This window comes from Rhinatrema bivittatum, chromosome 1, assembly GCF_901001135.1.
Source record: "Rhinatrema bivittatum chromosome 1, aRhiBiv1.1, whole genome shotgun sequence".
Taxonomy (NCBI): domain Eukaryota; kingdom Metazoa; phylum Chordata; class Amphibia; order Gymnophiona; family Rhinatrematidae; genus Rhinatrema; species Rhinatrema bivittatum.
In genome coordinates this window covers 285,755,966-285,810,535 of record NC_042615.1, presented here as the reverse complement: position 1 = coordinate 285,810,535, position 54,570 = coordinate 285,755,966, and the positions used below count along the sequence as shown (strand labels likewise).

At 43.2% G+C, this 54,570-nt stretch overlaps 2 protein-coding genes across 4 annotated transcripts; one reads left to right on the top strand and one right to left on the bottom strand.

Moving 5' to 3' along the window:
• Nucleotides 1-2,839: 2,839 nt before the first annotated feature.
• On the bottom strand, nucleotides 2,840-22,623 carry LOC115088088 (probable N-acetyltransferase CML1). Of its 3 annotated transcripts, none has more exons than XM_029596042.1 (2): nucleotides 22,505-22,623; nucleotides 2,840-3,727 (listed from the first exon to the last, which is right to left on the bottom strand). In XM_029596042.1, exon 2 carries the CDS (start codon nucleotides 3,702-3,704, stop codon nucleotides 2,976-2,978), a length of 729 nt encoding a protein of 242 aa, XP_029451902.1. In that variant the 5' UTR covers nucleotides 3,705-3,727; nucleotides 22,505-22,623; the 3' UTR covers nucleotides 2,840-2,975. The 3 variants fall into 3 exon arrangements, with proteins under 3 accessions (XP_029451902.1, XP_029451910.1, XP_029451892.1); XM_029596050.1 differs by lacking the exon at nucleotides 22,505-22,623 and adding an exon at nucleotides 10,605-10,626; XM_029596032.1 differs by lacking the exon at nucleotides 22,505-22,623 and adding an exon at nucleotides 9,884-9,907.
• A 13,080-nt stretch (nucleotides 22,624-35,703) lies between these two features.
• On the top strand, nucleotides 35,704-52,110 carry MRPS26 (mitochondrial ribosomal protein S26). The gene is made up of 4 exons (XM_029596019.1): nucleotides 35,704-36,030; nucleotides 47,781-47,927; nucleotides 50,191-50,314; nucleotides 51,871-52,110. The coding sequence occupies exons 1-4, from the start codon at nucleotides 35,819-35,821 to the stop codon at nucleotides 52,000-52,002; spliced, it is 615 nt and encodes a 204-aa protein (XP_029451879.1). The 5' UTR covers nucleotides 35,704-35,818; the 3' UTR covers nucleotides 52,003-52,110.
• Nucleotides 52,111-54,570: the final 2,460 nt, after the last annotated feature.

Sequence of the window (54,570 nt, the reverse complement as noted above, 5' to 3'; positions counted from 1 at the left end):
GCAAAGTCCATGAGTAAAGATCACCCACAGACTTTACCCTTCTGTGGGTGGTTTGAATATTGCCTTTGTGCTGTCTGTGAAAACTTACACTCAGCTGTGAGACTGTTCCACCATGTCTCAGAGATTCCGATATCATATTCATCACTGGCTGTTATTAATTTAAAAAACAAACTACATTTTACCTGTCATGATTCTGTTGTTTGCATCCAAAACTTTTATCATTTTATTGCAAATGGTCAGATTTTCAAATGACATAAGTTTAAAGCCCAAAATCGTCCATCTGGCCTCAGTCTCATGAGATACATTGCCACAATTTAGACTGAGTTGATTAAGATTATGCTGATGTTGGCTTTCCTGTTTCTAACAGTTTTGGGCCCCGTCTTATCTTTTCTCCCCCATTCTTTCCCATTGGTACCTTCCCATCTAACCTCCTAACCGCTCCCTCTTAGTTTAACCAATCCTTCTGTTGACTAATCACACTCCCTCTATCACATACCCCTTCCTGTTCATATGCTATCCCTCCACCCAATATTAGTTTCATTTATCCTACAAAGTTCTCTACACCTTGCTCTAAACCAGGAACTAACTTCTGTAATCTTCATGTTCTTAACGTAGTGAGGAACACCTGTAATACTTCTGAATTTACATGGGAGGTCCTTACCTTTAGTTTGGCGTCTGGTTCCCTGCAATACGCTTTAAAGACCTTTCTTGTCAACTGCCTATGTTAATCATGCCAGGTCCTTCCCAGTCTCCACTTTTGATGCATTGGACCTTGCCCAATCATTAAATGTAATTTTAGGAACAAAAGTCCTAAAGTGGTTTTCTGCAAAAGATTTTGCATACATTATTCTGTCCAATTTTTTTTCTCTTCTATAAGTTGCAGGGACTTAAAGTATTGAGGAAAAGATTCACCAGTTCAAAACAGTACGAGCAAACTACTTGTAAGCTTTTTCCATGTTTTTGCCCTTCTTTCATCTTTTATATAAACTGTGTGTGAGAATCATTTTGTTTTTCTGTATCCCCTCCCATCTAACATCTGCCAGGTACCGCTTCCAGAATCCTGCAATCATAGACCTAAATCTGCCCACTAAGTGGTAAATTTTAAAATCCACGCATACACGTCCATGTGCGTGCGGTTCCCAGAGCACGCACATGCATGTGGCAATTTTATAACATGCACGCAATTTTTATAGCGGCGGGCGCATGTGCAGGTGGATGGCGTCTCGTGTGCACGGGGGGAGGATTTTAAAAAAAATATGCATTACGATGTGATCAGGCCTGCACCAGTTCCCTCCCAATCCGCCTCAATTAAGAAACGGACTGGGAGGGAACTTTCCTATCTCCCTTCCTACTCTGCCTCCCCTTTCCCCCTCTCCTCCCTGACACCTAAAACCCCTTTTCCTACATTTTTTGTTTTTGTTTAAATTTTGGAACTTCATCTGAATAGATGAAGTAAGATCCGCCTGTCAGCCGGCTGCTGATACACGCTTTCCCAGGACAGGGCCTAAAGGCTGCTGTCCCAATCAGCCCCCCGCCCAAACCCTGCCCTCTGCTCCACCCCTTTCAAGGAGCCCGGCACTTCCACGTGTACCAGAGGATAAGTGCGTGGCTGGGTAACTTTTAAAACGCGCTCAGCGCACGCAGGGCCCAGCCACGCACTTATCCCCCGATTTTGTGCGCATCGGGCTTTTAAAATTGGAGCTTATGTGTCACTGTTGCATGATGACGTACTTCCTACCCCACGGGTTGTAATTGCTATATTTTTAGCATACCCAGTCCTGAGTGACCCAAGAAGCAGAAGGCCTGAGTTGGGAAGTAGAGTCAGGCCAGCCCGGGGGGATTTCATTCCACTTGCCAACATAGGGGTAGGTTTTAGAAACTATCTGCACGCGCTTCCCGGCTCTCACATGTTATAAAATCCGAGGGCCACACACACACATGCGTGCCAGATTTTATAATCCGCGCACACATGTGCGTGCGGCACGCACAAGGGGGGGAACACTTTTGCAATTCCTGCACTGCGAAGCATCCTGGCCTTCCCCAGTTTCTTCCCAGTCTGCTCCAATTAAGGAGCGCATTGGGAGGGAACTTCCTTACCCCCTACCCTAACCTCCCTTACCTTTCCCGTCTCCTCCCCACCTCCTAAACCCTTTCTTCTACCTTTCTGTTTTGTTGCTTACTGCTCCATTGGAGAAGTAGCAACTTGCGTGCCCGGGGTATAGTGGCAAATGGCAGCCGGATCACCCCTTGGAAAAGGCCTGGCCACACGTGTAAACCCCGCAATTTACAATACTTGGCTGGTACTGTATATTTTGTTATCTGACTAGATATGCGTAGCTATGAGCAGTAAACAAAGTTAAGGTGGAGTCTGGATGGGGTTGGGACTTTAAAAAAGTGCACATGTAAATTTTGTCATCAAACGTATTTTGCCGGGATAATTTCCAATGCGAACGTATGCACGAGTCCACTTTGAAAACTGGGTGCAACTTATGCACGATGTTACAAAATTGCCCGTTGTTAATTTATGGCCTGTATTAGACTGAGGATGCAGTCATAAGCACTGTACCTCCATAGTACTTTGATTTTGGGTTTGTTTTTAAAATCAGTGTATAGAAGTATCCCACAAACAGAAGGCTGAGGTTTCAGAAAGAAAGAAGTGCTGTGTGCACGACAACAGTTCATGCCAAACAAAAGGAAACCAGGAAGGGTGTGTGGAGTTTTGCTGAGGTCAAGCATGAGCTTAAATGTATATATTTGGTGCATATGACATTGTCTGATTTTAGCTAAACTTCAGTATGTATATTTTCTCTTGGGAAAAAATAGAACTTACATCTCTGAGTCAACATGAACCTTCTTTTATTAATTAAATAATTATTACTGTCTTTATGGGAAAAGGAGTTGCTGTACTGAACACTTAAAAGGGAACTCAATGATAACAATGTCAGTCTGATTACATAAACACAAAAGATTATATTTTAAAAAACAAACCCAATTCCTGAGACATTTTTTGCTGTTGGGACTTTTTCCTTTCCCTTATCAATTGTTGGCATATCATATCTGTAAAAGATGGTGTTAACACAGGTTATCTCTCCAACAGGTGAAGAAAAAGGAATCTCATGCATCCTCTTGAACCCCAGCCTCTCATATAACTTCTGACCTGCATGCTGCAGCTGAGTGGTTTCCAAGACAATTGCTTTGTAACCCTGCCGCTGGGCAAAGTTCATCATTGTCCCACACAAAGCTTTTGCAATACCCTTTCCACGGTGCCCCTTCTTCACCACCATCCGTTTCAGCTCTAACCTGTCATCCTGTTCAGCATTCCTAATTGGTTGGGCCCCTACGATGCCAACAACTTCCCCCTTGACCTCTGCTACCCAGAAGCAGGAATGTTCGCTCTGCAGGTATGACTTCTGGATATCTAACAGGTCTTCCTGAAAACAACATTGCACGTACTGTGTCCAGATAGCGTCCACAATTACCCGGGCCAGAACCAGAAGGACAACAACAGCTAACGGTGCCCAGAGCAGTGATTGGAGGCTCATCAGAAGAGTGAGGAACACACCCATGAGAAAGACGATGGTTCTTGGAAGTTTCAGCACATGAAGGAACATGGTGGGGCTGAGCTCTTTGACTCCATCTGAGTAGATGTTCCTTACAATCTCATAGTCACTGTTCTGATACTTCCGAATGTGGTAGTTGGCCATTATACTTAAATGTATCACGCTCACTGTAAAAGGGAACAGAGATGTAGCATAAATACAAACAGTCTTTGAAAGGTCCCAAGTCACTACCACCCCTATTCTCAAAGATGCATTAGGCGTGAATGTGCATTATTAGTGAATAAGCCACATTAAAAAGATGTGCATTACTTACCTCAGTGCTCATTTTTGCACATTTAATGGCTAAAGCACCTTGTTAATAAAGGTGAATACCAGGGGTAGACAACAACTGTCCTGGAGTGCCACAAACAGGCAGGATTTTAGGATATTCACAATGAATATGCATGAGCTATATTCACATGCACTGCCTCGATTGTATACAAATAGATCTCATGCATATTCATTGTGGATGTGCTGAAAACCAGACCTGTTTGTGGCACTCCAGGACTAGAATTGCCTACCCCTGGTGTATATTCTCAAGGCCTCCAACGCAAAATGTTATTGTTATTTAAAAATGCAGTACGTTAAAATGTTTTATATATTTTCATAACTCAAATGAAAACAAGATTTCAAGTCATCAGGTTTATATATGAAATTATTGATTTGAAGTAAAGAAAAACCCTGACAGACTAATTTTAAAACAAATATGTGTGCGCCCATACATGCGTGTATCAGCATGTGAGCAAAGATACACTGGAATTTTAGATTGTGCACACACTTGCGCGCATGTTTTAAAATACACCAACCATGCATAAGTATGCCAATTTTAAGAGGTTACTTGAGCAAAGTGCATATGTCTTCCATGGTACTTTGTTGGCTTTTTCATGCGTATGTAGGTGGATTTTATAACATGCTCATGCGAGGGACAACCCAGTTGTCTAATTAGTCCACCAGTTTGCCCAGTTAATATCGAGATCTTCCAAACCCCCTCTGGTTCTTCATCTTGCACATCCCCCAGTTGACCCAGACCTCTAACCTTGTCCTGTAAGCCCTAAAACTCAACTCTATAGACTTGCTCCTCATCTGGAGCAGCAGCAAAGTTATGTGGATAACAAGTCAATGTCCGCCACGGTCTCCAGTTTTGAAATAAGGAGTTACGAATGTAACTGTTAGCTCTGCCCCAGAATTCCCATGCCGTGCCACTTTTCCACTCTCTTATTTTTGACGTGTGCACTGGCATATATGCGTGTACTTCACAGCTTTTTAAAATATGTTTATTTTCTACCAACTAGGGCTAGTCCACAAGGTCAAGCTGCAATGGTGGCCCTGGGAAATCTAACTGATTTCTTAGAAGCCTCGGCTTTGACATATGAAATAATAAAGAGCGTCATATTATTGATTACATTTTTTTCTGAAAAAGAACTAAGTGATGTAATGTGGTCTTATTTCAAGAAACTAAATTCTCTATGGGGCAAAAAATAAGGATCTTTCCAGATCTGACAAGATCCACACAACAGAGAAGAAAAGGTTTTTTGGTGTTACGCCAGGAAGCTTTAGCTTTAGGTATGATATACTATTTAAGATTCCCCTGTAAATGTGTGATAAAATATAATAGGGATAGCTATGTATTTTTTACACCGGATCAGTTGAAAAGTTTCATAGAAACCAAGAGGGTTTTGCTACAAGCTAGCAATGTTTAAAGTTTGATCATCTTATTGTAAATTGTAATAGCGCTGGGTTATACCCTTCTATTATTAATTTCTTAAAATATCTCCTAAATTACTATGCTACCTACCCTAATTTAGAGGTCTAATGGGTGTTTATAATACATAAATTTCAAATTTTCTTTTTCGTGTGTTTATAATTCTCCTTTTCTTTCTTTTTTTTTTTTTTTAATTGACACCATGTTTCTGTACAAAGAAGATACTTTGTTAAAATTTGAAAACTTAATAAAGATTAAATTAAAAAAAAACAATCTGCGTTGCTCGCATGTGGCTCTGCTTTAAAGAACAAAAAATAGAGGCCAGTGAACGCAGTAAACAAGAAAAGAACAAAAGAGTGGCACACTATAAAGACAAACCATAAACACTGCTGTAAAAGCAAAAGGTAATCAAAATGAAATAAAATTATCCACAAAATTAAAAAGAAACAATGTTACATGTAGAATAAAATGTAATAAAATTATCTAAAATATATAAATAGCATTCAAATATTAAAAATAAAATTGCAAATAAAAAATCCCAACATGATTATGTTTCAGCAATGCCTGCATCTGGGGATTTGAAAAAACAACATCAGACACTGAAGTGAAAGGATGTGTAACACCTAGAAAAGCAAAATAAATGGGATACATATAAACATGTGACCGAGAAGAGACAAGAGAGGCATAACAACTATGAAAATAATAAATAATATACAGGATTCTGAAATAATATCTCTGCTAGGTGAAAAAGGGAGAGCCCCAAAAAGAAAAATCTCTACCAGATAATAAAGACAGGAGTTTGTAACTGGTAAGGAGATTCTTGGGATGAAAGGCAGGGCATGCTATTGGGGATGGGACCCTGTCTTGAGCCCACAAGGTTGCAAACAAATAACTGTTTCTTTTATGGAGATTTCCCCCTCCCTGTACAAAAGGAAAAATAATAAACTACCTCAAAGGGAGGTTTACATTTATATAGAGGGTAACCTGCACATAGTGACTGCTGAAACCCTAAACAAGAAGGCACGTGGGTGACCTGTGCCGGGCAGCAGTTACAACCTGAACACCTCGCTGGACAGACTGCATAGGCCATTTTGCTCTTTATATGCTGTCATTGCAATGAAATGTATTGCAAACTCCAAATAAATTATCTTATCCATTTTCTTATATCAAAATGTCTGCTTACATACTCGAAACAAAAATGACATTTGTCAAGACTTCTACTTCCACTTATCAAGGCCCCCAGTTTGCCCTGATGCCGCAACAACTGATGCATAATTTCCACTTTCCTGCTAATTCGCAGGAAATAGCCTCTCTCCTATTCCCCAACCCAGTGTTTGGCTTTCTTCCTTTTTTACTGCTACTCCTCTAAATGTCCTAGTCCTATGACTTTGTTCACATGAGGTACGTGGCCAGGGTGACTGTTTAACATGAGGCACATAGTTGGTGCAAACTTATGAATTTTGCAAGATCGTCAGCTGCATGCTTCACAATAAACGGAATCGTAGGATTGGAAGATATTCATGGAATTTACCATTTAGTCCTATTCTCTGTTTCCTATCTTTTAACCAGTTGGCAATCTACAATAGGACACTGCCTCCTATCCCATGACATTTTAATTCCCAAGAAGTCTCTCATGAGGAACTTTGTCAGATGCTTTCTGGAAATCCAGATGCACTATATCAACTGGCTCACCTTTATCCACATGTTTATTTATTTTACACCCTCAAAATAATGTAGCAAATTGGTGAGGCAAGACTTCCCTTACCTAAATTCATATTAGCTTTGTCCCATTAAACTATGCATATATATAATATATGTTCAGCAAGACCATCATCAAAGGAAAATGTATGTTGAGAGGCAAGCACTCAATGAGTGAAACTGTGAAGCAGTGAGCAATGGTAGTGGGACAGTCAGATTGTGAAGAATTTGAAAATTAGCATCACTAATATAGCTCATGCACATAAAATGTTTAAAAAGTCAGTGCAGTGTTCAAAAGGTTGGAGCAACAGATACCCATGATTGCAAGTGGAGTAAATTTTTCCATACCTACATCAAAGTTGGATGTTATCATTTTTAATATGAATAATATTTTTCCATATTAAGACTGTCATCTTACCGTATATATTGATTCAGAAATAAGCTACTGCCTACTAGAATTATCTTCCTACATATTGTCCCCTGAGGAAATCATGGAGGATGGTGAAACAAGTGTTATAACTCCCAGCCGCGGCTGGCCCCTCCTACCTCCCTCTGCGGCATTGGGACCGCCGCCGGTACCTCAGCAACGGCGGGGAGACATTCTCACTGTGGGCTCCTGCTCTCCCTCGGGGCAGTCCCTTCCGAGCCCCTGCCAAGTTTCGTTATGGAGGGAGCGCCTCTCGACCTCCTCTTCGCAACGTCGGGCCACACTGTAGCACTTCCTGGTTCATCCTCGGGCCGTCCTCCTCTTAGGTGCGCGGCCGCGCCTCCTGCATACATTTAAAGGGGCCTTGTCACCTAAACCAGCTCCAGCTGCAACAGATAGGTCAGGTTTAGGGAACTACTTAAGGAGGCTTCCTCTTCCTGTTCTTCAACTTGGCAACGAGTCTGCTTACTTCTGTAAGTTGCCTGTGCCTCTAGTACTCTTGTTCCTGCTTCTGCACGACTCTCTGGCTTCTGACCTTGGACTGGTGATTGATGACTCTCTGGCTTCTGACTTGCGATTGGCGACTCTTTGATTTCTGACCCTGGACCGGACTCCAACAAATTTTCATTCCTTCTCAAGAGCCCACCTAAGTCCAAGCGGCACAGGTCCCTACGGGCTCCACCCGGGGGGACCGTAGGCTTCCAGTGGTGAAAATCCAGTTGGCCCTTGCCTCAGCGACTCCTTACCTTCTGACTCTGGACCAGACTCCGACAAATCTTCCATCCTTCTCAAGGGCCACGTAAGACCAAGCAGCCTGGGTCTCTACGGGCTCCACATAGGGGGACCACGGGCTTCCAGTGGTGAAGATCCAGTTGGCACTTGCTTCAGTCCAGCCTCACCTGACGAGGGAACCCAGGGGAGCCGTCTCCCCAGATGATACCAACTCCTCTTCGGGCTAAGGGTACACTCTTCTCGGCATACACAACAACAAGCAACCTTGTAGGGATTGTGAAGAAACATTCATGTATCTGAGTAGCTGTATTCTTCTTGTTAGCAAGTATTTTTTAGAAGTGATTATGTTTGTGACATATTTATGATGATATAAGAAGGCAGAATACCTGTGTTAGTGAGCAATTATAAAATGGTAATTTGTGAAATGCTTTATGTAGAAATAACTGGAACATATTGTGTATGCATGGTTTTAATCATGTGTATTGTATTTATGCTTTATTGGGCCATATGGTATGGCGTTTTAGTTTTATATTGTAAAATTGTTGTAATAAAACATTTGTTATGATTGTTTTTTGGTTTTTTTTTAGAGTAATTAACTGCTAGTGGTGGGTTGAGAAAATTATGTGAATGTGGCTTTAAGACAATTTGGATGTGTATGTAGGTTATATATTTAGGGGTAGATTTTAAAAGCCGTACGCATGCCAAATCAGGGAGATACGCGCGTCTCTTGGGCTGGTGCATGCCGCGCGTATTTTTAGAAGTGTCCCTGGTCATGCATATCTCCCGATACGAGCACAAAAGAAAAAGTCCAAAAAAGGAGTGGGGCGTGGTCTGGGCAAGGCATGGGCGTTCTGGGAATTTAAATGGAAACCAGCGCATAAGTAATTACACGCACAAACGCGCTCCGGGTTCCCCTACAATGTAACTTTACTTCTGCAGTAGATGGCGTGTAAGTTACAAAACAAAAAAACACTAGGCTAGTCAGTGGGGTTTTAAGGGTTGGGGCAGGTAGAGTAAAAGAGAGGTTAGTTAGCTAGGGAGGTCAGGAAGCCCTGTCCTGTAGCTGGGCAAGTGGGAACGAACTGGTTTAGCTGGTAATTGCATCAGCGCATGTGATTATTAACCCCCCCACCCCCCCCCCACTTACACTGTAGAAGTGGCACATGCATGCATCCATATAAAATGGTGCGCACATTTATGTGTGTCCAGCCGATTTTATAAGATGCGTGCATGTTTTAAAATGGCCACGTCCATGGGCACAAGCTGGCCTACGTGCGTCCATGTACGCCCGCCCAGCTGTCCCTATGAGCAGGGTCCTTCTATATTAATGGTCTGTATAATAATATAGATACCCTGTGTTTGTATACCTTCATAGCCTGGACTGGGAAAACCAGAAGGCCTTTAGGGAAATTATCAGAACCCCAGGACAGATCCTTGTTCCCCTGAGTTCCAAAGGCAGACTCTTTTTTTTTTTTTTTTTTCGAAAGTTCCTCCTCACTTGAGGAAAAAAAAAAGTGTTACACATCCCCTCTAGAGGTCATCCATTATAATCAGACACACTTGAAGGCAGAGTGACATAATTACAACCTACTACTGCAGAGTCATTCCCCCACCCTGACAATGACAGTAAAGGTTAAGTACAGTAAAGGTTTAGTACTTATTTTACTATAAACCTAAAGGTCACACTTTTGGGACTAGGGTCACAAGTAGTTAATGGCAACTTACAGAAAAGGAACCAGGTCCAACAGAAATGTTCCCAGCTTCTGCTTCCCAACATCCAGTCCTTGCTCTCAGATCCTCTGTAGTAGACATGTATAACTGAACACTGCCCTCCTCTCTTTCTTCTCCTCAGCCTCTGACAAACTCAGCCCCTGCAAATATGTTATAAACTTTCATGCAGCAGGACGGTAGTAGCAGTGAGGCCTTTTCCCTTTAGCAACTTACAGATCTGAAACTAGATTTGGGATTCTTGAAGGAAGACCGGTAACACTGGCCTTAAAGCTAAAGGCTCCTATGTACTGCTATCAGGGAATGTAAAGTGCATCAGTATGGAATACACTATTTTTAGTAATCTGGCTTACATGGACTCTGCATGAGTTCACTTTTTTTTCTACAGCTCTGTTTATAACTCAGTCCAAATCAAGATTTTCAAGGATGTCTCTGTTGCCATCAACATGAAGGATTACAAATGCAGTCATTGCAAGGTTTGGGCAAGAATGGCAACCCTCCTGGGCACCAGGCTGGGGGTGGGGGGAATCTACATCATCTTTTGCAGTCAGTCTGTGAGTCCAAAAGGGAAGGAGATGCCAAAAAGCAACCCTTGCCCAGGGCACCATGTTATCCAGCAATTGCCCTGTCCAAATTATAAGCATCTGTTAATAAACTGTACCGTCATAAAATTGAAAGCAAATATTCAGTTTTTCCGTGCAAAGCATGGATTATTTACCAGCTCTCTTCCACTACGTCATCACATTCTTCACTCCTGCACTCCACTGATATTCCTTTCACCACTCTGACAGAGCAGTTAGCTTATCCCAGTACTGCACTGAACTTGTTAATTCACTATGTACATTTTCAATTATGGTCCTTCCATCAAATTTCAGTAATTGCTTGCTTAAGTCTTTCAGTGTCGGTGTCCAAAGTTCACACAGGTCTCATATCAGAAAAGTTCCTCATGACTAAACAAACAAAATCAGCATAGAGTGTCTTACTTGCAAAAAAAAAAAATGCTGATTCATGCTCTCGGTGACTGGGTAGAGGATAACGTTATGAACTTCATTGCCTCTGTCAGCATCAGATGTGACTTCACCTTGCGTGGACTCACCTAACATGGCTTTCTTCTTTTCTCTGTCAGAATGGTCTGCACTTCATAATTTTCCTATTCTCATATCTTGTCATTTGTCCAACGTATGAAATCATCTGTAGTTGTTTAAACAAAACTTAAATCTCTTCTAAACTCCATAAAGATAATAGGTAGTACATTTAAAACAAATCAACAGTATTTTTTCATCAGCACACAATTAAACTGGAATTTGTTGCCAGAGGATGTGATGAAAGCAGTTAGTGTAGTTGGGTTCAAAAAGGGTTTGGTCAAGTTCCTGGATGAAAATCCATAAAACATTCTTAGCCAGGTAGACTTTGGAAAACCTCTTCTAATCACTTATTATGAACAAGAAGGCCTGAATATTCTTCGGGATCCTGTCAGGTACAATGACCACTGTTGGAGACTTGATGCTGGGCTTAATTGTTCTTTGGTCTGACCCAGTATGGCACATCTTATATTCTTATGTTCCAGGAGTGTGCGCTTTGTACAGATAAGCCTAAAAAGATGCCAGTTTACCATTTCAGATTGTCCTGGGAAAGCTGCTGACTGGCTGGCACCGGGGATGCTGTGCCCTGCACTTGACTGCAGAATGTGACACTAGCAATTGTCCTACTGATAGGAACAAGATATATCTTAGAAAATAGCAACATCTAACTGTGATTGCTCCCTGCTATGCAAGAGATGAATGTGAACAAAAGAAGATTAAAAAAAAAGACAATGGGAAGGCATCTTCTGTACACAATGCCACCACTGATCAGGAGACTCCTGAGATGTGGTTTCATTACTGGATTTATTCCGGGATGCACTGCCACTGGACCAAAAGCCTTGACACTGTGATGTCAGAGAAGGAGACAGATCTAGCGAACATGCCCAGGATTTACCTGGAACTGTCCTGTCATGGTGATGAGAACAAATATGAAAAGGATGTGCCAATTAACAAATCTGTTACAAGACATGATTGCTTGGGATGAATACTAGGAAAGAAGAGAGTCATTATTAGAGATGAGATAAATATGAGAGATGGGCAAGAAATTTCAACTCCAAAGGCACTGGCCAAAGACTTACACTTGCTAGCTAGTGTTTCTGCTGTGAGAAGGAGATAGGAGCACTTCACTCTATCACTATGTTCTCTTCCTCCTCTTCCCTCCCTGTTCATTACCTCTGTGGCACTCCCTTCTTCCTCCTTCCCTTCCCAGCCTTTACCATCTCCACCTTTGTAGCTCTCCCCAGCTGCAAAGTGGATGCACTGGGGTGGAAGGGGGGGGGGGGGAAGCTTTAATGAGCAGCTGCTGGAATTTTCTAAGTAAATGAAATGTTAGGAATTTTTTTTAGGGAAGAATGTAAGCTAAAACAGAAGATATAGTATCATTGTATTGATCCAGGATATGACTGTACCTTGATAATTAAGTACATTTCTGGTCACTGCATCTCAAAAAGATTTTGTGGAACTAGGAAAGGTACAGAAAGAGGCTACCAACATGATAATGCAGGCTTTTTAGAGAGTAATAATTCTGATGTTAAATAGCAGTGAAGAATACTTATAGTATATGTTTTGTATTACTTTATGTTTAAATGTTTTTACTTCTTGTTTTAATGTTTATGCATTGTGGTTTTAATTATGAATGTTATAGCGTAACCCACATTGAACATATTGGATTCAAGGGATATAAAAAGTTGAAAGAAAGAAATATATAATGGAACATCTTCCCTATGAGGAAAGGCTAAACAAGTTAGGGCTCTTCAGCTTGGCCAGATGGCTAAAAGAAGATATGGTAGAGGTCTATAAAATCTTGAGTGCAATGGAATAAATAAACAGGGAATGGTTATTTATCCTTAACAATAGTACTAAGACTAGGGGCATGCCATGATGTTAGTAAGTAGCACATTTAAAACAAATCAGAAAAAGTAGTTTTTCACTCAGCACACAATTAAAATGTGGAATTTGTTGCTAGACGATATGGTGAAAGCAATTAGTGTAGCTGAGTTGTAAAGGGTTTAGGCAAGTTTCTGGAGGAAATGTCTGAGGGAGACCCTCAAAATTGACCTCTTTTTGGATTCCAGGAACACAAGATGTTCTGAGTGGGGGAGACCCTGCACTTATCAAATTTGATTTGGTTGATAAATGTCTTGCTAGTTTTCTGTTATAGTACCTCAAAATGACCCCAAGATGGCCATTTTATAGAATGCAAAATTGTTGTTTATGTGATCATGTGAATTTTGGGGAAAATGGTATGTGTTCCTTTAAATATGTGGGTTTTTTTCTGAATGAGTGACATGGTTTAACAGGGGGGTATAAAAGAGGGAAGTTTTTGGCGGGGTTTGCTCTTTTGGATCCTGCCTTTCTTAGGGTGGGATGTGGAGAGGGACCTCCAGGGATGTAGTTGCTTCGAGTAGCCAGCCTGTGGGCTGATGGACCCAGGAACCTTTACAAGTGGAGTGGCTCCCTGCAGGGACTCTTTCCCTCAAAGGGAGAGACCTGAGACCGAGAAGTGGAGAGTTTTTTCTTCCTCCTCCCACGGAACTGACTTAGGCTGGGTGGAGTGGCATCTTTTCCCTAAAGGAACAGGGCCAGAAGAGGAGTCTGGGATGAGCCCAAGATGAGGAGTGTCCCAAGTGGTCTGCAGTGTGGGGAATGCCAAGGAAAGCCAACTTTCTATGGGACTGGTGAGGTTTGGAAATCGAGTGGGAGGTCATAGACCAAGCAGTGCAAAGGAAATTGCACTGTCACTTTTGGATTGAATTTTAATAGGGGATGTCTGAGAAAATTCCAAGCATGTGAACCCTCATTCCAAGACAGAGGGGTTGGGGAATGGGGTAAATGAGGGAATGTAACTATTATTGTTCTGACGAGATATTAGAGGGGGGAGTTCCAACACAGTTCCCTGGAAAGAAAATGGAGGATACCCCTGTAAGCCTCATAAATGTAGCTATGGTGAATAAGATGTGATTCTGACAGTGTTAATGCCCATAAATTCAGAGATTTTCAGCTTGTACCTTTGTACCCTACGCTAATCATTGTTAATAGTTGCTGGCTGGTTCACCAGAAATAAAGTTAATTATTTGATGTTTGAAAATGGTGTCTGCTACACTTTATTTTAGCCAGCAAGCATGGGCCAGAGTTCATGGAGGGAAGATGAGGTGAGCTCTCCCTTTCCAGCCAGAGAAGGGTGTGGTTAGCCGCCACTCCAGCTGTCTCTGTATAGGTCCCACTTCTCCATCTGCATGAGCTACTCCAAGATCCCACTAAATACATTTGGAACGGCTGACCCTTATCAAATAGGGAAACTGCTACCATCATTTTATGTACCCCAAGCGAGGGTTACAAGCCCATAAGCCATTATTAGCCATATAGACTTGGGAAAGCCACTGCTTATCCCTGGTTGTGAGCAGGAAGGATTGACTCTATTCTTTGGGATCCTGCTGGGTAGGTACTTGAGATCTGGATTAGCCAGTGTCGGTGACAGGATGCTTGATGAACCACTGGTCTGACCCAGTATGGCATTTCTTATGATTTGTCCATGATACCATGTGATGTGTTTACTGTTTTCATAATATTTAGTTTGCTTGTTTGTAGATAGTTTGATAACAGTAAGATCAATTTAAATATGTTCAGAAAAAGTTAAGCAATAAGAACAGGCTCAGCATCGATGTTTTTGTTTTATAAGCTTTGGCCTTTTTGCAAATGTTCCATTTTGATCCCAAGTTCTTTTGAAACCAAATACTTTTCTCAGTATTATATCCTCGGAACAACAGCAAGTTTTTCGAATCATGTTTAGTCTTTTGCTGTGAATATCCTGGCTAACATTTTCCTATGTATTCTTGTGACTCATGAAAAAATAATGCCAACATCATTCCATAATCCAAAAAGCAATGCACCTGCATCCACAGCACTTGTTCTATCTGCTGATACTCGATCCAACACATCATACATTGATTTGGTATGATCTTTGGCAAAGGCAGCAGAACATCTTTTGGTTGCAGTGGTGGTGCTGGAGGAGGGACAAACCCCCCCCCCCCCCCCCCATCTTCTGTCCCTTCTCCCCAGCTATTGATGCTGTGTGGGGCAAACTGTTGGTCAGGCCATGGCCCTGGTAGTCCACCTCATTCTGCTGCTTATGGACAATCATGAAAATCGTTATATTGCCCTTGTATATTTGCTGCCCCATCAGTTCAATTACCAATACATTTCCTTACTTCGATGTTGCAAGTTTTGAAAATTTGCATTAGCAACTGGTACAACCGTTCTCCAGATGCATGTGGACACTCTACCATCACAAACAGCTTTTAATGAATTCAATCTGTTACATAGAAAACAATAACAGAGTTTTGGTTTTTTTTTTACTTTTTATTTATTGCATTTTAAGTTACATTCAAATATATTTGAGAACATAATTAGTACCGCTATTCGGGAAATATCAAAATAATAAGTTGCACATAAGGAAAAGAAAAACATGGCAAATACCATAATAGTCTGATTAGTCTGGCAGTCACTGCAATGAGCTATCAGCTTCCCAGCATGGAGCTCCACTTCTCGGCTGCTTGATATGAAAATATAAAGAAAGATAGTCCAGGAAATAATACAGACATAGTAATTTATAAGGCCACTTATCTGGAACCAACAATTACACTGGAGTCAGAGATTTATTATTTATTTATTATTTATTTATTTAAAAACTTTTCTATACCATCGCTAAGTTATGTACCATCGCAACGGTTCACAAATAGGCACAAATAATGTATATATAGGTGGGTATCGTACATTCTAACAAGTGCCAGCTACAAACGGTAACAATATCATTAATAAATATACATTTTTGGGTAGTGATGAAATAGTTGTGGGAAGGTTTATTGTGGTACTTTCCTTTGGTCTGTTTCTCTACTGTACTATGTATTTATAATATTGTGGTGCCATTTATTCTGGCTTGCGATTTCCTGTATTTTTCGTTCTCTCTCTCCCTCTCTACCCCACTGTTTCTTTTGGAAAGGCTTGCTTAAAGAGCCATGTCTTTAAGGTTTTTTTAAAGGATTTGATGTCACTCTGTAATCTTAGTCCAGTGGGCATTGTGTTCCATAGAAAGGGCCCTGCCACTGATAAAGCCCTTTCTCTTACTTGTGTTAGTTTAGCTGATTTTACTGTGGGGATTGTTAGTAGTGCCTTGTTAGCCGAACGAAGGTTCCTTTGCGGTACATGGACTCTTAGAGCTGTATTTAGCCAGTCAGCTTCTTTATCATATATTAGTTTGTGTATTGTGCATAAGGCTTTGTACTTGATCCTGTATTCAATTGGTTGCCAATGTAGTTCTGCTAAAGTTTCAGTTATATGGTCCCTTCTTTTTTTTCCTGTTAAAATTCTGGCTGCAGTGTTCTGGAGTATTTGCAGTGGTCTGATTGATGAGCTGGAGAGTCCCAGTAAGAGTGCATTGCAGTAATCAGTACTGGCGAAAACAAGTGTCTGTAGGATTGTTCTGAAGTGGTCAGGTGTGAGTAACGGTTTCAATCTTTTCAGGATCATGAGTTTTGCGTAGCCTTCCCTTACTTTTAAGGATATGTGTTGTTTTAAATTGATTTCTGGATCCATTATTACTCCCAGGTTTCTTAGTTTTTCGGCCAGTTCTATTTTCTGGTTATTTCCTAGCATTATTGGTGTTTTGATGATTTCAGATTGTTTTCGTTCAAGGTGTAGGAATTCTTTTATCAATGTTAATAACCATTTGGGTTAGAAGTTGTTTTATTATGTCAAGGTACATGTTTGCTAATCCTAGTGTTTTATCAATGGAGTCCTCTATTGGTAGAATTAGCTGAATGTCGTCAGCGTAAATGTAATGAATTATCCCTAGTCCTGCCAATAGAATGAAGAAAAGTAGATCTATATACAGACATCAACTAACAAGGTCTGAATTATTTAGTCTGGGTAAACAAATAAGCATGGGTATAGCTTGCTTATTGCGGCGGTTACTACCCCTAACTAATTAAGCTAGATATTTCACTTAGAGGCAGTTCCAACACTGCTCTCTACATTAATGGTGGGGGTGGAAGGGAAATAGAATCAAAAGATTACTAAGAGCCAAGAGTAACAGATAAGAATGAGAAAAAAAAAGTACAAAACTTGCTGGGCAGACTGGATGGGCCGTTTGTTCTTCTTCTGCCGTCATTTCTATGTTTCTGTGTTTGTGGGACATAAAAGTGCAGTGCTACGCCCAGCCACGTGGTGTCATTAGACAGAATTTTATAGATTAATGTGAGGGCCTTATATTGGATCTGTTATGCAGGAGGTGGACCCTTGGGCCAAGATAGGGTTGATGCTATCCACAGGGTGAGCCCTACGGGTCCCCACCGTTGGCAGGTGGAGCTGGCTGACTAATGGAGGTCGTCTGGAGCTTCGCCAATACCAGCCCTCATTCCCCACAGGTTGAGCCCTTGAGTACCGGGGCCGGCTGGTCTTAGGTGGCCCTCCATCTGATGTCTTCCCAGAAGCGATGCGAGAATCAGCCATGGGCCAGCGGCTGTGACTGAGACTGGAGAACAAGTCCAGATGAGGCAGAGTCCTGGAGACTCAGACGCCAAGGAGAACTGGGAGCAAGACAGACGCCGCCCGAGTAAGAGCAGGCCAAAGCCTGAGAGGCCAAGTCCGTAGGAGACTGATGGAGAGTCCAAGGCAAGCTGGAGTCAGGGCAGGCAGCAGGAGGCGAGGTACCGGAAGCAAAGCTGAGGTCAGAGACAGGAGATCAGATCAAGCGTAGTCCAGACGAGCAAGGGTCAATACCAGAGAATCAGTCCAAGCGAGTCCAGGTGAAGCAGAGGTCAATACTAGAGAATCAGTCCAAGGGTACAAGGAGCAGGTGAAGGAACAAGCAGGAACAGGAACCAAGAACAACGACAGGAACAGGAGACAGGAACCAGGAATGAGCACACGAGCAATCGTGGAGACCTGTTGCCAAGGCAGGGAACAAGTGACTGGGTCCTGCCTTTTATACAGATGCCCAGTGACGTCAGTGAAAAGGGCCGGCAACCTTAGCGTGCCACGGGCCTTTTAAATAATCTAGAAAAGTGTGCGCGCATGCCTGGGGAGCCAGATACGAGGAGAGGATGGCGGTGGCGGCAGCTCTGCCGCTCTTCAAAGTTGTCTGCGGCAGACAGGGCCGCAGAGAGGAGGGCAGCGCCAGAGGCGCTCCCTCCATGTCACAGAGGAGCCAGAATACACCAAAAAAATACACCAAAGGTTCTCATCCTACCTAGCAAAAATGAATTACCAAGTGAAAATTAATAACCCCCTGTCCGACAAAATTCATCTCAAAACTGGTGTCCCTCAGGGTTCATCTCTATCCACCACGCTATTTAACATTTATTTGCTCCCCCTCTGCCACTTACTCGCAGGTCTCGGCTTGACTCACTTTCTCTACGCCGATGACATACAGATATTAATTCCGATCCAAAATACTTTAGACTCATCCTACAAGAAAGCTTCCATGTATCTATCCATAATCAAACTACTGATTCACATGAGGCTTATACTTAACATCAACAAAATAGAAATCATATTATTAGAGAGAAAAGCTACATCAACACTCCCACCTCCAATAAAACTTGACGACCAAGTGTCCGAAATCTCCCCTGTGACACATTCACGTGACCTTGGTATCATCATTGACAGTGAATTAAGTTTCAAAAACACATCGCAGCAAAAATGATGGCTTTCACAAACTGTTAATACCTCGACGACTTAAGCCCTTCTTAAACCCAGTTGATTTCAGGACCGTACTACAATTGCTCATATTCGCTAATATTGACTACGGTAGCTCTCTCCTACTCAGTCTACCTCCACCATCCGTCCATTGCAAATTCTTCAAAACTCGGCAGCAAGGATTCTAACTGGCACCAAGAAATACAAACACATCACATCAATTTTGATATAACTGCATTGGCTACCAATAAAATTCCAAATAGAATATGTCAGATACATACCATTTTACATAAAATAATATATGAAGAACAGACTGACTGAACATGGCAATTAAACTTCACGTACCACAACGAAATCTATGCTCAGCTAACAAAGGTCTACTAACATTCCCCTCAGTTCGATCTGCACAATTTTCACAAGTGCGGGAACATGCAATATCATTCACAAGCCCTAAACTATGGAACTCACTTCCCTCTGAATTAAGACTACAAACGAATCTAAAAACTTTCAAAAAGGACCTAAAGACCTGGCTCTTCTCAATAGCATATCAAGATGCCCAATATACTACTCACCCTCCACTACATATTCTCTAGATTTTTTCTACAATTTTAAACTTCTTTTAATCTAGCTTTTTAATATATATATTCTTTTAATGCTTAAATTTAACTTGCTCTTATTATGAATAATATCATTCCTTTTTGTTAAGATTGTACTGTACTTTCCTTTTAATGAGCAATATTGTTCCTATTTTAATATTTTAGCAAATACTGTATTTACTTGTGTAATTATTTGTCTATGCTTTGCTTTGTTAACCGTTGTGATGGCTACACTGAACAACGGTATACAAAAATCAATCAATCAATCAATCAGTCAATCAATAAATAAATAAATATATGGTGTCATATTGTCTCTCTCTTTCTCTCCCCCAAAGTTCAGGACATGCGCCTCATCAGGACCAGTAGTAAAGTTACACAAGTACTGCCACTCCTTTTCTGCCTCCTTATTCTTGTCGCACGTTGTTCCCGACTTCTTAAAATTTGCGTTGAATATATATATACTAGCCATTAAGCCTGTAACAACGGGCTACATTAAAAAAAAAAATTTCGGTCCATTTCCTTCCCCTCCCCATCATTCTCCCCTCACCCACCATTTTCCCTCCCACCTTCTCCCTCTAGTCTCCCTCCCTCTCTCCTTCCCCTTCCCCTCCCTCTCTCCTCTCCCCTCCCCTCAGTCACTCCCTCCTCCCTCCCCTTCCCCCCTCTTCCCCTCAGTCACTCCCTCCCCTCCCCTTCCCCCCTCCTCCCCTCAGTCACTCCCTCCCCTCTCCCCCCTCAGTCACTCCCTCCTCCCTCCCCCTCCTCTCAGTCACTCCCTCCTCCCTCCCCTCAGTCACTCCCCCCTCTGTCACTCCCCCCCTCAGTCACTCCCCCCCTCAGTCACTCCCCCTCTCTCAGCTCATTCACAACCCCTTCGGATGGCACAAACGAAAGATCTCCGGGGGAGGTCCCTCCCTCCCTCGTGCACGCTGCCGCTACCGCTCCTCGCCACTGCCACTGCCCCTCGCCGCCGCTACCGCTCCTCGCCGCCGCCATGTTTTCAAAGAGCTGACGCTCTGCTCTGACTGACGTGTTCGCCCGCACATGCGCAGTAGAGCTGCTCTCTACTGCGCATTTGCGGCACGTCAGTCAAGCCTCATTTATCTAATAGATATTTAGACACACACTCAAAGGCATGAATTAAACAAAAATGTCAAATTTATCTTTCTGCTAATCACAACCACCACTATATCACACTTCATGTACTTCTTTTAGAAACAAATTCCAGATTTTCTTTTAAATTGTTTTATTTCTCAGAAACTCACAATAGCTAGACATTCAATGCAAATGTTCAGCTACATGAAAATTTAAGGTGTGTAGATTCTTCAACTGACAACAAAGTTTATGCACATATCTAATCTGTATAATTTCTACACATCTTTTACATTTCATAAAAAATGCATAACAAAACTTAGAAAATATGATAGCACATGATCACATATCACACACTGACATGACACCTTTGAAATCGACTGCCTTGATCCAAGCACTTGTACTGATTATATGTTTTTGAACCTCAAAATATGCATTGTGACTTATGAAACATCTAAATTCATAGAAAAACCAGATAATGACTTTGTGCTGTGCCTATGCGAAGGCACAAATATGAAACACATCAGGTTTGGATTGCGCTCGTATCCGGATGTTTTTAGATTCCAATACCAGGACTGTTTAATCATACAATGACATGCACTATATATGATGAAATATATGTCGCAGTAAATGTATTACAGTGCCTGACAAAGCCTAAGAACCTGCCTACATTATGGCACTTGAAGAATTTTAGAAATGCATATATGATGATATCATACCCTTTGAACAGCGGTGAGCAAACCATGGCCCGCCAGACTTCCCAGATTGTAATGTTTCCCCATAAAAACATCATAGACTTTCCTAAGCACCAATTCAGCACTGGCTGGTACCAGCCCCTTCGGCAGATCTGGGCCTGGAAGGCAGCCTTGATGTGTTGTCCAATGATGGGAAAAATTTATCAGAGAGGTAACTATTGGTACAGGCTCTTATCTACAGGTTGTCAGTAGTATGGAGATGTCACAGGATTAATAAAGAATCTGTTAAAGAGAGTTCCAGTTAACAGAAAAAAAAATACCTTCTGCCTTTGGACTAATCAAAGCCTTAGAGAAGGGAGAGTCATTTAAAAAGCATATGACATTATAAATTTGCCATTTAATTCCTATGCAAGAAAGGCCTGTCTGATCTGAGTGAATAAGATCAGGAAATACGCCTTCAGTCCTAGTTGGGCCTCTTTTAGGAACAGTTTTATGAAAAATCATAATGAAGGTTTCATCATGGACTCAGAAATGGAACTTGACTTAATTTCATCAAATACCACTTTCAGTATCAGGGCCATGGAACAGGACAGTATATTTGCTAAAGGTCTGTGGGGAATCCATCTGTCTCGGGGCTTTCTCACATAGCAATGAGACAACAGTCTGAGTATTCTCTTCCAAGACAACGGAGGATTAAATCTCCATGGCTAACTCCTGAGGAAGAGAAGGAAGCTGTATAAATTGTGAGTATTCTCTGAGTTGATCGGTCACAAAAAAGGCAAAATATAAATGAAAAATTAAATTAAAATTTAGTAGATAACTGAATACAGAGAATCATGGTAAGATAAAAATATAATTGTTTCCCCGTTAAGTCTCCATCTAAGTACCTCCAGAAGTTCTTATTTGTCATATGTGTGTGTATAGGTCTGATGACAATGCAAACTGTAGGCAATGACACTGGATATTTTGATCCCGTACTTCCTGTAACAGTCGGCAGTCTCAGCCACTTTGTTCCATACTTCACTGTGTCTGCCCTGAAAATGAATGAGCTGTTTGAGGAGACTCAGTTCCCAAAATATTGTATGTATATATTTTGAAACCCTACTGTTCCTCATGATAACCAACAGTTGTTTTCCTTACATTTAGCTGTAGATAGGAAATAATATGACCCTTTGCATAAGTCACATAAGCCTTAAGGTTGACCCATTTCTTTATAATTACTACTATCTCAGAAATTGTGCAGTTCATGATTATTAAACAGAAATATATTGAGTCTCCACATAAGGGTTTAGGACAAAAGATTTAAATGTAATTCTAATTAAAGTGCTGTATGACCCAAGAACATAATGGGTAGATATGTGCAATTTTAAATCCTGGTTAACATGCTATGAGACATAAAAGAGTGGTCTACACAAGAGTAAGACTCCAGAGGGTGGGGAAAAAAAGGGTAGTCCTTACCTCAGAGAAAAAAAGAAAATTCCAATAGATCCTCAGCTAAACAGAATAAAATGGTTGGCAAATCACCTCAGCAGAGTAGCTATCGGATATGTGAGCCAACTGCTGAGATTAAAGGTAAGGCTTTAAACTAGGATTGTCAGGGATGAGTGAGCATAGTTCTCAGATAAGTAAAATATTAAACGCTTGTACAGAAAAAGGAAAAAAGGGCAACATTTGGAAAGCTATGTACAGTAATGCTCACAGTACGGGAAACTAAGATTTGGATTTTAGGTGGAGACATCCAAATATGATTCTATCTGAGATTGTTTCTGAAAACATTGGGCCGGATTTTAATAGCTATGCGCGGGCATAGATTTGTGTACGCAACCCGGCGCACAAATCTACGACCAATTTTATAACATGCACGCACAGCTGCGCGCATGTTATAAAATCTGGGGTCAACGCACGCAAGGGGGTGCACATTTGTGCACCTTGTGAGCGTCGAGCCCTAGGGAAGCCCCGATGGCTTTCCCCGTTCCCTCTGAGGCTGCTCCAAAATCGGAGCAGCCTTGGAGGAACTTTCCTTCCGCCCCCCCCCCCCCCACCTTCCCCTCCCTTCCCCTATCTAACCCGCCCCCCTGCCCTACCTAAATCCCTCCCTACCTTTATTTTGCTTTTTATGCCTGCCGGCCGGCTGCTCACACACAATCCCCCGGCACGGCTGCTGTGCCGGAGGCCTCGGTCCCACCCCCGGACCGGCGCCCCGCCCCCTTCCTGTCCATTTTTCAAAGCCCCGGGACATTTGCGCATCCCAGGGCTTGCGCGTGTTGCTGGGCTTACGCAAAATAGGCTCGGCACACGTAACCCCCCCTGCGCGTGTAACTCCAGCCGGATTTACACGCGCAGGGCTTTTAAAATCTGCCCCATTATGCTGCATCTTAAGTTAGCTGAACGATATTTGTACCTGTCTCCTTTATGATGCGCTATATTTTATCTACTAAATGCTTCTAGACTGCTCTCTCAAATGTCTGGTACCTTGTTAGTTTTGAATTTATCTGATTCTGTACTGTATACAGTTGGTTAAATAAAAAGTTTAAAAAACAATATCTCCAAGGTTTTCAAGCAGAGGAGGCGGGTCTCTCTCAACGGAAAGGAGACCCTGGAACAAGGGGTCATGGGATGAGGATGAAAGGGAGCAATCGAAGCAAATATTTCTTTACAGAGAGGGTACTGGCTGGATGGATGGAACAGCTTCCCTCTGCAGTTGGTAGAGACAAGGACAATATCTGAATTAAAAAAAAAAAAAGCATGGGAAAAACACAGAGGATTTCTAAGGGAGTGGTAAGAATTGTAAGGATAAATAGTTGGTGTGGATGGGCAGACGAGATAGCAGAAAAAGACCATACGGCCTATCATGTTTCTATGAACTGAGAAGAGTCCCTCCTTGGCCTTTTGGCGGAGACTGAGAATTTGTGCAATAGTGGGGGTTAATTCTCTGTCAATCAACCCTATTGAAGACACAACATTGTTTGGAATCTGATTAAACTGGAAGGATTAAACCTTTCATAAAGAAAAGTCTACTGAAGGCTCAATAGTCGGCAGAAACCCTCCCTCCCCCACCCCAAACGCTGGTTTGTGAGAGCATAGATGAGTACAGAAAACATTCATGCCCATATCTTCTTGTAAATAGTTTTCTGGATATTGTAAATGACACAGCATTTTTTCTTCCTACAATCTATGCACTGTACCTTGGCCTCAAGGCTTAATTTATAGACTAAAAAGTAGGGATGTGAATCGTTTTTCAACGATTAAAATTATCGTCCGATAATGTTTATATCATCTTAAATCGTTATAGAACACGATACAATAGAAATTCTAACGATTTATCGTTAAAAATCGTTAAATCGTGTTAGTGCGCACTAACTCGAGTTAGTGCGCACTAACTCCCCGTTAGTGCGCACTAACTCGATTTAGTGCGCACTAACTGAAAATGATACAAATAAACACTTTCCAGGTCACTGAAGGTCAGTTAGGAATGAATATGTGTTCCTATTGGCTGGCTGCCCTCTTATCTATTGATATTACCAAGGTTACCACTGAGGTGATGGTTGGGGGGATGGGAAATGGAACTGGAAACTAACGAACACCAACAGAAAATGAAACAAAGTGTTCACACTTCCCAGGTCAGTAAAGGTCACTTATGAATGAATATGTATGTATGTATTCCTATTGGCTGGCTGTGCTCTTATCTATTGATGTTACCAATATGGTTGGGGGGATGTGAAATGGAAACAGTTGGAAGCTTGACAAAAAAAGTAATGTAATGATCAGCACTCACGTGACTAGAACTTGTTTGTTTATTATTTTGTTAGCAGGCACCTGAAATGCTAGTGCATGTTGAATTTGCCAATCACTGTGCATTTTAGAAAGGTGGTCCTGGCTGGAACTGTACACAGTTCAAATATATGTAATTGATTGTTGGTAAGTGTATTTTTTAAGTAGCCACACTGGCACCAGTATGTTTACTTTTCCTCCTACTTAACTCACTAGCTCAGCTTTGTAAGAAGGGCTTCTCTGCTTGTGTGTTGTTTTTGTTTGGTGTGAGGAGAGCAGAAACATCAGATCTTTATTCAAACTACTACAGTCATCTCTTACAGTGCCCTATCCCTATTAATACCAGGAGTGTTGTGATCTTCCTGCACACAGTGCCCTAACCCTGATACCAGTCTGAGACAGCTCCCTCCCTGCATTACTAGTGAGAGGCTGGCTTCACAGACAGGGGGGAGCTGCCTGACCCTCACTCCTGACTTCCCCCATGTCCCAGCTAGTGAATGGTGTGTGGGTGAGGGGGGGGGGAGGATGGTGAAGTCTGAGACAGCTCCCTCCCTGCATTACTAGTGAGAGGCTGGCTTCGCAGACAGGGGGGAGCTGCCTGACCCTCACTCCTGACTTCCCCCATGTCCCAGCTAGTGAATGGTGTGTGGGTGAGGGGGGGGGGGAGGATGGTGAAGTCTGAGACAGCTCCCTCCCTGCATTACTAGTGAGAGGCTGGCTTCGCAGACAGGGGGGAGCTGCCTGACCCTCACTCCTGACTTCCCCCATGTCCCAGCTAGTGAATGGTGTGTGGGTGAGGGGGGGGGAGGATGGTGAAGTCTGAGACAGCTCCCTCCCTGCATTACTAGTGAGAGGCTGGCTTCACAGACAGGGGGGAGCTGCCTGACCCTCACTCCTGACTTCCCCCATGTCCCAGCTAGTGAATGGTGTGTGGGTGAGGGGGGGGGGGGAGGATGGTGAAGTCTGAGACAGCTCCCTCCCTGCATTACTAGTGAGAGGCTGGCTTCACAGACAGGGGGGAGCTGCCTGACCCTCACTCCTGACTTCCCCCATGTCCCAGCTAGTGAATGGTGTGTGGGTGAGGGGGGGGGGGGAGGATGGTGAAGTCTGAGACAGCTCCCTCCCTGCATTACTAGTGAGAGGCTGGCTTCGCAGACAGGGGGGAGCTGCCTGACCCTCACTCCTGACTTCCCCCATGTCCCAGCTAGTGAATGGTGTGTGGGTGAGGGGGGGGGGGAGGATGGTGAAGTCTGAGACAGCTCCCTCCCTGCATTACTAGTGAGAGGCTGGCTTCACAGACAGGGGGGAGCTGCCTGACCCTCACTCCTGACTTCCCCCATGTCCCAGCTAGTGAATGGTGTGTGGGTGAGGGGGGGGGGGAGGATGGTGAAGTCTGAGACAGCTCCCTCCCTGCATTACTAGTGAGAGGCTGGCTTCACAGACAGGGGGGAGCTGCCTGTCCCTCACTCCTGACTTCCCCCATGTCCCAGCTAGTGAATGGTGTGTGGGTGAGGGGGGGGGGGGGTGGATGGTGAAGTCTGAGACAGCTCCCTCCCTGCATTACTAGTGAGAGGCTGGCTTCGCAGACAGGGGGGAGCTGCCTGACCCTCACTCCTGACTTCCCCCATGTCCCAGCTAGTGAATGGTGTGTGGGTGAGGGGGGGGGGGGGGGAGGATGGTGAAGTCTGAGACAGCTCCCTCCCTGCATTACTAGTGAGAGGCTGGCTTCACAGACAGGGGGGAGCTGCCTGACCCTCACTCCTGACTTCCCCCATGTCCCAGCTAGTGAATGGTGTGTGGGTGAGGGGGGGGAGGATGGTGAAGTCTGAGACAGCACCCTCCCTGCATTACTAGTGAGAGGCTGGCTTCGCAGACAGGGGGGAGCTGCCTGACCCTCACTCCTGACTTCCCCCATGTCCCAGCTAGTGAATGGTGTGTGGGTGAGGGGGGGGGGATGGTGAAGTCTGAGACAGCTCCCTCCCTGCATTACTAGTGAGAGGCTGGCTTCACAGACAGGGGGGAGCTGCCTGACCCTCACTCCTGACTTCCCCCATGTCCCAGCTAGTGAATGGTGTGTGGGTGAGGGGGGGGGGGAGGATGGTGAAGTCTGAGACAGCTCCCTCCCTGCATTACTAGTGAGAGGCTGGCTTCACAGACAGGGGGGAGCTGCCTGACCCTCACTCCTCCGGGGTATTGTGATCTTCCTGCACACAGTGCCCTATCCCTGATACCAGGGGTGTTGTGATCTTCCTGCATGCAGTGCCCTATCCTTATTAATACCAGGAGTGTTGTGATCTTCCTGCATGCAGTGCCCTATCCCTGATATCGGGATGTGTGCAAGAAGATCACAACACCCCCGGTATCAGGAATAGGGCACTGTGTGCAGGAAGATCACAACACCCCCAGTATCAGGAATAGGGCACTGTGTGCAGGAAGATCACAACACCCCTGGTATTAGGGATAGGGCACTGTGTGCAGGAAGATCACAACACTCCTGGTATTAATAGGGATAGGGCACTGTGTGCAGGAAGATCACAATACCCCTGGTATCAGGGTTAGGGCACAAGTTCTAGTCACATTGACTGATCACATTACTTGTTTTGTCAAGCTACCAACTGTTTGCATTTCCCATCCCCCATATACTGTCAGTAGGAAACTTGGTAACATGAATAAATAAGAGGGCAGCCAATAGGAATACATATTCATTCCTAAACTGACCTTAACTGACACGCCCCCGACACGCCCCCCTCAGAAAACCCCGGGACTTACGCAAGTCCCGGGGCTCTGAGCGCGCCGGTAGGCCTATGTAAAATAGGCTCACCGGCGAGCAGGGCTCTTAAAATCCGCCCCTAAGGGTATAGGTAATTGACATTACAGGATAATATTCATGTCTAAGTGAGTGAGTCATTTTGGGAGATTTTCATTCTCTCGTTTGGTTTATTCTTCTTAATTTGATAATTATCGTTTGTCCTTCCTGTTTTTATAGTTCTGTCTATTCTGATGTTTTATGTTAAATTGTAAGCGTTTTTGAATAGCCATGTTTTTAATTCATTTTTTAATTTCTTTCTGTCTGGTGAAATACGTAACGCCTCAGGCAGAGAGTTCCAGAGTTAAGAACACTCAATCTCTTGTTTATGTCTGACATGTGCATCTTATTGTGGGAACAGACAGTAGACCTTTATTTTGGGATCTTAGTGTTCCCTGAGGATTGTGCAGTTGTAGTGTCACTCCTAATAAGCCGGTGTTATTGGAATAAATTCAGCTGAATATTATTATTAATACTTTAAAGTAGATTCTGGATTCTACAGGTAACCAGTGCAGTGACATCAGCGTGGGTGTAATGTGATCATATTTCCTTGATCCTAATAATAGTCTTGCTGCAGCGTTTTGTAGTAGTAATAGTGGTTTTAAGTGACTTGCTGGAATACCTAGAAGTAAGGAATCACAGTAGGTTTGACAAGATTAGAGTTTGTAATACAGTGCGGAAGTCCAAAAAAAATTAATAATGGTTTCAACCGACTTAGTATCCACAGCTTGGGTAACCTGTCTTCATTAGTTTACTGATGTGCATTTTCATTGTGAGGTTCTCATCTAGCTGTACCCCTAAATCCTGTATTTGATTTGAGGGGGTTAATTTGAAAATTACTCAGGTCTAGGGCAGGTGGTTTAAATTTTGATGGGTTTCTACTCAGCCAAATGATTTGTGGTTTTTTTTGGGGGGGGTTAATGTCAGTTTCAGTTGCGATAGTACTTGCTGTATTGTTTTCATATATGTAGAGAGTATTGACACTGTGTTTTCAAATAATCTGGCAAATGGGATGTAAAACTGTAAGTCGTCAGCATACAAGAAAAAGTTATTCCTAGATTCATCAGTAATTTACACAGTGGCAGCTGGTAAATACTGAATAGTGTTGCTGAGAGGGCTGAGCTTTGAGGGACACCTGTATCACACGGGAAAGTGTCTGACATCTGGTCGCTGAATTTGACTTGGAATGTTCTGTTAGATAAAAATGAAATGAACCAACTGAGAACCATTCCGTCAATCCCTGTTTCTCATCTGTGTTATGAATCCTCCTGTAGCGGTGCTTCGGGAGGCTCTTCACCTCTTCCTGGAGGCTGCTCCGAAGCTGGGGTCTCGCCTATGAACTATCCAGGATTTGCTCCAGGGCCTGGAAGGCCTCGAGGTCCTTGGGGCCTGCCTGAGGCTTGCTTGGGTCTGCTTGGACTTCCTGGTTTGGGCCACGCCCTTCTCCCTAGGGGCCAGCCCGCAGCACTTCTCCTCAGTTATAGGGCCAGCTAGGTATGGCCCATCCAAACTCTTCCCAGGGAGTCGCCTGTCTGCAGCCCTAGAAAAGGACTTCAACTTCCAGTCAGCTTTGCCTTTACAATGAGCCAGTCGTCTGAGGAGCTTTTCCCTCATTTTGGACTCCATGTTCCTGCTCTTGCTTGGTGTTCCAGTATTCCAAGGGATCCCTCTTCGATATGTCTCTGCTGTTCCTGATTCTGGTCTCTGATGTCCCTGACGTCCTCCGTCTCTGCCCTCCGGATGTTCCTGAAGGCCTGTTGTCCTTGATGGCTAAAAGGTCCTTATGTTCCTGATCTTCCTGATGTCTGTTTCTGCAATGTTCCAGCTCCCCGAGTCCTCCAGATGGCCACCCCGAGGGTAAATCCATTCCGTCCGGTTCCTGTTTCCGGTCATTGGAGCCTCTGTCAGTTGGATTCCATTCCTGAGCCTGCCCTGCTCCTGCATGGTCTGTGACCAGCCTCCTTAGGCTGTGTAGGGCGCATAGAGGACAGGGTGGTCCGTGACCAGCCCATTGTGTCCGTCCTGACTAGTGGGCTGTGTAGGGCACCCTGAGGAACAGTGCTCACCTGTCTTCGTCTAAGTATTCCAAGTCCTTTTCGTCTTGTCTGGATTTTCCAAGGTCCGTAAGAATTATCCTTGCCTCGGACTTTTCTCTTGCCTTGAGACTTCATCTACCCTAGTCTCAGGTGCCTTCTATGACCGGAGCTTCCATCTGCTCACCTTTCTGGATGTCAATGCCTTGTGCCTTTCTCCTGAGTCCTGAAGTCTTCGTCTCAGCCTTCAAGCTTCATCCCTTGTCCGCCCTTGTCTCTTGTCCACCCTGCAGCCTGTACTGCTCCCTGCAGCAGGTCCGAAAGGGCTGGGAGTAGTCGGAGGACCACTCAGAGACCAACCTTGCATGGTTGGCGTCATCGAGGCATGCAGGTCGGCAGGGGCCTGGTCAGCTTCAACCCTAGACGAGGTCTGTCTTACTGCAAGGGGCACAAATCTCACCCCTAGCGCTCCCAGCCAGCAGAGCGCAACAATCTGATGGCATAATAGGGTATGATCCACTTTATCAAAGTCTGCTGTTAAGTCAATTAGCACAAGACATTAAGATTTGTCTGCGTCAAGCCCTCACAACACTGAGTCTGTTAATGAGAGGAGTAGAGTCTCAGTTGAGTGGTTTCCTAAATCCAAATTGATTTGGGTAGAGAATATTTTGATCTTTCAGGTGATTTACAAGTTGGGTTAACACTGCTTTCTCAAGAACTTTTGCTAGAAATGGCAGATTGAATATTGGACGACAGTTGTCCCAATCGTCAGTTCTACCTGACCTAATTTTTAGAACTGGCTTTATCACCCCTTGTTTTACTCCATGTGGTAAAGTTCCTTCTGATAGTGAATGATTAATTAGGGTTGTGATTGTCGGAGTGATCGCATGGTGTAGTTGTTTCAAGGACCTGGCTGGTATTGGGTCATGTGGGTGAGTAACAGGTTTAATTAACTTTAGCAATGATTTTACTAATTTCCAGTTTTGAGACTCTATCGAATGTGGACCATTTACCTTGTCATTTAAGTCTTCAGGTGTATTTGTTGGGGAATTAATAGTGAATTGTTTTTTCAACTTATTGATTTTGTCTATGAGTGTGTTGGCATATTCATTGCATGAAGCCTTTATGAAGTTATAGTTTCTCGAGGTGTCAGATGATGGGTCTTTAACAGTCTGAAATAGCAGTTTTGAATTAAATATAACCCTGTGAATTTGTTTTGCATAGTAGGTTAGAGTATGGTATTTTGTAAGGAAAGTTTTATATTTTCCTAGGGATTCAGCAGATGGGTGCTTCTGTCATTATTTCTCTAATTTTTCTAAGGTTCTGTTTAGTGATTCTCAGTTCATCATTGTACCAGGGCTTCTTATTTTTGGAGTTATTCCTTTCTTTGTTAATAGTTTTTGTCTGGTCTTCAGCTATATCGGTGACTATCTTATCCCATGGAATTATTTTAATTTAGACAATGGATCTTATTTTCAATTGCTTCAACAGGTACTTCTATCTCTATTTTTCTCCTGAAGGTGAATGTAAGTTTATTATCTGTACTAACATGGCTGGTGAAGGCTACATCTGCTTTTATTAATGGGTGATCAGACAATGGCAATATCGTAGGAGAGGTTTTGATTAGGCAATCATTTGTATTAGTAAATATTAGGTCTAGAGTGTGGCCTGCTTTATGAGTGACTTCCGAGACGAATTGTGACCATCCCAGGGCTTCCATTGCTTCTAAAAACATTGCTGCAGGGAGCTGGAATTGATTTACACCATCAGTTCAGCTCCGTTTCCATGGGGGACCCAGAACTGATTTATGCCGCCAGTTCTACTCTGGCTTATTGTGTCCTGGGAAAAAAGTAGCAGAATGCCATTCTGGGTTCTTCCACCAAAAATTAGGCCCTGGGAAACAGACACAAAAAGGGATTCAATTAGCCCAAGTCTGAAACTTGTGAGCTGTAGTGTGTATCACGGCCAAGGTTGAAGTCTTCATGACTGGCATTATTGCACATGAGTTTCAAACTTGTGCTAATTCAGCCTCTTTTTGTCGGCTTTTTGCTCTGCATCTGCTTCAGTATCATCCCATTTCCTGCTCCCTGTAGAAGAGGAGAGAGAGGGGGACAGAAGGGAAAGAGCTGGATTAAGGAGTTGAGTGTCCCTTCTTTGCTCTGTCCGCTCCAGTCTCTTCCTCTCTCCCCTCCTCTTTACTGCAGACTGCATGAAGGAGAGGGGCTGAGCAGAACATCCCTGTTGCTCTACCTCTTAAATCTGAAAATAAGTGGTGGAACTGTGTTTCAGGCCATTCCCCCACAAATTAAACCCTGCTATGCCTCTAAATGCCGCCTCCAAACCAAAGTGGGATTTAGGGAAGGAAGAAAGTGCATTTGTTCTCTGTTTACTGTATACGTATGTTGTTACCCACTGACATTGATGGATCAGCAGGCTATAAATTGTTTAAATAAATAAGGGTTCCGGCACCAGAGCTCCTGCTTCTGCCCACAGACTAACACTAGCACTGGAAACTTTACTCCATCTCTGACCAGGAGTAAAACTTCCAGTGCTAAAAAAACCCATGAATTAAGCCAATGCACTTTTCTACATTTGTGGGGGGGGGGGGTGGGGAGAAATAGCCAATGATTTCATTTGTATGGAATTTCCATGCAAGGGCACTAAGCAGTGCACACATTTTTATATGCACACTTTTTGTTTGCAAAACTCTTGCTGCATCGGGTGTAAAGCTTTCATACAAAAAAAGTGTATGCACAACTGTGGGTAAAATTGTATGCTCTGCTGAGTGCACCTTATTTATTTATTTTTATGTATTTAAGGCTTTTCTATACCGGCATTCATGATACAATCATATCATGCCGGTTTACAAAGAACAGGGGGTGCAATAACTTTGTTCTTTTAACCAGTGCAGAGGAAATAAAAAAGTTACAATATAACAAGGTTTGCCTTTTTTTGGTTTTTTTACCTTATTACATTGGGTCTTATGTAATAAACCAAAAGGAAGCTAAGTTAGTCTGTTCAATTTCCTCGTGGACTGCCCCACTCCTCTGGCCACTGGTTGCCTTGCTCCCCAAAGCTGTGTTGTGCTCCACCTGAGCTCTTCAATAGCTGCAGCTTCCATCAGGCTCCCTCTTCCCCAGCCCTGAATAGCAATCAGTGGCATCCTGCTAATTGGACAGAACCCCAATAGAAATCCTACACCTCTAGTTCTGAAAAACAATCTGTATCCACAGAAACATTCCTAATAGGTGTAAAGCAGAATTAGGAGGCTTCCCCTTACTACTCATCATGCCAAAATGAATATTCAAATTCTGGTGTCATCTTCAAAACAGCAACAAATTATCTCCACTACTAGGAACTCTGTGAAGTAATGCAAAACTCTGGAAAAAACCAAACATACTCAGCACCTATGTAGCAAACTTGCCATACCAATCCAGCACAGCACAGCACTCAAAACAACTACAACCTGGCCCATGAAAATGCAATACAAATCTGTATTTGATGAGGGTCTGATGTTTTCAGCATTTGTGACAGAGGTGAGATATTCTGCTAGTGTTTATTTGTGCAGGGATCTATAGCAGATCAGCTTGTTGTTTCCAATTTCCATCTCCCAATATGAGATGTGTTGATGTTCTAGGGTATGTTGCAATATGTGGCATCCTGGCACCAGGCCAGAATTGAAACCTGAGCAGGGACAAGATAGACCAGTACCAAAACCTGAGATATGTCTTTGAGGCTCTTGTTCTGGATCAGACAGACATCCGAGTTTGCCATCCAGGCAGATAAACTTTCTTTCCAATCAGTCCTCATGACAAAGATTCTTTAAGTTTGAAATTATTTATTGCACAGGTAGATTCTACTTACAATTGTTGCATCTCAAACGTAAGCCCCAAGGCAACAAGACTAATCGGAGAAAATTCTTTTTCACTCAACGCACAATAAAGCTCTGGAATTTGTTGCCAGAGGATGTGGTTAGTGCAGTTAGTGTTGCTGGGTTCAAAAAATGGTTGGATAATTTCTTGGAGGAGAAATCCATTAACGGCTATTAATCTAGTTCACTTAGGGAATAGCCATTGCTATTAATTGCATCAGTAGCATTAGTGTTTGGGTAATTGCCAGGTTCTTGTGGCCTGGTTTGGCCTCTGTTGGAAACAGGATGCAGGGCTTGATGGACCCTTGGTTTGACCCAGCATGGCAATTTCTTATGTTATGTTCTTATGTTCTTATCTTTGGTAACTGGAGACAGGGTAGCAGGAGGGAGAAGAAGGTCTCTTGAGTTGCAGGAATTTGTTTATGGTAGAGGTAGGGAACTTGAGGGATATGAGGCTGATTTAGTCTTCAGAAGAAGGCAGTAAAAAAGAAGGTAAAAACTCAATCGTTTCAGGGAGTTTTACAGAGCGCTGCTGGCTCTGAAGCCCGCAATGGCAAGACTAAGCTCTCCTAGAGCTGCTAATGGAAACGCCTCCACAAGCTGGGGGCAGGGGGGCAAGGTCCAATGGCGGTGAGCCTAAGAACCATGTGATGCAGGGGAAGCATGAAGGGCAGTCCCTTGAACCTACAAGGCACCTAGGAAGACTTAAGTTAGATTGAGGGGCATTCAAGCTCTTCCGATAGTGAGAGAAAGCAGGGGGGGGGGGGAGGAGGGGAGGGAGCTTCTCTTAAGGGCAAAGGCTCCTCTTAAAGGCAAGGCTCACAGACTTTTATCATGGGTTACAAAAAGTGTTTCAGTATCAAGAATCCTCAGAAGGAAGGGCTACACTAAACACAGTTAAACTACAGTAAATACAGATACAAACATGTACCCACTGCTGGGGACAGAACAGCTCTAATAAGGGTGCTTTGAAGTTTTCTATGAAACCAGACTAGTTTGTTGGTGGTGAGATGCTAAAAAGTATGTTAAAAGTCACAATGTATGTTAAGTGTCAGTGCTGATTTTCATTTCTGCCTTCTGGACTCAATTTACAAGAAAACCTGACTTAAAATAATCATCTTATTAGCATATATGAGTTAAAATTATGCCAACCAATTTGGAAAATATTATGTAAATAAAATAACTCATTGATGTGTAAGTTAGTCAGTGGTATACTTAACTAAGTGTAACAGCTCAGAAGAGCTGAGCTGGCACTCTGCATGGTTTGGTAAGCACCTATTCTATTCTAAGATATCTTATAATAAAAGACTTTTGCTGGCTGTTGGTATTCAGTATTTACTAACACCCTCAACACAGTACTTTCTGTAACCTTTACTTATCACTTTGTAATTGCATCTTTTCTTACTCTTTTAATCATTATGTACATTACTTTGGCAACACAGGTAAAATTGGCATGCCTATTAAGTTATTGGAATCTGCTAAACTGGTTGAACTTGAGCTGTGTGTGGCATCAAGACTCCTGCATTGATCAGGTGGTACTCCAGGAAAGAAACCTCCATTATGAGAACATAATGTACTCAGCACTCCTGCAGCTCAAGTTGGTAGGAGAAGAGAGAAGAAAGGAAGCACAAAAGAGTAAGAGAAAAAAAAAAGGAGGGAAGACAGGAACAGAAGAGCAGATAAGGGGGTGAGATAGGGAAGGAAGTATAGAGATGGGGGCAGAAGGAAGTACCAAAAATGATAAAAAAAAAAAAAAGAAAAGAAAAAAGTAGGGAAGAACAAGTGCCAGCTCTATCGTGTTTGAGCATACCCAATATTGATTAAGCTCTTTTATTGTGTCCCAGTAGGGGTAACCAGTGTTGAGTTTAGCACCCCAGTCATTTCAAGAAGTATGCACAGAAGGGGAAGACAAAAGGGGGGAGGGGGGGGAAGCAGTAGTGATTTTGTGTCAGGTCACCGACCCAGAAACTTTTCGCATTCCTACAGGCAGCAAAAACAAAAACAAAAAAAAGCGTCTTCAGCGGGTCCCATAAAACTATGGCTCTTCTGAACTCAAATTACAAGTGTGTAATGCAAGCAATAGCTCAACAGAGGTCGGGCTTGCCGTCTAATGGCTATGTATGAGTTTGACGTACAGGGCCCTGTCTAGCTCACTAATGCCCTACAGGCTGACACAGACACAAACTCCATTTCCCACAATCGCCCGGAGTGCTTCCGGGGCGAGGAATGCTGCAAATGGCGGCGCCCATCAGCAGCGGGTGACCTGAGAGGTGCATTATACAAGAGTCGCTATGTTCAAGATCGCAGTTGGGTCCTCGCCCGCTTGCTTCCTCGGCCGCCTGCGTCCCCTGCTCCTGCCGGCCCGAGGGCGCAAGTCTCGCACCGACCCGCCGGCCAAGTCCAAGGCGGGGAGGGTGAAGCTGCCGCCTCCCGTGGACCCTGAGGAGCTTCTAGTAGTGCGGGAGCGCTATCTTCAGTACAACAGCCTACTGCGCGCGCTCAGGTAGCCGGAGAGCGACAAGGGAGAAAAAGATGGGGCGCGGGCCGTGACAATTAATCCGTAGAATTATAAACTGGGAGGGAGGTGACGTCACGTTACTCCCATAGGATGTCATTCGTGTGTTTGTAGATTTAGGAAGTATTAAGCTGTTTGAAAGCATGTGTTTTTTGTTTTTGTTTTTTTTGCATGGGTTCCTTATTTAAGAAAAGATAGTAATCCACTTTGAAGTGCCGAAAGGCGGAATGAAATAAAACCAAGACATAAGAATGGTAGATTTCTTTGCCCACCTGACACAGGTGAAGCCTGAGAGGCTGATCCATTTCTGGGTTTTACCTATGTTGCATTGATGGGATCGTGATTTCAATTTCTGGGGAAAACCAAAAGTGGGCAACCCTAGTCCTGATATCAGAAAAGGGGCCTACTTAGTTGCAAAACATCATGGACGGTATCATTTATGATTTTTATTGGTCCAGTAAAAGTTGTAACAGCTTACTAAGGAGAATGATATTATAGATGGGTGAAATCATTGAGGACTCCTACCTCTAAACAACATGGTCACCTGTGGATAGGGTTTTTTGAAACTGCATTATCAATCACAGTAACTATATAGATCAGGCAGCGACTGTATGTTGATATGATTGTCAATTCAGCACCAATAACCACTTCCTGCAGGCAGTTTGCCAGATAGAAGATCTAGCTGTAAAAGTAGGTAATTCAATGCATTTTATTGACAGATATAAACATTTTGTTCCATTAGCTTTGAAATGGCTTTGCAGCGCTTACCAACTGTGTGCAGCATCAGAAGCACAGGCATGCTGGCAGATTTTTCATTGAGCGAAAGCACAAGAGGAGTGCGGAGTAAATAGCCCACACACATAGATAAATAGCAACAGAAACATATGTGGCAAAAAATTATTATGAGCAATAACAGTTAATCACATTTTTTATTTCACATATGCACACAAGCAGTGTGCACAAAATTAAATACCACAGTGAACACTAATGTATAAGCGAGTCCCTGTTGCTAGATTTTTCATTGACACAGTGAAGAGGAATGGGCCAGAGCTGCCACTGCCAAAATCTTTGTTTGCATTCATCACTTCTCTGTGCAGTCTTCTCCCACCAGCTAGAGGAGTCAGTGATCTGTGCTTTTTAGTTGCTGCCTCCGCAGTCTGCTTGTATCTGCAGTCTGAATCACACAGGGCTGGTGGGTCTCATGAGACTATGGGCAGGGATGGCTCAAGGCAGTCTGCTACCTGAGGTGAGAGATAAGCTAGTGTGCTCCCCCAAAAGACATTGCACAGGTCACGACACCCAGAGGCCCAAGAGATAGGACGGGGAGGTTCCCCTTGGAGTTTAGCTGGAGGAGGTAGGGGAGATCCGCCTTGGAATTTTGCTGAGTGGTAGTCCCTTGGAGTGTGGCCCTTGGAAGTGGGGGGAGGCCAGGAATCAGGGTTTAATGGGACAAAGCCAACATGGATTTAGCCAAGGGAAGATACATTTTTTGAAGGTGTAAATAAAGATAGATAAAGGTGAGCCAGTTGATATAGTGTATCTAAAAGCATTTAACAAATTCCCTCATAAGAAACATAAAAATTGGGGAGACTAAGGGTCCATCAAGATGAACATCTTGTTTCCAGCAGTGAACAGTCCTGGTCACAAGGACCTGGCAAGAGCCCAATGGTAAATGATCCTATGTTGTTACATCGCACAGTGATAAGTAGGGGCTATTTCTTGTCTACTTGGTTAATAGTTTATTGATTTTTTTTTTTCTCCAGCAATTTATCCAAACATTTTTTAAATCGAACTACACTAACTGCCGTAACAATATCCCCTGGTAATGAATTCCAGAGCTTAATTATGTGTTGCATGAAAAAGATTTTTCTTTGATTTGTTTTGAATGTGCTGCTTATCAACTTCATGGAGTGTCCCCTAGTGCTTGTATTTTTTGAAAGATGAAATAACCACTTTACATTTAACTGTTCTATTACACTCGTAATTTTATAGACCTCTATCGTATCTCCCCCTCAGCTGTCTCCTCTCCAAGCTGAACAGCCTTAACCTCTTTAGCCTTATGAGGAATTAAAAAAGTCATGGAATAGGTTACAATGTCCTCTTGTGGATTGGGAACTTGTTCAAAGATTAGAAAACAGAGGTTTCATAACATCTAGACAGATGGATTCAGGACCAGTGGATTATGCACCTCTACCAGCAGATGGAGACAGTACAAACTGATGTCACAGTATATATACTGTTGCAGTGACATCAGCCTGCCAGTATGCTCCATTTCCAGCAGATGGTAGACGTGCATTTCCCTACTGGGGATTGCTTTAGATTTTGGAAGGAGAAATAAAAGGAAAACGAATTTGCCCTGCTCTTCTGCGGTGATATCAAATGGTCCCTCTCCCAGCTGAGAATTCTTGGGTGGATTTCCTGGTCCCTCAAATGAGTGCCTTTGGTAGTTGGTTTTTCTGCCAGCGCGGATTTAGTTGCTTGGACTGCTGAAAGGCAGAAGGTGCAGGAAGCCAAGCACAGCGGTGACAGCATATGCCCTCCACCCCGACAGCCAGAGACAGTCTCTGTAAGCCAGGAAAGGCTGAGCTTAAACCTCCCTCAGACCTGGACGAATGTCAGAACGGCGCACCAAGCACGGAGACCGGGCAAAGAGGAAGCCCTACACAAAAACCCTCCTTATGAGTCTCTGTATTTATACTATATATAATGTTAATACTGCAACTTACAAATATAAATGTCATCAATATATATGTCTGTGTGTTAATGTTTTATTAATTTTGAGTTTTTAAATTTCTGTATGTTATTTATATTTGTAAGTTGCAGCATTATTTATTTATTTATTTTTAATTTTTATATACCGATGTTCCTGTATAGAATACCTTTCGCACCGGTTTACAGAGAACCGAACTGTCGCCTCAGGGGCGGATACATTGAAACAATGGTTGAAACTGAAAACTTACAGATTATTAAACATTATACATGTTTTAATAATTTTTTATGTTATTCTACTATAGCCCCTGAGGCAGCCACTCGTTTGGTGAAATTCGGCCAGAGTCGGGAAATTTTAATACGTCTCCACTACAATAAAGCCTTTTAAAGGACATCTGCATCTATTTCGTCTTGTTTTACCCTCATGGCTTTCATAGATCGCCTTCCTCATTGTTTCTTGGGTCCTTCATACATCTTCAGCCTGGTCTAGCCCGCTTAATAGGGCTTTAATTTGCATGTGACTCCGCTACATTTGGCTCAGCTAGTGGACAAGCGTTCAGAATTTGTGTCCAGGAGCACTTTTACTGAATTCCATGTTGAAGAACCAGGTATTTTCATATTTTGAGAGAGCATAGCATGAAGAGCAGAGAAGATACACTTCATCCTGGGCAGGTGGAATGTTTTTTCTTTTATGATATGGAAAGAGCAAAAGTGATTTATTAGATATTATTCCTGGGGTCTAACAATGCTTCTGGACCTTAACTGTCATAGACCCTGAGATTCAGTAGCTCTCTCGGCCCAGCTGGTTTTGCTATGGGAGATGAACTATAGAATAATCTTGTAATGATTGTGAGTCGTGTGGGGAAGGAGACACAGACACAGGAGATCAGTAGAAAGGTTTTCCAACAATAAGCAGGCTGAATTAGTCATGCTGCATGAGTGACGTCATCAGGTGGCACTAGGTAGAGCTGTCTCTCAAAGCTTAAGTTTTAGCTCTACTGGGCATGCATGGTAGTTCCCATGTAGAGAAGCATTCCAGAAATCTCCTTGGTTCTTTTTTGTCCGTGCATAGCACAGATGGTGGAATCCCTGTCTCTCGATTCCTCCTCAGTTTTTATAAAAAACAAAACTTGCTTCAGAGACCCCAAACAGCACTTTTCAGTGCTACATGACTCAGAAAAAGCCCTCCAGCTTCAAATATTGTAGTTGTGGCCATCGGTGATGGACATGATGTGGCCACAACTACTGCTATCTCTGCCTCAGCCCAAATCACAACCAAGCCAATTGCTGGAACTGTGAGAGAATGTCTCCAAAAGCGCAGAGGCAGTGAGCTGATAAGATCTCAAGGCTTTGGGCAGAAGTAGCATCGGCTTCCAAAAACTCCTCAGCCTCCCCATCATCTTCATCAGGAGCAGTAGGAATCCATAGTCAGTCAACAGTCCTCTCCAAGGCAACTGCGCCATCCCCAGTGGGAGCACTTCAAGCGCCTTCTCTTGATGTCCTGAAATCTTTGCCGTCCAAACAGGGAGAAACCCCTGGCATGGAAAACCAAGAGATGGCTCATGTGCCGCACATGACGCAAGCACCGAAGATGGCACAACGAGCATCGAAGATGGCACCCAGTCATCGAAGACTGTGTCCCAGGCACCTTATCCATTGGAGACAGGATACCATGCACCAAAGACAGAGCACCATGCTCTGAAGATGGGGCACCCTCTGCCGAGAACAGCATACTTGCACTGAAAATGACGCAGACAACTTATCTTGTTTCATTGACGACGCACCTGGCGACAACAAGGAAGCACTCGGCACCAACTCCAGCCGCACACTGCTTATCACTGCCTAAGATGATGCATACAGCTTCGGTCACAACACAATCCTCAAAGGCTAAAAGGTAAAGAAGATAACTTTATGCCTAGGCCATGCAGCAGAAGCCCCTCCATCAAAGAGAAAAAAGTGGGATCATGGAAGAGGGGGGACACATCCTTCCTTCTCCATACCTACACCAGGGGCGATGCCTATAGATGATTCTGGGCCCAGAGTCCCCCCTCTTCGCCCACATTGAGGTCCTCTATTGAAAGCGACCAACAGATACATTTGGCTTCCACATCTCCAGGAGGAGACACGCTCCCTGCGAAGTTGTAGGAGCCGTATGATATACTGACCGCAGCGATCCCACCTCCAGGGCTACCAAGAAGGGTGTATCCACCCAATGGGAAACCAGTCCAAGTTCCAGCAGGAGCACATGGCCTTTCCCTTGCGGCCAGCCTGTGGTAAAAAAACAAAACAAAACAGGCTCCCCACACTTCAATGTATTTCCTCTACCTTGCCTCTGGTACTTGTGCTGGATCAGCAACATGTCATAGAGAAAGAGGTCCCTACTTCATCTTCTCCTAATCGATGGTCTCAGCAAGCAGTAGACCAAATCACAGATATCATGCAGAACTTTTTCTACTCTTTATTTCCACAGACTCCACCACCAACCTTGCCTCTGGTGTACCCAATTCATCTGGTAGAAACTGAACCAGAAACACCAGAAGCACCTACATTGCCTGCAACAGGTTCTTCTGGAGACAAAAGCGAGGAGCTTCTGCCTCCATTTCTACCTTCTGGGGAGCCTTCACCAGCACCCTCCCCATGATCGGAAAGCCCTATATTACCTTCTCCAGGGGGGATCAGAGAAACTCAGCGGGTATTTAGTCAGACATGCCAGAGGATCTGCCAGAGCATTCCTCTTCTCTGGAAAATTTGAGCTACTGCCACTTGGTTGAGAAGATAGGTATGGCTCTAAAAGTAGACTTCTGAAAAGAACTAGACTCTAGAGCAGAGATAATGAGCTTTCTAAAAATTTTAGAGATTCCAAGTGAGCCCACCGCACTCTATCTTATCTTGTATTACAGAAATCACTCATGAAATTCTGGGAGACCCCTTCATCGGGAATCACCGCTGCTTACAACCTGGACCTCAAATTTCAGAAAACACAGAGTTACAGAATTGTACAACTTCCCATAACTCCATGGTAGTCGAATTGGCTTTGAAGAGAGTGAAAAAATCCAGGCTCCATTCTAATTTGCCCCCGGGAAAATATCATAAACTTTTAGATGACTTTGGAAAGAAAGTCTTCCATGGCTCCATGCTGTCGACTCAGATCCAACAGCACCAGTTCTACATGGTGTGATATTTGTATGACACTTTACAGTTACTAAAGCCGGTCATCAGATCCAAAGAGGGCCTCCCAATCTCTCATCAACAGCATCATGATATGGCAAAGGGTCTCAAACATCTGTTGAGGAGACTTCTAAAATGCTTATTCACAGCAAGGGCTTCGGCGGCCTCAATTGCAGTTCAGCGTATGGCATGGCTGCATGCAAAAGACATACATGAGGATGTCCATGACAAGTTGGCAGATTTGCCTTGTCTAGCTGATAACCTCTTCAGAGAGAAATTTAAAGGAAACAGTCACCCAAATCAAAGATCAAAACATTGCATGGTACAATCTCTCTTCACAGGAAGTGACCAACTATCTACATTGTACTGCTTCTACCCGCAATACAAGAGGCCCTTCTGCCAAAGGAAGCTTTACTGCCTTACTAGAGATATCTGCCCTTATGCCAACAGCCATGTCCTCAGCAACAGTCTTCCCGATCAAGAAGAAGACAGCATGATAGTTGCCAACAAAAACAGCTGCCGCAATCGGCGTCAAAACCACAACAGAATTTTTAAAGATATCTCTGCCACAGCAACTGACACTAGTAGGGGGCAGAATCCAATCCTTTGCAACATCATGGTCCACAATAACAGACCAATGGGTTTTAAAAATAGTTAAAAAGGGTTATTGCTTAAACTTCAAGAATCAGCCTCAGATACCCTATCTATCTATACTTCCATTCGATCAATCCCAACTGAATCTTCTACATCTGGAAGTGCAATCCATCCTGAAGCAGAATGCCATACAAGAGATTGGGCTGCTCTCAGTTTAGTCAGGGATATTACTCCAAATACTTCCTGATCTCCATCCCCAAAAAGTCAGAAGGTCTCCGGCACATCCTAGACCTCATAATCTCAGCAAGCACCTATACAGGGAAAAGTTCGAGATAACCTCCTTTGGTACCATCTTGCCTTTCATCCAGCCAAGGGATTGGTTGTGCTCCCTAGAGATCAAGGATGCTTATGCTCATATATCTATCTATGCACCCATCCTCTTTGCGTTACCTATGCTTCAAGGTGGGGGACTAACATCAGTACAAAGTACTCCCTTTTGGCCTATTGTCAGCACCAAGAGTTTTCACAGTTTCTGGCTGTGGATGTAGCCTACCTACACTGGTCCAGAATGCAGATATTTCCTTATTTGGATGACTGATAGATAACAGCCCCCCTCAAAAGAAGACTTTGATTCTCACATGGAGTTAACTATCAACTGTTTGGAGGATCTAGGTTTTGTAATAAATTACAAAAAGTCAAACTTACAGCCGACTCAGTCAATACATTTCATGAGAGCACAGATAGATTCACTTCAGTCCAGGGTCTTCCTATCAGACAATAGGATTTTCAACCTTCAAAGCCTAGACAAATGCATACAGCTACAGTCAGCTATCTCAGTTCGACTCATTCTCAAGTTATTGGGACATCTAGTGGCAGCAATACATGTAGTCCCATTAACTCGTCTACATATGAGACGCTTACAGTGGGGTTGAGAATACAATGGAATCAATTCCTACAATCTCTAGCCTCATGAGTCATCATAACAGACTTCATGAAGAAAGATGTAACATGGTGGCTATGTCTAGGGGTACTAGAATCAGGAGCCCTTCTTCGGCCACAGCCGCACAAGCTCATACTCGCCACGGACACCTCACTCGGGGCTGTGGGGCACATCTCTTATAATTCAAGAAGCAAGGACTGGTGGCTCCAAGAGTCATGTTGCCAGATAGACTGCTCTTAATTCTAGTAGATTTATCATGCCCTCAGGGTGTTCAAACACATACTCCGAGGCTAACACATAATGATTCATAAATCAGGTAGCAATGTATTATATTAACAAACGGGAGGGGGGGGGGGGAACAGGGTCTTGGTCTCTCTGCTGGGCAAAGGTCAACTTCGCCTCCCTGCAAACGGTCTACCTCCCGGGGATCACAAACACAGAGGTGGACAGAATCTGCAGAATGTTCCGATCATGCGAATGGACTCTCGCAGACAGTAGCCGACCATCTATTCCATCGCTGGGGCCACCTTTGGATAGATCTGTTCACAACTGAACCAAAAAAAAAATGTTGCCCAGTTCTGCTCTCTCTATCCAAGGCATTACAGAGAGGCCCCAGATGCAATCCCAATTTCATAGTCTCGGGGACTTCTTACGCTTTCACTCAGATACTACTAATTGCAAAACAGAGCAGAAGTGCATGCAAGATCAGGCCAAAATGATACCGATAGCCCCAGTAAGGCCGAGACAACCTTGGTATGCATATCTCATATAACTTTCAGCGGATCTCCCGCAAAGCCTGGGAACCAATCCCTCGCTGCTCACCTAGGAGGGAGGATTACTCCTTCACCCCTTGCAACCTTCCCTCAATCTCACAGCATGGACATTGAATGCTCGACTCTAGTTCTTATCTTCCAAGGTTGAAGACGTCTTAGTTTCGGTGAGAAAAATGTCCATGCAGTGTAACTCTGCCAGATGGTGTAAATGCCACTCTCAAGATCCAATGACATGTAAGGTTAATCTATTACTAAACTACCTCCATTACCTTTTCAACAATAGCTTCGCAACATCTTCCGTCTGCTACACCTAAGTGCCATAGCAGCTTATCTTTCCTTTGTGGATGAAAATCCAATATTGCAACACCTGCTCATATCACAATTCATGAAAGCTCTTCTACACTTAAAGCCTCCCTTACAGAACCCTCCATTCTTTTGGGATGCAAATATAGTCCTTCAAGAATTAATACAATCGCCATTCAAACCCTTGGAAAAATCCAAACTAAAATTCCTAACATGGAAAGTCATTTTCCTTGTGGCAATCACTTCAGCAAGAAGATTGAGTGAATTACAAACTCTTGTGCATGTCCCACCATAGTTACAATTCTTTCATGACAAAGTAGTCCTGTGAACCCATCTAAATTTCTTGATGAAAGTGGTTTCCGCATTCCACTTAAATCAGTCCATCACACTTCCCACCTTTTTTTCCATGCCACATAAACGTGAGAGGGACAGGCAGTTACATTCTCTAGGCTGCAAAAGGGCCTAAGTCTATTATAAATGAAGGACACAGGATCTTAGGCAGTCTTCACAGCTTTTTGTGTCATATGACCCTAATAGACTGGGAATGCAGTCGCAAAGAGAACAGTCTCTAATTGGATTGCATCCTGCATTACAGCATTGTTAGGCAGCACAATCCCTTTCTCTGACACATCCCATAAAGACACATCAAGTACAAGCAATAGTGACTTCCTTTAGTACATTTGGGAAATGTGCCAATTGAGGACATCTGCAAGGTGGCCACTTGGTCATTCGTCAACCCCTTCACATCGTACTACTGCCTCGATGAAATGGCAAAATCGGATAGCGCAGTTAGACAAGTGGTGTTGCATCATCTGTCATCCACACAAATGCTGTCCATAGAGGAGTTTGGATTATGTTTAAAAAAAAAATGGAAGGAAGAAAGACTACTTGATTACTGGCTTGGATCTCCCCATGCAGCATACCTAATCCTGCCTGCTTATTGATGGGGGGAAAAAAAGCAAGTTTGCTTACCTTAAACTGTGTTTTCCGTAGATAGCAGGATGGAATTAGCCATGCATCCTGCCCTTCTTCCCTGGACAGCATTTCTAAATACTCTGACTATCTTCTTTGCATGGATACAAACTAAAGAGATTTCTGGAGTGCTCCTTCTTGCAGGAATTACTGTGCATGCCCAGTAGGGCTAAAGTTTAAGCTTTCAGAGACAGCTCTGTCTAGTGCTGCCTGATGTCAGCCATGCAATCTGGCTAATTCATCCTGCTATCTATGGAAAATAACATTTATGGTAAGCAAACTTGCTTTTACTTTATAAAAACCTGTAGTATAATAAAATTATGTGCTAGCAAAAATATAGTAGATAAACGAAACTGGTGACCAATGTGATATAGATGTGCAAACAGCAGATAAGTGAACCACACGTATCTTATAAATGCCACTTATGCTGATTCAAGTGATAACCCTCATAAATGAGCCAAAGCACAAACGTAACAAAATGCTTTTTTTGCTTGTTCACTTCTGGTACTTCAGTTACTTTGTTGCAAATGTAACATATACCTGCTCAAGAATTTAATCACGGGGTTTAACACTTGTATTCATGAAGCCACTATTTGAACTTTTTTTAGAAAGAAATTATATGTATGCAGAAAGACACTTATCCTTGACGTAGTATTAGAGCGTTGGGGTGGGTAGAACAGAGCCGATATACCCAACGCTCTAATACTACGTCAAGGATAAGTGTCTTTCTGCATACATATAATTTCTTTTTTTAAAAATTTCAAATAGTATTTCATGAATACAAGTGTTAAACCCCGTGATTAAATTCTTGAGCAGGTATATGTTACATTTGCAACAAAGTAACTGAAATACCAGAAGTGAACAAGCAAAAAAAGCATTTTGTTACATTTGTGCTTTGGCTCGTTTATGAGTGTTATCACTTGAATCAGCATAAGTGGCATTTATAAGATATGTGTGGTTCACGTTTTTGTTGTTAGCAAAAATATAGTATCAGGTTAGAGGAAGTTACGCTAGTAAGTGACTTAGGAAATACATCAGAGGCTATAGCATACATGCATAGAGATAATAGAAGGAAAACAAACTATTGCTAAAAACACACTTATGTCCTGAATAACAAGTAAAGAAGTAAGATAACACACACACTAAATCATAGGCTCACGTCCTTTGTCCCGATCCTCGATAGACAAATGTTACAACTTGTATGCTGTCCCCACATAGGAATTGGCGTAAGGTTTGCGAAAGTCTCTTGTGAGGTGTGAGGATGAACTGCGCAGGGAACAGATCTGCTTTTAGCTGTTTTCCATCTGTTCCAACAATTGGGACCAGGGATGAGACATTCATAGGGGTAGATTTTCAAATACCGCGAATAGGCGTACTTTTGTTGGCGCTCCAGGCGCAAACAAAAGTACGCTGGATTTTAGTAGATACGTGCGTAGCCGCGCAAATCCGGGATCGGCGCGCGCAAGGCTATCGATTCCGTATAGCCGGCGCGCGCCGAGCCGCGCAGCCTACCTCCATTCCCTCCGAGGCCGCTCCGAAATCGGAGCGGCCTCGAAGGGAACTTTCCTTTGCCCTCCCCTCACCTTCCCCTACCTAACCCACCCGCCCGGCCCTGTCTAAACCCCTCACTTACCTTTGTCGGGGGATTTACGCCTCCCGGAGGGAGAAGTAAATCCCCGCGCGCCAGCGGGCCGCTAGCGCGCCGGGACGCGACCTGGGGGCGGGTCCGGAGGGCGCGGCCACGCCCCCGAGCCCGCCCCCGGAACGCTCCCGGCACGCCCCAAAAATGCCGCTGCGCTCGGTCCCGCCCCCGACACGCCCCCCTCCGAAAACCCCGGGACTTACGCGAGTCCCGGGGCTCTGCGCGCGCCGGTAGGCCTATGTAAAATAGGCTCACCGGCGCGCAGGGCCCTGCTCGCCTAAATCCGCCCGGATTTGGGCGAGCAGGGCTCTTAAAATCCGCCCCATACTGCGTGCACTCAGATTTCTGTTTCTAGCACTCTTAAGGTATAAATCATATTTCCTGCTCTCAGTGTTTCATTTTTCGGTGGGGGCTGTTTTGTCCCTGCACACTGTATCTAAAATCTTCCCGTCCATTCTCCCTAATCCTAATACAAATCGGAGTGTTGGTTTTGTGGGGTTTGGAAAGATACAAGTGTCAAAATCAAATCAATGTCTGGGAGTGACAGGCTGCATGAGGAAGAAGTCTGCTCAATCCTGGCTTGCTGTGTGAGTGGGTCTCGTACTAGCATGCTGTTTTCTCTCTTCTTCATGTACAGGGCCGAGTTTAAAGAGGATGTACTGCGAAAGCTATATGAGGAGCAGTCAGGCTCTCTGGCCGCAGAAAGAGCACGACAGGAAGCAGACAAGCACAGGATGCTAATGGCTTGGAATGATGCAGAGAATGCGAAGATACATGCAAAGCGGTAAGGAGAGCAAGCTAAGATGTGTGGCCATGTCTTCTAACATTCCTGTCTCCACAGCACGTCTTGCCCCTGGTCCCAAATAATCCACTTAGGAACATAAGCTCAAATCTAGATTTGCCTCCCTTAGAGCAGTACCTTGGTAATTGAGTCAAGGAGTTGAGTTTAATCCTAATCATTCCCCTGAAAGGGAATGTGGTGAGAGTAGAGAGCACTCAGGAGAGAAGACAGAATGAAACAAAGCCTTGAAGAAGTGGACTGTCAAAACTGAAACAACCCACTGAAGACATAGCTAATAACTTAGGGACCGATATTGAAAAACATTTAGTGGGATAACTTCTGAGCTTTCTGGCTAAATACGGACTTTTGAGTATTTAGGTCGCTTATCTGACTAAAATCTAACCAGATAAAAAAAGAGGCATTATGAAGCAAGGCTAAGTTGTTATTTATGAACATTTGGTATTCCACCTTTTCCTAAAGTTGATCTCAAGACAAATTACAATAAATTGAAGTGAACGGAGGTATTAGAATAGCTTACAATTGAATCAGAATTTGCAATTAACTTAGCATTGGGATTCGGCGTAGGAAAACTTATTTGTGAATAGTTTAGGAGACCCATTTGTGCCGCTGTTGTGTATAACACATTCCTTTGAGAGTTGAGAAAGTTGGGTCAAAGATGTGAGTCTTAGGGGAAAGTCTCGCTGAAAAACCATGCCTTACTTTTTTTCCCTGAATTTAAGATAGCAAGGCTCCAGGCGCAGAGTGAGTGGCACTTGTAATAAATGTTTGATGTGTAATACCTGAAAGCACGGCATCAAGTGCAGGACAATCTGGCAGAGGAACAGAAAGAAGAGCCATTTTGGCAAACTTGAGGGTGTGTAAAGAGAGAGATTTATTCAGGGGCTTGTTTTATTCATGCATTTGAAGCCAAAACAGAGATTTTTTTAAAAATTGTATCTGTTTTCTACTGGGCACCAGTGAAATTGATGTCTAATAGGCTTTTGCGCCTACCAAAACTTTCATGGCAGTATTTTGTAGAAGCTGGAGATGCTTTGAACTGTATTGTAAGATGCTGTCGTATAGGGAATTGCAGTCGTCAGTTTTGGTTGCCGATTAACGCATGGATTACCGTAGCAAGATTGTGCTCATCGAGGAAATTACACAGCGGATCTGACGCAGATACCTGAATGAGGACCTTACTACTTTCAAGATGTGGGATTTCATTGTAAGGTTGAGGTAGAGGTTCATACATGACTAGTAATGAAGCAATTGCAGGGCAGCTCTGGCAGCTGAAGCAGAGGAGTTCCGATTCAGATGGGATTAGTCTGTGTTTGCATTTGCTAAACCAGCCATCCAGCTAACTTAGTTGATTTTTAGGTGTATCTGGCTAAGTTAGCTGAGTAACTTTAGACCACTTTTGAAGCAGTCCTAAAGTTATCTGGCCTTGTGTAGCCAGATAGCTTAAGTCTTGATTGGCTATATTGATAGAAATAAAGCTGGTTTAAGTGGCACCAGTTTAGAAAAGAATGCCTGTGCTTATTGGTCTGATTCCAAGAAACCCCTCAACCCCCAACATGGAAAAAATGCGCCCTGCTGGCTGGTAGTTTATGCTTCTAGAGTTGCTGTCCGAGCAATGTTGGAAGCTGCCGGGATCGCCATGTACCTCGATCACAGTGCAGAAAGAGGATTCCAAAGGTTCCGGGGGGGCATAGATTTTAGAGGCTTCCTTAACTGCAGAGGGGGATGGGGGAAGAGGAGGAAGACAGTGGTGACCCCTCCAATCTTTCTTTGTGTAAGTTGGAGTTTGTTGGAGTGATTTGTGGGGGCAGGGGCTTGGCCCAGCAAGCACATTTTTCTTCAACATTGAGTGGTGGGGGCTAGATTGGTGCCACTTAACCAGCTATATTCTTTTCAATATAGTAGACATAGACTTAGGTTATCTGGCCACAGGAGACCGTCTCAGTTTTATATGACTGTGGAAGGAACCCTGGCCCCCCCCCCCCCCCCCCACACTCCAATCTGGTGGCAGCTGTCATGAATGAGTGAATGGGGGGTGACTTTCTAAGGCAAGCAATAGATTCACTTAACAGAGGTTTTTATTATTTTTTTATTTTAAATAAAAAACATAATCCATTTTTAGAGCCTTGGGCATACCCTTGAAGTTTGAAGGAAAGGTGTTGTGAATTTCTCTGACAGAAATGTGTTGTGTGATAGGAGACAGAGGTTCCTGGCCTCTGGTGTTACTAACTGCATTTCTCTTGTAAAGCGAGAAGCGACTCCAACAGGAGGAGGAGGAAATGCAGCAACAAAAACTGCAGGCAGCCATCAACCGTGAAAAGATACAGGAAGATTTCCTGCAAGAGAAGACCAGGGAGATCTTACAACTTCAGGTGAGGCAATGTCACCTTTTCCAATGCAGAGGAACAATAGTAAGAAAATTCTGTACTGGAGCCCATGGGAATTCTTTGTGAGATGGAGGTGAACCCTGTGCTCCCTTGCTGGAGAAGAGAGCCTGGCTTCACACAGCATTTTCAGCAGATCCCTGTAGTTTGTAGAAAACTATCTCTATTCTGCATGGTTTCCATATTGCTATATTTGCAGTGATAAGTTTTTCCAGTGACAGGAACACTTATGTGCACAGATTGGTACTGGACTTTCAGTGATCATTTGAGCGTCTGTCAACGCAAAATAATGGCTAGATCAGTGTTTTTTTAGTCACCCCAGGACATATGGCCACTGGTTTTCTGCCAGATGTACAGGATAGTTTTGTATCACTGGGGCTCCATAGTAAAATAAAGCCTTTTTTTCTATCACCTTGTTAACAAGGGTCTAAAGACCAATATAAAAACCTGCCTAATATAAGCACATCCTTTTTAATTATTTCTCCCGCAAATACTCCCATCTCTCCTGGTTATTCCTGAAGGAACCCAATAGGAGTGGTCCTCTGGGTTGTTCAGTCAGGAGCAATTAATTCTCTGCAGTGGGCCTCTTCTTCTGTTGGCTGCTTGACGATATGGCAGAAGAGAGAGAACTACATGGAACACCAGATTCGTAGGCAAGGCCCAAGCGGATGTTTCCTAACTTTCATTGGCTTCTGCAGAATGTCCCACGGGCTGATCTCTCCCTATCACATTTGGCCTCCTTATTTCAGTCCCTTGATGACATTAGTGGGAGGAGGCAGGGCTGCACTGAACATAGAAGTTATGTCTTGGCCAATTGAAAACTGCTGGGAAAAAGATAGGAAACTTTCTTGATACCAGAACCATGGAAAATCCACAGATTGAAAAATATAAAATAAATACACTTTACCCATGAGAACTTTTGGTCCATGGGAAGGTTGAACAGTCAGACTAAGTACTGGAGTTTAACAAGAGGTTGAGTGGCTGCTTTGGGAAACTCAGACGGACTATCAGTCTGAGAGAGATTCCTGACTCACTTCAGAATGATTTCTGTTGGGATCCAATCTCTTGTTTCTGGTAGGGGAAAAACAGTGCAGTAAACCTTTGTGGTCTTTTCACAGTTCAAGATTATTAGATGAATATAGAGTTTTTTTAATGAGAAAAAAAAACAGTAAAAACTAATTTAAATTCTGATTTTTCTGTTTTGCTTATTTGTTGGCCATGCCTTTACAACTTTCATCAGGAACTCTACTTCATTCCCAAATGAAACTGCTCCTCATGAACCGCGCGTTTTATTGGGAGACTGTGGTGTCAAATAAAGCTAAATAATGTAGAAGCTCTAACTTTAAATAAACATTTTTTGCTTCCAGTAGACATATGGGACTTGCTATGTGCACTTTTAACTTTGTATTTCAATATGTCTGATATTGGAACATTTGTCCTAAATGTTCTGGTGTCATTCTGTCAGTATCAAGGAACAAACCCTCTAGCCTTTACTTCATTGCTGTTAATCTTGTTGTACTTGTACTCTCTCCCACATTACACAGGAAGAAGCCAAAAGTTTCATCACCCAAGAAAATCTGGACCAGCGAATCGAGGCTGTGCTGGACAATCCTAAGAACTACAATTTCTCCATTGACAAAGAGGGCAGGGTCAGTAAGCGCACTGTCCTATCCTAGAGATACATTCAGGCTATGGGAGGTAAAAAAAAAACAGCCTCATTCATGTTGGGTAGAGAAGGGTCGTTCAGCCATGCGGCCGACCATGATCTGCTTTGTGAGGTGGAATCCTTGGAGCCCTGCAGCGTGAAGTTTGGATTCTGGGTGCTGAAGCACTGATGGCACAGACTGCTCATATTAACTTTTTTTTCAAAACAGCTCTGAGTTGCTTTACTTCACATTGTGAGTGCAGCCCCCTCAATTTTTACAGAGAGACTTTTTCCAAAAAGAAACTCTTCCATGGATTCTGAGTTCATACGTCTTAATGAAAGAACATCTGTTCATTGTTCTCTTTGGAGATTTAACAAAGGATATGAAAACATATGATGTGCTTAAACTTTTGGTCATATCTTGAGAAGGAATGTGTGTGGTTTTGAAAGCTCGTGTACACCAGGGGTGGGCAATTCCGGTCCTCGAGGGCTGCAAACCAGTCAGGTTTTCAGGATATCCTTAATGAATATGCATGAGAGAGACCTGCATACACACTGCCTCAGTTGTATGCAAATCTATTTCATGCATATTCATTAGGGGTATCCTGAAAACCCGACTGGTTTGCAGCCCTCGAGGACCGGACTTGCCCACCCCTGGTGTACACCATCTTATTGTACCAATATAAATCTTATCCAGACAAAAGATACCACAATACGGCTACTAGATCTCTGCATTTGTGAAATATTTGTGATGAATGCTAATGTTTGGCTTGTAGATGTTTCATTGCTTGACGGTAATATCTGGCAGTAATTTCCATGTGATTGTTCTGGTAAAATAATGGAATTCTGCTCACATTCAAGGTATTGTGAAAAAATGAGCAGAGCCAAAAGGCATATTGAGATTTTCCCAAAGCATGCTACTGATATGCTGGATGATCCTGAGAAGTCTTCTGTTTCACATGCAAGAATCCACATCAGTTTTGGAAATGATTACAATAAAAGTCATTTTTTGTTTCCTGTTCTTCTAGTTTTTTTTCTGTTTCTAACATGTGGATTCCAAGAAAGGAGTCCACTAAGGTATGAGAGAGTACAACAATGAAGGCCTGCTACATCCATAGCATCTGTACTTGTCATTTCACAGCCAGCATTTAGTCACCAGCAGTGAGAGCATCTCCAAGGATAGTGGAGGATTGTGGGTGTGTCAGCCCAGGGGTGTATCTTAAATTTATACACATCAATTTGCATGTATACTTTTCAAATTACATCACAATGTCACAAATATGATATTTTTATTCCAAACAATTTTTTATTATAAACTACAGTTAAATAAAACAAGTTTACATATTACTAACATATATCATAGATATCATTATGGACATGTCAGAGAACATCCTATACATTATTATCCCCTCAACCCCCAATAACATGTACACATTCTCACCATTCATACCACATTCACATAACATACCTCATCCATTAATAAAATACAGATAAAATTCAAAACTTATAATATCCCCAATAACTTCTTTCAGATGTCTCCCTACTACCACATTCTTCCCAACAAGCTGCCTTGTTTTGCCCATTGAGGCTTCCTCGGGGGTATTTCTTAACCCACTCCTTGATATCCCTCTGTAAATATTTTCTTGGGGACACACCAATTTTTCAACCGTCACCCGGTCTCCTAAAACATATGAACAAAATTACTCTCCCATCCACCCCTCTAAAATACTATCAAATACCATCATAATATACACTCACTATTGTGTTCTCACTTATCTGCTCATGTCCATGTTCTCAAAATATTCTCCACGGATACACTACAAATATTCAAAAATATATATGAATATATAACTATCACTTTCTCATATAATTCTAACCCGAGTACTATTATATATCATAATTACCTATATACCAAAACCGGCCGCCCTCTCACAGTTTCCAGCAAACTAGCGCCTCACACACATTCCGAATCAACTTCTTATTATACTCATAAATATCTGCAACAATACATACATGAACTACAAACATTTTCATACCCCACCTCACTCTCAAACAACCCTCAAAACATACCTGATATCTATATCACAACTATTGCCCTCATAGATGTTTCCACATTCCTTCAATGGGACCTCCATTCCTCCGGGGTGAATCCACCCTACAGCATCCTCACCACGCTGGGTTTAAACGGCAATTCTAACCAATCATAATCCCTCATACAGGGCGTCACATCCACACAACAAGCAGTACCAACGACCTTACAACAACATATACTACCAATGTATATACCAATTGCCAACCTCCCAATGATTGCAAAAATCATGGAGAAGGTAGTAAACAGACAACTATCCGAATTCCTAGAAGAGAATGACATTCTAACCTCCAATCAATTCGGATTTCGAAAGTCACTGAACACTGAATCTCTACTAGCCTCGCTTTCTGATAACATCCTCATCAACCTGGAAAATGGTCAACCTTTCCTTCTCGTCTTACTGGACCTCTCCTCAGCGTTCGACACTGTGAACCATACCTGCCTCATTCAGCGTCTAGCAGATATTGGTATAACAGGTTCAGCGCTCAACTGATTCAAATCTTTCCTTGA

Coding starts and splice junctions, on each gene's coding strand:
- LOC115088088 (XM_029596042.1), bottom strand. CDS start 3,704: ATGGCCAACTACCACATTCGGAAGTATCAGAACAGTGACTATGAGATT.
- MRPS26 (XM_029596019.1), top strand. CDS start 35,819: ATGTTCAAGATCGCAGTTGGGTCCTCGCCCGCTTGCTTCCTCGGCCGC. Junction 36,031..47,780: donor AGCCTACTGCGCGCGCTCAG/GTAGCCGGAGAG, acceptor CTTCATGTACAG/GGCCGAGTTTAAAGAGGATG. Junction 47,928..50,190: donor GCGAAGATACATGCAAAGCG/GTAAGGAGAGCA, acceptor TCTCTTGTAAAG/CGAGAAGCGACTCCAACAGG.